General features: G+C 48.5%; 2 protein-coding genes across 6 annotated transcripts; both read right to left on the reverse strand.

The window, feature by feature from the left end:
• Positions 1 to 7,684: 7,684 nt before the first annotated feature.
• On the reverse strand, positions 7,685 to 56,331 carry KAT14 (lysine acetyltransferase 14). 5 transcript variants are annotated; one of them, XM_062203819.1, is made up of 11 exons: positions 56,073 to 56,331; positions 52,677 to 52,795; positions 49,733 to 49,854; positions 42,127 to 42,308; positions 39,972 to 40,388; positions 39,291 to 39,853; positions 30,033 to 30,169; positions 29,029 to 29,204; positions 27,829 to 28,019; positions 19,954 to 20,044; positions 7,685 to 8,514 (listed from the first exon to the last, which is right to left on the reverse strand). In XM_062203819.1, exons 1-10 carry the CDS (start codon positions 56,329 to 56,331, stop codon positions 19,979 to 19,981), a joined length of 2,232 nt encoding a protein of 743 aa, XP_062059803.1. In that variant the 3' UTR covers positions 7,685 to 8,514; positions 19,954 to 19,978. The 5 variants fall into 5 exon arrangements, with proteins under 5 accessions (XP_062059803.1, XP_062059801.1, XP_062059800.1 ...); XM_062203817.1 differs by having other exon boundaries at positions 19,954 to 20,066; XM_062203816.1 differs by lacking the exon at positions 7,685 to 8,514 and adding an exon at positions 18,040 to 18,290 and having other exon boundaries at positions 19,954 to 20,066.
• A 281-nt stretch (positions 56,332 to 56,612) lies between these two features.
• LOC133768881 (protein PET117 homolog, mitochondrial) lies at positions 56,613 to 59,909 on the reverse strand. The gene is made up of 2 exons (XM_062203820.1): positions 59,772 to 59,909; positions 56,613 to 56,769 (listed from the first exon to the last, which is right to left on the reverse strand). The coding sequence occupies exons 1-2, from the start codon at positions 59,865 to 59,867 to the stop codon at positions 56,620 to 56,622; spliced, it is 246 nt and encodes an 81-aa protein (XP_062059804.1). The 5' UTR covers positions 59,868 to 59,909; the 3' UTR covers positions 56,613 to 56,619.
• Between the last annotated feature and the right edge of the window lie 10,738 nt (positions 59,910 to 70,647).

Raw genomic sequence — 70,647 nt, forward strand, 5'->3', positions numbered from 1 at the left:
CGGTGCTGCAGGTGGCAGCTTTACCCTCTATGCCACAGCACTGGCCCCACATTCTTTTGATTTAATAAGCTAGTTGATTCAACTTAGAATTTAGAACCTCAGATTTCCTAGGCATTTGCTCCAGTCAGTGCGCTCCAAACTCAGAATCATGAAATCTCTTTATTTTTATGTGTTTTCTCTGCTATCCATGATGATGTTTATGAAATCAACATTAGGCTGCACTTACCCAAAGGCCAAGCAAAGTAAGTGAAATCCTCAGAAGCTATTTTTTAATATTATTTATTTCAAAGGCCAGGTGAGAGAGAGAGAGATCTTCTATCTGTTTGGTTCACTTTCCAGATAGCCACAACAGCCAGGCCATGGGAAAAAATCAGGAGACTGGAACTCCCCTCAGGTCTCCTGCATGGGTGGCAGAGGTACAAATACTGGACCATCTTCCATTGCCCTCCCAGGCACGTTAGCAGAGAGCTAGAGGGACGTGGAGGAGCCAGGATTCAAAATGGTGCCCAGATGGGATGCCAGTCTTGCAGGCAGCTTAACCCACTATGCCACAATGCTGGACTTGAAATTCTCAGAAGTTATGCATTTGGAAGTTGACTGGAAGAATAATTATGAGCTATTATTAGAGATGCTTCCATATAACATATCTAAGGACAAATTATTTAGCTTAAGATTTTATTTTATTTAGGCCGGTGCCGCAGCTCAATAGGCTAATCCTCCGCCTGCGGTGCCAGCATCCCCAGGTTCTAGTCTCAGTCGGGGCACTAGATTCTGTCCAGATTGCTCCTCTTCCAGTCCAGCTCTCTGTTGTGGCCCGGGAGTGCAGTGGAGGATGGCCCAAGTGCTTGGGCCCCTGCACCCGCATGGGAGACCAGGAGAAGCACCTGGCTCCTGGCTTCGGATCAGCGCAGTGCGCTGGTCACAGTGCACCGGCCGCAGTGGCCATTGGGGAGTGAACCAACGGAAAAGGCAGACCTTTCTCTCTCTCTCTCTCTCTCTCTCTCTCACTGTCCACTCTGCCTGTCAAAAATTTTTTTTAAAAAATGATTTTATTTTAATTTATTATTTTTTTGACAGGCAGAGTTAGACAGTGAGAGAGAAAGGTCTTCCTCCTGGTCTCCCACACAGGTGCAGGGCCCAAGCACTTGGGCCATCCTCCACTGCCCTCCCGGGCCACAGCAGAGAGCTGGACTAGAAGAGGAGCAACGGGGACAGAATCCAGTACCCCAACCGGGACTAGAACCTGGAGTGCTGGTGCCGCATGCGGAGGATTAGCCTAGTGAGCCATGGCGCCGGCTAGCTTAAGATTTTAAAAAGTTGGGGCTGAACTTTAGTGATGCCAACTGGCCGGCAAGAAAAACATTCAATAAGAACATATTTTTCAAGTTTCCTGGTGCTCCCTACAGTCAGGTATCTCTTCTGTGATACATCTTATTTTTTGAAAGACTAACAGAAATGTTTCCTGATATTCCTTTGACTTACTTGTCTTTATATAATATAAGCTGGGGCCAGCGCTGTGGTGCAGCAGGTTAACACCCTGGCCTGAAGTGCCAGCATCCCATATGGGCGCCGGTTCGAGTCCCGGCTGCTCCTCTTCCAATCCAGCTCTCTGCTATGGCTTGGGAAAGCAGTACAGGATGGCCCAAGTCCTTGGGCCCCTGCACCCACATGGGAGACCCGGAAGAAGCTCCTGGCTTCTGGCTTCAGATTGGTGCAGCTCCAGCTGTTGCGGCCAACTGGGGAGTAAACCAGCATATGGAAGACCTCTCTCTCTCTACCTCTCTCTGTAACTCTGTCTTTCAAATAAATAAAATAAATCTTAAAAAAAAAAAAAAAAACCAGCTGTGAGATTAAATGTTCTACAGATTGGTCTGATTATTTCTCTCAAAAAAATAAAATAAAATAAGCCAAACTTGTGGCCAGGTTTGGTGGCTGGGGCAGTGACACAAACCTGTGTCTAACAAATATGGATTGATTAATATTTGCAGCCTTTGTTTTATTGGACAAAAAAAAAAAAAATGCAGCTAGGTGACTGAGTAAACACGAGAAAGAAGACAATAAAAGGAACCACGACTGCTGTTGGATTCCTGGCTGTTCCCAGCAAGGTGCTCCATCTGTACGAGGATAGACTCGGGGACCCGCACCGGAGGCTGAGGACATCCAATGAGAAGATGAATGTGAAGGCTCTTCGGAAACCACGAATGCAGTCAGTGCTCCCACTTCAGTGAGGTTGCGCAGAGCAGAGCCTGAGATAATGAACCAGGTGCACGTGTTAGACATAGGGGTGGACAAAGAGAAGAGGGCAAGCTCACTGCCTTCCTTTCCCATTTGCCTTTGGGAGCAGGGAGCAGAAATGACTGGGGCCGGCATTGTGGTGCAGTGGGTTAAACCGCCACCTGCAATGCCAGCATCCCATATGAGTGCTAGTTTGAGCCCCAGCTACTCCACTGCCAATCCAGCTCCCTGCTAACGCACCTAGGAAGGCAGCGGAAGATGGCCCAAGCACTTGAGCCCCTGCCACCCACGTGGGAGACCCGGATGGAGTTCCTGTCTCTGTCTCTCTCTACAACTCTGCCCTTCCAGTAAATAAATACATCTTTAAAAAGAAGAGACTCACTCAGCTGTTATTTCTCAGGACATTACATGGCAGGCAGAGCTCTGGGATATGGTGACAAACACACAGAAAAAGAAGCCAAGGGCCCTGACTTCATGGAACTCACGTTCTTGTGGATTTCATTACTGCTGGGTCTCCTTCAGTGCCTCCTGGGGTGGGCCTGGGGCTGGGGCTTACAGATTAAAGTATCTGGTGAGTGTGGGTCACGGTGTGGGTCCAGCACTGTCTTCTGAGAGGCTCAGACCTGTGTCTTCATTCTCATGATTTGCAGGGAGCCGACAAGGAGCAGGTATTTTTCTGCCTTATGCACAGGGAAATGGCGGCCTCATGCACACCTCAGAGCCACCGTGGTGACCCCGTGGCAGAAACTGCACTAAAATTAATGTTGCCTGTTCTCTGGACTGCATCCTTCAACCTTCCAGCAACCCATGTGTGAAATAAAGGGGAATTTGGAGTTAAGCTGATGGTTAGGTCATCAAGCTCCCATGACACTCCAGGCTCCTGGCGATGAGTGCTTGAGGTCACTGCTCGGTCCACTCACTTCCCTGCCTGCAGGGGAGCCCAGGGCTGGGGTCAGGCTGGCCTCAGACACTTGAAGAAGTGATGCACAGACAGGATGACAGAGAGAGATGTTATGTGTGCCCTGTAACCTTTTTTTTTTTTTTTTTAAGACTGATTAAGAGGCAGAATCACAGAGAGAGGGAGAGCGAGAGAATCTTCCATCTGCTGTTTCACTCCCCAGATGGCTGCAACAGCCAAAACTGCGCCGATCCAACGCCAGGAGCCAGGAGCTTCTTCTGGGTCTCTCATGTGAGTGAGGGGCCCAAGCACTTGGGCCGTTTTCCACTGCTTTCCCAGGAGCATGAGCAGGGAGCTGGATCAGAAGTGGAGCAGCTGGGACACAAGCTGGTGCCCATATGGAATGCTGGCAACGCAGGCAGAGGCTTAGCCTACCATGCCACAGTGCCAGCCCTGCACCTGGGATTTTATAGTGAAATTATTTGGGGGACCAGTGTTGTGGCACAGTGGGTTAAGCTGTCACACCTGCAACACTGACATCCCATATGAGTGCCAGCTTGTGTCCCAGCTACTCCACTTCGAATCCAGCTTCCTGCTAATGCACCTTGGAACGTAGCAGATGATGACCAAAGGACATGGACTCCCGGCACCCTTGAGGGAGACTCAGATGCAGTTCCCGGCTTCAGCTTGGCCCTCAGCCCTGGTTGTTATAGCCATTTGGGGAGTGAGCCAGCAGATCGAAAATCTCTCTCTCTCTCTCTCTCTCTCTCTCTCTCTCTCTCTCTCTCTTGTTCTCCCTTTCATTTTGTCCCTCTGCCTTTCAAATACATAAAATATGTCTTTAAAAAAAGAATCATTCTGGGCCATTTCAATCTTGGTAAGAGTTTTAATAAAAGGCTTCTCATTTCCAAATCCAGGTAAAACAAAATAATTAACTGTTGCTTTGCCAAGTTGAGAGCCTTTGTAAATTACAATATAGTTTGCTAACTCGAGGTTTATTGGGTTCTTAAGACCCTCAACTCTATAGCCTCTGGGGTGTTAAGAAACTTTTTCATGCTGATGCGAACTGTTGAGATCAACACTAAGAGAGGAAAGCCTCAGGTGGAATACACCCATGAAGTTCTCACAGAAAGAAAGTATCGCAGGGGAGCAATCTGGCTCGTCACATGCTCTCTGCTGCCTTGGGTTCCCATCTGGAAAACAGGATAGAGATGGACCAGGTCACACTGCATGGTTTTGCTACTCACTGTCCCAGTCTCAGTGCAGTTCTCTCCTAGCCTTATGATTCTACGCTTCTCTGGCAACTTTGAAAATCTGCGGTGGAGGGCAGGTGCTACAGCTCAGCAGATTAAAGCCATGGCCTGCAGTGCCAGCATCCCATAAGGACGCCAATTCCAGTCCCAGCTGCTCTACTTCCAACTCAGCTCCCTGCTAATGCTCTGGGAAAGCAGTGGAGGATGGCCCACATGCTTGGGCCCCTGTACACACATAGGAGACCTGGAAGAAGCTCCTGGCTCCTGGCTTTGGCCCGGCCCAGCCCCCAGCCATTGCAGTCATTTGAGGAGTAAGCCAGTGGATGGAAGATCTCTCTGTGTCTCTCCTTTTTCTGTAAACTCTGCCTCTCAAGTAAATAAATAAAAATCTTAAAAAAAAGCCGGCGCTGCGGCTCACTAGGCTAATCCTCCGCCTTGCGGCGCCGGCACACCGGGTTCTAGTCCCGGTTGGGGCACCGATCCTGTCCCGGTTGCCCCTCTTCCAGGCCAGCTCTCTGCTGTGGCCAGGGAGTGCAGTGGAGGATAGCCCAAGTGCTTGGGCCCTGCACCCGCATGGGAGACCAGGAAAAAGCACCTGGCTCCTGGCTTCGGATCAGCAAGATGAGCCGGCCGCGGTGGCCATTGGAGGGTGAACCAACGGCAAAAGGAAGACCTTTCTCTCTGTCTCTCTCTCACTATCCACTCTGCCTGTCAAAAAAAAAAAAAAAGAAAAGAAAAGAAAAGAAACTGTGTGGTAGAAAGTCTTTCAGTATGAGTTGGTTAGGTTTCAGTTGAATAACTGCTTATAGGGGTAGGCATTTGGCACAGTGGTTGAGACAGTGCTTGGGTGCCCATTTCAGGGTGCCCAGGTTCAGGTTCAGGTTCCTGCTAACACACACTCTGCGAGGCAGTAGGTGCCCCAGTCACCCACACAGGAGGCCCAGGTGGCGTTCTGGGCCTACTCCTGGCTGTTATGGGCATCTGGGGAGTAAAGCTGTGGATGGAAGATCTCTATCATCTATCTCTATATAGCTCTATCATCTCTAGCTCTTTTCTCTATCTCTGTCTCTATATCTCTAGCATCTCTTTCTACCTGTCTGCCACTCTGTCTTTCAAATAAGTAAAAATTAAAAAAATAACTGCTTATATCCTGCTAAGTTGTTGAACCAAAAATAGCACCCAACACTTCTGCCTCCTGAATTCTTCCTAAGACAACACACTGGGGGTGCCCCTAGGAAAAGGACCGATGTCTGGACAATAAATGCCCTTCTTCACCCTCAGTCTCTCACTCAGCCCCGTAGCCAGGTGAGGAAGATGCACCCCCAGACGGCTTCCCAGAAACTCAGCTGTGGAGATTGGTTCCTTCCAGATTCCAGATGTCCTAACCCACGAGACGCTGAGTCCTGCAGGGACAATCTGGGCTGTGTCTGCATTCCCTGGGAATCTTGTGTTTAAAATAAATTAACTTGAAAGGCAGAATGATAGAGGCAGAAGGAGAGAGAGAGAGAGAGAGAGGGAGAGAGAGAGAGAGATCTTAGCCATTGGTTCACTCTTCCAAATGGCCACAAAAGGCTGGGTCAGGCTAAAGCCAACAGCCAGGAACTCCATCCGGGTCTCCCATGTTGGTGGTAGGGGCCCAAGTACTCAGGCCATCCTCTGCGACCTTCCCAGGAGCATTAGCAGGGAGCTGGATCAGAAGTGGAGAGGCCAGGATTCCAACTGGCGCTCTGATACGGGATGTGGGTGTTGCCGACGGTGGCTTCACCTGCTGTGCCACAATGCTGGTCCCTCCCCTGGAATCTTTTTTTCCTTTTTTAATTAATTAACTTATTTGAAAAGCAGAGTAGGACACAGAGAGTGAATCTTCCATCAGCTGGTTCATTCCCCAAACGGCCTTCTTCATCCTCTTTGCCACGGGAAGGAGTCGTTTCCACCTCCCACAGTTCTTTCTCTAGAGCCTCGCCTGCCCTGTACCTTCCCAGGCAGCCTGGGGAACGTGGTTGACTCGGAGTTTGACAGAGGGAAGACAAAGAAATACCATATTAATAAGAAAAAAATGCAAAGATTTCAATATTTTCTCTATTTTTGCATCAAATTAAGCCTAGTTCCATTTTCCCACAAATTTTTTGAAGTTTCCTCATAGTATTCACAGTTTTACTACAACCTTCCTCTCTGAACCTTGTTCTTTGGCTTCATCTCTTTGCTAGGTGAGCTTTTGGCCTTAACATTGAACTCATCAATATCCCCGATGATTGTGGTCCACTCGGCAGGGTAGCAGCCCCAAGGCCCGGGCACTGGCCCCATCCGTTCACCCTGGCCTGCTGAGAACAGCCCCCGGGTTACAGGAGAAGTCAGATCCCATTACTGTGTCTCGGCGCCTTTCTGGGTGATCTCCCACAGTAAGCTGGGTGGAAAGAGCTGGAGGAGGTGGCAGACTCGCCGCAGCTCTGCCTGAGGCCAGCACTCATGAACCACTTCAAACGAGCTGGTTTGTGAGTGTTCCCATGCGGAGTGTGGGAGGCAGGGGGCAGCTTCGCTCTGTGTGGGCCTTGAATTCCCAGAGGGCCTGTCTCTTCCCTTCCCACCTGTCCTCTGCTCTCCGAGACCACAAGTGCAAACCCACCCCACCTCCCCCAGCCAAGGGCCACCAAAGGCTGGGGCCACAATGAAGGGCAAGGAAACTTGTGGGAGTTCCAGGGGGTCCTCACTCAGAAAGGAGGCTTCTGTGGGGTGGGCGCTGTGGTGCAGTGGGCTGAGCTGCTGCTTGGGATGCCTGTGTCCCATAATCAGAGTGTGCATTCAAGCCCCACCTACTCTGCTTCCAATCCAGCTCCCTGCTCACACATCTAGGAAGGCAGCAGAAGATGGCCCAAGTGCTTGAGCCCCTGCCACCCACATGAGAGACCTGGAAGGAGTTCCAGGCTCCTGGCTTCAACCTGGACCAGCCCTGACTGTTGGTGCTATTTGGGGAGTGAACCAGCAGATGCAAATCTGTCTGTCTGTCTCCCCCTCTGTTGCTCTGCCTTTCCATGAAAAATAAATAAGCATTTTAAAAATCAAAAGAGGATCGGTGAGGGCATTTAAACCCATCCATCCACAGGTCAGAGCAATGGGCACTAAAGCCATAGCATAATTCCGAGAACTCAGGGCAGCGGGCACCAAACTTATTCTGGAAGAGGTCAAATCGTAAACTCCTGAGGCTTTGTGGAGTGCATGGTCTCTGTTGCAACCTCTCAGCTCTGTCACAGTAGCACAACAGGATCCATAGACACCAGGGAGCAAGTCTGTGTTCCAATAAAACTTTATTTATAAAGCAGGCTGTCATTTGCTGACCCCTGATTCAAGAGATGGTGGTTTATAAAGAGGGCTCACCGCTGCCGTCCCCTGCTGTGGAGAAAAACTATTTTCCCATGCGTTCATTTTGCAGGTACTGACACCGCACCAGTATGTTCCAGATGTTTGCAAGAGCGTTGTAATACTGATGCACTGAGTCATCCCAATGACCCCAGAAGTCAAGTACAGAGGCCCCTGACTGAGGATAGTTTGGCTTCCCAATTTTGAACTTCACGATGATGCAAAAGCCATGCACACGCAGTAGGAAACGTGCTTCGAATTCTGAATTTTGATCTTTCCCCAGGCTCGTGCCACTCGGTCCAATCTCTCCTGTGGTGCTGGACTGCGGCAGGGGTCTCAGCTCCCAGGTAGCCCCGGGAGGTCCCAGCGTGGGTGGAAAACACCTGACGCTCTACAGTAGGGGGCGCTGCTGAGCTGGGACATTCTGCAGCTTCGTGCAGGCAATGCATTTGCAAATTAAGATATTTTCAACTCAGGATGGACTTATTGGGAAGCAACCTCATTGTAAGTTCAGGAGCGTCTGCACTGCTGTCCTCCTTGGTTTGGGTACAGAGCGGCTGAGAAACTTGCCGAAGGTCACCCAGCAGTAACTAACTAGGATTTGAACACAAGCAGCTTGCGCTCTTGCACCCTGAGCTTCGTAGAGACCAGTTGCCCTTCTTTGAATGAACATCCACTGTGCACCCTGCAACTTAGTTAGCATGGTGGGCCATGTGTCATCCTCAAGGAGCTCCATCCCTGCAGGGCAGGGTTAGTGCCAATTAGTGAGTGTACCTGCGGGAAAGCATGAGACAAGGTGATGCATTTTCATAAAGGCCACCTAACCATCCACTCCCCCTCTGTCAAACATAGCACCTATCTAGCCATCTGTAGCACTCATCCGTCCATCCATCTGTTCATTCATCCACCCATCCATCCACCAAAGTCCGCAGTGCACTATCTCCAGACCCTGTCACACAAGTCTCCTTTGAGTAGCTAATGGCCTTTGGAGAGATGGTTTTTTTGTCTTGCAGGTCGCTGTGTGTGCTGGAGATTTTCAGAGAAGGTGACATCACTGGGGAGTGAAAATAATCCAGAAGCCTTCGCAGGCACAGAAGGACAGGAGAAGAGGCTGAGGGCTTGGAGACTGGGGTTGGACCGTTCAGGTTCAAAGCCATCATTCGCTGGCTTTGAGGGGTCAATCTCCCGCTCTGCTGATCTGCAAGACCAGGTGAGGTAAGTTACACAAAGATGATCACAAGTTTTCTACAAAAAGGACCACAAACTCTCACTCTTCCTGTACTCCTGCAGTCACCCTTTGCAATGTGATTTTTCAGCTCTCTCCATCCACAGGTGGGGCCTGTTTTCCTACTCCTGCACCTGGGCTGCCCTTGTGACTTTGTTTGGCCAACAGAATGTGGCAAAGTGATATGACAGTTTTCAGGTAGACCTCCATAGCCTTGACCCTCATTATCCCGCTCTCTGCTCTTCACCTGTCTTGAGTTCACAATCCCTACCCCTCTCCCCCATTGCCATGTAAATAAGCCCAGGCTGGCCTGCTGGAGCGTGAGAGTCCTCATTGCCAGGGCAGGCATTTGGCCGAGGGGTTAAGACACAGATTAGGACACCTACACCCCCCACGAGAGGACCTGGGCTCAGTGCCTGGCTCCGGCTCCTGACTCCCGCTCCCTGCTAATGCAGACCCTGGGAGGCAGTGCTGACAGCTCGGGTAGTTGGGTCCCTCCCATTCATGCGAGAGATCTGGATGGAGTTCCTGGCTCCTGGCTTTGACTGTCTGGGCACTGAGGGCATTTGAGGAGTGAACCAACAGGTGAACATTCTGTCTCTCTCCTCAAAAGAGAAAAATTCTTACGGCCCCCACGAACAGCCAGCCAACTCCCAGAAGCTGAGGTGTCCCCTCATCACAGACACATGAAGGAACCCAGCCGAAATCAAAAGAACCATCCAGTTGAGCCCACCCCGCCCCCAAATCAAGGACAGAATCATAAATAAATAATAGGTGGTTGTTTTAAAAGCCACCAAGGTTTTATGCGGCTTGATGCAAAGTTATTGTGGTGGTGGGTAAGTGATACAGCAGGGTGGTACAACTCTCATACTCACGGAGCTGTAGAGGGAATTAACTAAGATGGTCTATGTGAAGGTGTTTAATTCAGTTCCTGACATGAGGCAACACCCATGAATCTTAACTCTTGTTCTTTGACGTTCCCCTGTGGAGATCAAAACTAAAATCTCAGCCAAATGAATTGTTCCAGAAACGGACTCCACCTGAACAGCCAACTAGCTGCTTGTGAACCATATGTGGCCCCACCTACGGAAGGCTGGGCCCTGCCTAAAATTTGTAGCAAAAACCTTTCTGAAGTTATGTAATGAACGGGCACCCAAGAAGGAGTTGAGAAGGGATGCGTGAGGTTCGGTGGCCATATGGTCATGTTGGACTCACTTCCCCAGTGTGGGGGCCCTGACAGAGACAGCACGGCCTCTTCATGTCCAAAGAGAGACTTGATGCGCCCAGCTTCCTGGAGCACGAGGCAGCCCTCCTCCAGAAAACACTGGGCTGGCACGCAACTGGACGCGAGGTGCGAGCAGATGGCCTCTGGAGACCAGTCCTAACGCCCACTGCGGAGCAGCTTGCGCCTACTGTGTCTTGCAGGATCTGTGGTGCTGCTTGTCTCTGAAATTCCAATTCAGCCGTGATTAACAGATTTGGCCCCAAAACAACAGGTTATACGTGCAAGGATTTTTTTTTTTTTTTTTTTTTTTTGCTGCCTTGTTTGTAGTGGCAAAAACCTGGAAAATGCCAGATACCCACCAGTAAGGGGCTGCTCAAAGACACTGTGGTACTTTTATGTCTATGAACTATTACGCAGCTCTGTTGAAAGGTAAATTAAGGGCCCGTGCTGTGGCTTAACAGGCTAATCCTCCGCCTTGCGGCGCCGGCACACCAGGTTCTAGTCCCGGTCGGGGCGCCGGATTCTATCCCGGTTGCCCCTCTTCCAGGCCAGCTCTCTGCTATGGCCCGGGGAAGGCAGTGGAGGATGGCCCAAGTCCTTGAGCCCTGCATCCGCACGGGAGACCAGGAGAAGCACCTGGCTCCTGGCTTCGGATCAGTGAGATGCGCTGGCCGCAGCGGCCATTGGAGGGTGAAGCAACGGCAAAAAGGAAGACCTCTCTCTCTCACTATCCACTCTGCCTGTCAAAAAAAATTAAGTTAGAATTATAAAAAAAAAAAAGAAAAGAAAAGAAAAGAAAGGTAAATTAAGGAGGTGGCTGTTTGGTGGTTAAGATGACCCTTGGGATGCCCATATATCAGAGAGCCTGGGTTCAAGTCCTGGCTCTGTTTCTGATCCAGCTTCCTGCTATCTTCTCCCTGAGAAGCAGCCGGTAATGTTCTGGGTAGTTGAGTCCCAGCCCCATACATAGGAGACCTGGATTGAATTCTTGGCTCCTGGCTTCAGGCCGGCCCAGTGCCTGCTATTGCAGGCGCCTGGGGAGTGAACCAGCAGATGGAGGATCCCTTTCTGTTTGCCTCTCTTTCCAATAAATAAATAAAATTTTGAAAAAGCAAAGTGAATTTATGTCTTCTGAATTAGAGGGATGTCAACGAGTATTGCTAAAAGAGAAAATTGGGGCAAGTGGGTGCTGTAGTGGTTAAGCTGTCCCTTGGTACACCACATCCCACATTGGAGAACCTGGTTCAAGTCCAGGCTACTCTGCTTCTTAGCCAACCGCCTGCTAATGTGCACTGTGAGAGGCAGCAGACGACGGCTCAAGTCTTGGGGCTCCTGACCCCGACACGGGGAGACTGGAATTGAGTTCTGAGACCCTCACTTCAATCTGACCCAGGCCCGGCTGTTGTAGGCATTTAGGGAGCAAAAGCAGATGAAAGATCTCTCTTTGTCTGTCTCTCAAATAGAATAAAAATAAATTAATAACTTCTAACAATAGTCCCTCACTTTTAAATAAAACATTGATACAAAGTACGTTCTCTGATCATAAGAAAATTAAACTAGAAATTAGCAACAGGAATTCCCCCAAAGACACAGAAATTAAATAATTCATGTCTAAGTAACCCATGGGTCAAAAAGGAAGTCACAAGAGAAATTAGAAAATATTTTAAATTCAATATTAAATAGTAAAAGACTTTCAGCTAATCTGTTTGCTTTCCCTTTGTAGTTGTCTGTAACTTGCCCTCTGCCGCGTGCCTCCGCACCCCTCCCACTGATGCTGGGCTGAGACATGTGACGCTTTGGTAAAGCAAAGGGGGCAGAGTGACAAGGGGCCAAGGCCTTGCGTGTCTCTGCTCTGTGGTTCCCTCTCCATTGCCATGGAACGAGCACTCCCCTGGGGCCTGCTGCAGTCTTGCTCTGGGACCCAGAGGGAACGGGTGCCGGCAGACACAGATTGAATTGAAGGGGCCCACCCAGGCCCTGCCAATCTGCAGACACACAAGAAACACTTAGCACTGTAGACCCAAGCTGTCTGTTGGTGGAAGAACAGAAAACACGTTCCAGTGGGTGGCAATGTGTTGTGCCAGAAAGCACTGTCCAGTTTATTATTAGCTACTGGTGTTAATATCTACTGCGCCTAGTTTATAAATCAGCTGCATCATAGGTACGTGTGTATAGGAAAAGATACACAAGGACACATTAAAAAGAACTATGTGGAAGGGCCCAGTGTTGTGGCACTGCAGGTTAAGCTGCTGTCTGCAATGCAGCGCATCCCATATGAGCACCAGTTCGAGTCCCAGCTGCTCTACTTCCAATCCGGCTCCCTGCAAATGCACCTGGGAAGGAAACAGATGGCCCAAGAGCTTGGGCCCCTACCACCCATGTGGGAGACTCAGATGAAGTTCCCGGTTCCTGGCTTCTGCCTGGACCAACCCCAGCCATTGCAGCCATTTAGCAAGTGAAATAGCGGCTGGAAGATCTGTGTCTCTCCCTCTTTCTGTAGCTCTGCCTTTCACATAACTAAATAAATCTTTTTAAAAAGGTAAATTCATTTTGATGCAAGACAATTTTAAATCCATGCATACTTTTTCATCATATGCATTTTCCACAAACCTTTTGAACACCCCCTTGTATGCACAGATTTCATTCTTAATAAGCTTAATAAGCTTAGCTGTTAATTCTATTTTCCAAGAACTTTTTGAAGTATACTTGTATAAAGGGTTCTGTACTAGCCACAGTTTCAGACACCTGAGGGCATCCTGCTACATTTCCCCTTCGGATAAGGGGTTCTGTTGTACTTGCAGCCTAAAACATCCTGCCCGGTTCACCTTGCATAGCCTGCCAGCACCTCACCCCCACCTTTTTTTTTTTTTTTTTTTTTTTTGACAGGCAGAGTGGACAGTGAGAGAGAGACAGAGAGAAAGGTCTTCCTTTTGCCGTTGGTTCACCCTCCAATGGCTGCCGCGGTAGCGTGCTGCGGCCGGCGCACCGCGCTGATCCGGTGGCAGGAGCCAGGTGCTTCTCCTGGTCTCCCATGGGGTGCAGGGCCCAAACACTTGGGCCATCCTCCACTGCACTCCCTGGCCACAGCAGAGAGCTGGCCTGGAAGAGGGGCAACCGGGACAGGATCGGTGCCCCGACCGGGACTAGAACCCGGCTGTGCTGGCGCCGCAAGGCGGAGGATTAGCCTATTGAGCCGCGGCGCCGGCCAACCCCCACCTTTTTTTTAAGATTTATTTATTTATTTGAAAGTCAGAGTTACATACAGAAAGAGAGGCGGAAAAAGAGAGAGAGAGAGAGTCTTCCATCGCTGGTTCACTCCGCAGTTGGCTTTACCGGCTGGAGCTGTGCTGATCTGAACCCAGGAGCCAGGAGCTTCTTCCAGGTCTCCCACCCGGGTGCAGGGGCCCAAGGACTTGGGCCATCTCCCACTGCTTTCCCAGGTTATAGCAGAGAGCTGGATGGGAAGTGGAGCAGCTGGGACTCGAACTGGCGCCCATATGGGATGCCGGCACTGCAGGCAGTGGCTTTACCCGCTGCACCACAGCACTGGCCCCAGTACCTCATCCTTTTCATGTGCACCTTCTCAAGCCCTAGGGAGTCTCTGGCTGGCTTAGGGGAAAACTGACTTTTCTCAAACATTCAGTTACACTTGGGCTCCTCCACGGGGTTAGCTTTGGAGCATAAAAATCTGTTTTTCTGTCCAAAGAAAGGCAAGAAAAAGAACAAGCACCAGTATCACACACACACACACACACACAGAGCATTCGTGAGAACAGAATGGAGGTCAACACGGAGTCAGCTTCTACCTGGAGAGGAGTCCTCCTGCTTTTTGGAGAACAGGTCCGTTCCCAAAGGCTGGAATGCATTCCAGCAAAAGAGGTGGGTGTGACCCAACCTTGAGGGGACAGCTGCCCTGGGGTGCTTTGAGGCTGGATGCTGGAATCTGGGGGCTGGGAACTGGGAGATAAAGTGCATTCCCTGCTCTAGCCTGGGGCCCTCAACCTTAACCTAGGCTGGGAAGCTTTCAGGAATCCCTATATCCAGGCTACAGCCCAGACCAGCTCCATGAGACTCTGGGGGTTGAGCCCAGCACTGTAGCTTTGGTGCCGCTAAGGCTGGGAATCCCACAGTCCCAGCCCCACCCCACTCAGCCAGAGTTCTGTCCACTCCCAGGGTAACCACTTTGTGGGTGCCCAGCTGCTGCTAGGCCCTGTGCTTGGTACTTTGCATATTGTCTGACTTCCTCTTCTGCCAGAATTGACTTATTGGGGCCAATGCTGAGGCACAAAGGGCTAACCTGCATCCCGCATGCCACGCGGCACCCAGTATTAGAGCACATGTTCAAGTCCTGGCTGCTCCACTTCCCATCCAGCTCCCTGCTAATGTGCCTGGGAGTTCATTTGTCAAATTCCTGAACGAAAAAGCATTCTCACTACCAAAAGAGGAGGAAACTAGAAAAATGGCTTACTTAGTATTTTAATGAGGCGAGCCACACTTAGGTAAATGGACATTCAGATTCCCCTAGTGGGCCATTCCTTCACAGGAGGTTGAGGCCAGCGTGCTGCATTGACTACAAGGTCGTGATTCACGGGATCCTGAGTCACGGTTTCTCAGTTTCCTGGCTCAAGGAGGCCTAATGAGATGGCCAGCAGTGTTGTCAGTTCAGGACTTGTTGTCATAAACGGAGGAATCAAGTTCTGAAATCTAAATGATTATCTGAATGCTTTTCTTTTCCCCAACTCACTCCTCACATGAAGACTCAGTCATTTTGGTATCTGGGTTACTGGCTCACCAGAAGCCAAGATAAACAAGAATGTTTTAGTAATTAGAATGTTATCCAATTGGATATTGTTTATTGTAAACATTGGGGAATGAGGTTAATAAGTAGATTTTTTTTCAAAGATTTATTTATTTGAAAGATAGATAGAGGCAGGGAGAGAAAGAGAGAGGGGGGGGGGGATATTTTCCATCCACTGGTTCACTCTGCAAATGCCCTCAACAGCCAGGGCTAGGCCAGGCCAAAACTAGGGGCCAGGAACTCCATCTGGTCTTCCACGTGGGTGGCAGGAACCCAAGAACCTAGGCCATGATCCGCTGCTTCCGCTATGCATTGGCAGGAAGCTGCATCAGGATTACAGGGTACCAGGGCTCAAACCAGGCACTGATGTGGGTGTCCCAAGTGGCAGCTTAACCTGCTGTGCCACTGCACCTGCCCCTGTATCCCTTTCACATTGATCAGTGGATTATGAACATAAAGGTTTATTTCTAAGCTCTCAATTCTACTCTATTCTATTGTTCCACGCTGTCTGTCCTTATGTCCTCCCCACACTACCTTGAAAACCAGATGTGCTCTGGAGTTTCATGTGGAACCTCACAAGTTGTTTATCCAACATTAAAAGAAGTAGATGTTTTAAGTATGATAAACTGGGTCTAATGGTTGAAAAAGATGCTTCAGTCCTAAATCAGAGTGCCTGGGTTGCATGCCTGGCTCTGGCTCCTGACCCCAGCTTCCTGCTCATGCAGACCCTGGGAAGAAGTGATGGTTCAAACACTTGTGCTCCTGCCACCAAGGGGCGAGACCCAGTGTGAGTTCTTGGATCCCAGCTTTGGCACAGGCCAGCCCCTCAAGTGCAGAGGAACTCTCTCTCTTTCCCTTTCCTCTCCAATGCACAGAAGAATTCGAGGACAAGACACAGATAAAGGTTAGCAGAGGAATAATATTAGCAAAGTGAAAGTATACACTCAAGAGGGAGTATGGGCATGCTCTAGAGTGAGCTGCAACCCACAAGGTTCGGGGTCATCCCTTCATGTAGTCTGCAGGCACGGCGGGTAAGGCTTTGGGCAAGATTTTCCAAGAAAGGATAGAGATTCCCAGTAACTTGGTGACTGACCATCTTCTGTTCTTCCGGGGAAGTCTTAAAAGTGTCATGGCATCAGGTGCATGATGGGAGTGGGGAGTGTCAGCCATGGCGGTTGTAGTATAATGATGTTACGACGTTATGAAAGTTAAAGGTGATCATGGGGATGCAGGCATCAGCCATAATGGATATTTTCCGGAGGGTCTGGTTCTGGACTGTGGTTTTACTACAGTAGCAATTTGGGGTTGCTGGCCTGGGAGGAGTGTTAGAGGGTGTGGTGACATATTTCCCCCAGCTATTGCCTTCACTGTAATTCCCAGCATGGATTGCTCTAGGACCCCACACCTGGGGCCTCTTGCCTAGTGCACAACCAGCCAATCACTGACACCAGGATCGTGAGGAAAGTAGCTGTTTATGACTGCAAAGTGCAGAGCGAGAACTGGCAGTTTAAGGGATTAAGGGTGAGAAACCTTACAGACTAAAGTTGGGGTTGAGGGGTCCACGATCCACTCTGTGCAGGTCTCTGGCTGGCCCACCGCACCCATGGTCTTCCTTCGATGGGTCAGCAATAGAGCAGGTCATCCTGCTCTTTGAGGAATTTTGATGATGGTGAAGTGGCCTCTGGGGGCTAGAGGCAGATGGTTGTAACTTTGTTTGCTCAGGGCCTGGGCTTCTAGTTAAAACAAGAACAAAACAAAACCATGAAGAGGGGCCTAACATCCAGATGTTATCTATCCAGGAGATCAGTGAACTCAGGAGTCCTGTGAGCTGGGCCCCACTCCCTCCATGCAGTCAGTGACTCCTCACTCAGAGGTTAATTTGTGATCATCAGAGCAGGGCAAAGAAACATCAAGCTGAGGCAGGGAGACAGACTAGGGCCTGAGGATACCCTACAGCAAAGGCATTGTATAGGGGCGTGGTTTCAGAATGAGGTGTCCTCCAACTTCCGGACAACCATCTTGGGCGATAGAGCCAATGATGAGTTTTCTATAGTGGCCCTGGCTGGTGACTTCTACTTGGTGGCCCACCTGAAGACCCAGTATTCAGCACCTGTGCAGCCTGCATGCGGACTGAGCTCAGCCATGGTCAGCAGGACACTGGTGAGCATGTGGGAAGCAGAGACTTGATAAGCATGTGCTGCCAGGGCTTTGTGCTTCTAGAACGTTCCTTCCTAGAACCAGCCACCATACAATGAGGCAGTGCAAGCTGCCACGTGGAGAAGACTGCCTGAGAACTGAGAGCTCTGGCCGGCAGCCAAAGCTGAGCCCCCAGGTATCAGCGGTGTCCTGGCTCTCCCAAGTTGTCATCATATAGAGAGAATCACACAGAAAACTCACAGAATTCCAAGAGGAAATAAACAAGTAGTTTTTGCCACTAGATTTTGTGATGGTTTTGAAATGAGGGAAATAGACTAGAAAATTAGATAGGAGTAGATGAGCTGGAATATTTTTCTCATAATTTCTGCCAGCCTGGAACTCTTAACTCTGCCCCTTACCTGTCAATCCAGTGCACCTACTTTCCCATGATGCACCTCATCCAGGACCATAAAGGAGGAGATGCCACTATGGCCATGTGGAAGCTAAAACTCCATGAACTCCCAAAAGCCTCCTGAATGCTAAGCCACGCCCTGACTCCACCCTGTCTGCAAACCCAATTAGGGCACTGTCCTGTGAGTGTCACACGTGGGAATGGCGTGGCCGCTGGCCTCCTCCCACACTCTCTCCTCATAGGCAACTCTCTGGCCCACTCACAGAGGCTGTCTCTCCGTGTGGGGTCGCCCACACTCACGTGTGACTGTATATTCACTCCCTGCTCACACCTGGGCACTGCATTTGTGCCTCCACTTTGAATTTTTAAAAATTTTATTTATGTATTTGAAAGGCAAAATTTGAATTTATTTATTTATTTGAAAGGCAAAATTAGAGAGGGAGAGGCAGAGAGAGAGAGAGAGAGAGAGAGAGATCTCCTTTATCCAATAGCTTACTCCCCAAATGGCTGCAACGGCCAGGCCTGGCTGAAGCCAGGACCAGGGAAATCCATACAGGTCTCCCACGTGGGTACATAAGTCCAAGCACTTGGGCCATCTTCCGCGGCTTTCCTGGGCACATTAGCAGGGAGCTGGATCAGAAGTGGAGCAGCTGGGACCTGTGCCCATATGGGATGGCAGCATAGCAGGCGGCAGCTTGTGTGTGTTAGAAACGATTCCATGCAACTCCTGATCTCATCAAGTTCTTGACAGCCGCTAATGAGAAAGTCACGAAAGCAGGTGACATTTTACCTTTCCTCCTTCAAAATTGGAAATATTTCCTACAATATTCTCATGGACAGATGTAATAATCGTGAGAATGTAACTGGAATTTGGAGCTAAAAGAATTCAAGTCACGTGGAGGGAAGCTCTAAGCCACAACGTGGGCTACCGGGGAGTGGTCAGAGGCCAACAGCCCCAGACAGACGTGCCCATGTTCCTGGCCCAACCCCACCGGCTACTCCTGGCAGCATGGGAGTCCTTGGCAGGCAGCTCCATCCCTGCCTGGGATCAGACACCGTGGGCAGTGTGTGGTGAGCACCAGAACCTGCTCATGTGTCCACCACTTAACAGGACCACTGGGCACGCACAGACCCCATGGTGCACAGGCTCAAGCGGACTCTATGAGGGGGCTGAGAGTTAAATTTCCTGGGATTTTGCAAGCTATCATTAAAAGCATGTTTATATAAATTTATAATTAATCATATTAAAATAAAGATGGGGTGTTTGTGGTCAAGATGCCACTTGGGATGCTGGAGATCCTGGGTTCTGATCTCAGCTCTGTTTCCAGTCCAGCTTCTGCTGATGGGCACCCTGGGAAGCAGCAAGTGGTGGTGCCAGTGCTTAGGTCCCTGCCACCCATGTGGGAGACCTGGACTGAGCTCCCAGCTCCTGGCATTGGCATTCAGGGAGTGAACCAGCAGGTGGAAGATCCACTCTGCCTTTTAAAAAAATTTTTTTTTTTTAAGATTTACTTATTTACTTGAAAGTCAGAGTTACACAGAGAGAGGAGAGGCAGAGAGAGAGAGGTCTTCCATCCACTGGTTCACTCCCCAGATGGCTGCAACGGCCAGAGCTGGGCCAATCTGAAGCCAGGAGCCAGGAGCTTCTTCCTGGTCTCCCACGTGGGTGCAGGGGCCCAAGGACTTGGGCCATTTTCCACTGCTTTCCCGGGCCACAGCAGAGAGCTGGACAGGAAGTGGAGTGGCCGGGTCTCGAACGGGCACCCATATGGGATGCCAGCGCTTCAGGCCAGGGCATTAACCCGCTGTGCCACAGCGCCAGCCCCCACTCTGCCTTTCAAATAAATAAACTCACAAACACAAAATTACTCAAAATACTCCAAACTCACCATGTGATTATTTCACTACTTGTTACTATTACCTGTGCTACCAAGGTAATATTCATGTATTTTTCCCTTCTGTTGTATCTGGGTGAGGGACATACTGTATAAGGGTGGCTGCTGTGCTTAGCTTTCCAATTCTTGGTTCAGTGACATCACCTTGCTAACTTGAAACAGCCAGAGTAAGAATATCTACACCATGGAAAGCAGCAAATGGCTACAAATCAGAGCTTGATTTAATGCTCTCTCCCCGCAGTGGTCAAACCTACTAGCACGCCATTGGCTGTGTTGGCTGCAGGCAAGTATCCGTGAGCTCCAGCTGTCCCAGGGGCTGGGGGGACTCACACCCGGCTGGTGCCAGGCCCACTGGGAAGCTGTGCTGCACAGATTACTTGTTGGGTCTTCTGAGTTTCTAGGTGACTTCTGTCCCCATGCTCTGGCTAGGGGCCCTCTTGACCACACCTCCTATCAGCAGCAAAGCTGCAGGGAAAGCCAGACCAGCCTTTGCCCTCATCGAGCCCCCTTCCAGCTTCTTACCTGAGCAGTCACCAGTCTCCTTCTCTCACAGAATCCAAGCTTCATCCCAGTCTTTGGTTACTTTGGCAGGGTTCTGCTGGTTCAGGGGAACCTGCACACAATGTTGTAAGAGTCTGAGACAAGCAGAGAGAAGGGGTTGGTGCCGTGAGAAACATCTAATTTGTGAAAAACAGAAACAGTCTACACACAGGTCTGGAAAACGAGAAACAAGAGGCGTGACGGAGGCCTCTCAGCCCACTGAGCTCCTGGTGCTCAGCTCACTTCCGGCTCCCGCATCCAGGCCCATGGAGCCCTGCCTCTGTGCAGCCCTGGGGGCTGGCGGCGAGCCGAGCACGGACTCCCTCAGCCTCTCCCCGGGTTCAGCCAGAGCGGGAAAGCCTGCAGGCGCTGCCACCAGACCATCATGCTCTGAACGGGGGGCCCTCCATCTGTCATTTTCTTGGCCTTGTTGGGGCTATCACTACAAATCTGTGAGGGAGGCGTTACCCAGCCACCTCCAGCTGGGGCAGCTGCAGTAGGAGAATCTTTTAGGAAGTTTGGCTTTTTTTCCTCCTCATGAACACCTGTTTCTCAGAGCCAAGTATGAGAGCCCAGATGGAGGGTTTCATGAACTCATGGCTGTTCCCAGTACTGAGGTTCACGATTTGTTACCCCAACTTCCTGCTCATCACCCAGCACTGGAGCTGATCTGGGTGCCGATCTTTGGCTTTTTGAATTTAATGCCCACTTTTGTGGAAGGAAAAAAAAAGACAAACAAACAAGCTCCCCTACTTGAAACAACCACAAATTCACAGAGACATGGAAATCTGCAAATATTTTTCCTCACCCCGGCCACCTTCCTTGCATGTGGAGAAATCACTTTTTTTTTTTTTGACAGGCAGAGTGGACAGTGAGAGAGAGAGACAGAGAGAAAGGTCTTCCTTTTGCCGTTGGTTCACCCTCCAATGGCCGGCGCGGCCAGCGCGCTGTAGCCGGCACACCACGCTGATCCGAAGGCAGGAGCCAGGTGCTTCTCCTGGTCTCCCATGGGGTGAAGGGCCCAAGCACTTGGGCCATCTTCCACTGCACTCCTGGGCCACAGCAGAGAACTGGCCTGGAAGAGGGGCAACCGGGACAGAATCCGGAACCCCGACCGGGACTAGAACCTGGTGTGCCGCAGGCGGAGGATTAGCCTATTGAGCCGCAGCGCCGGCCGTTTTTTTTTTTTAAAGATTTATTCGAAAGACAGAGTTACAGAGAGAGGTAGAGACAGAGAGAGAGGTCTTCTACCTGCTGGTTCACTCCCCAGATGGCCGCAACTGCCAGAGCTGTGCCAATCCGCAGCAAGGAGCCAGGCGCTGCTTCTGCACCACATGGGTGCAGGGGCCCAAGGACTTGGGCCATCTTTTCCTGCTTTCCCAGGCCATAGCAGAGAGATGAACTGGAAGAGGAGCAGCCGGGACTAGAACCAGTACCCATACTGGATGCCCGCGCTTCAGGCCAGGGCGTTAACCCGCTGTGCCACAGTGCTAGCCTGAGGGTGGGGGTGGGGAGGAAGGCCAGATCAAAACCAACGGATACCCGCCCTAACGCCCAAACAGGGACCGTCAGCTTCCTCTTGCTGAAGAGACCAGAACAGGCCTGTTGGTCACCTGCCCAGTTAGCCCTGCCTTGCAAAGGACCACAGGATGCAACAACCTGTACTGTGGGACACTCTGCAGGAAAACCGGCCTGGTGCCCGTCATGCCCAGGGGCAGGAGACTCACCAACTGCCCAGGTGAGCCCTGCCTGACCACTGACCCAAATGAACCAGCTTGGAGGTGTTTCTGAGACAATTCAGGGAGCCCGACTACGATCCCCAAAATGTGCCCGTGTTGTTGAGGAGCAGTAATGGGCACTGTGGTTATGTAAAACCCACGTTTGTTAGAAACACCTCCTTAGCAAGCAGTGATGAGATGGCCTGATATCTGGGATTTACTTGCAAAGAAACAGGAGGATAAATGAAGCAAATGTGGCAAAATCTGGGTTACTGGTGAGTATGGGGGGTGGGGCTTTGTTACAAAGTCTCTGTGTGCGACTGAAACTCTCATAATTAAGGAATGGGAAACAATGGCTTGAAGCCACCCCTTAGCAGCCACAGAAGTCTGTGCTCACATGTTGGTTTCGTTTTGTCAACATCAACCTTTAAAAGGTAGAAACTCTTGGGGAGGAAGGAAGAAAAAGTCCTCACATGAATGGAACTGAGTCCAAGCTGTTTCCCCAGGAGACTGAACAACTCCCAGCTGTCCCAACAGCAGGGCTCCAGGCAGTCCCCCAGACAAAGGAGCCAGGCTGGCTGCGCGCACAGCCCCAGAACAGAGGCTCTTCACTTGCGGGCCGAGGGTTCCGTTTTCCTTGGATTCTCAAAGTGATCCCAGAAAGCTCAGAACCACTGCTCCTAATCAAACAGGGTCTGAAAGCAGACTGAGCAGACCGAGGCCACTGGCTGTCACACAGAAAGATTTTTATTGGCGAACATCTGATTATTTTAGAAAATGTTCTTGCTTGATCAAAAACAAACAAACAAACGGCTTGATAGTCCATCTCCAACACCCAGCACACACCCTGAAGACAAGACAGGCTCCGTCCATGGCAACTCTGGCAGCCTCTGTCCTGGGTATGAGAAGGGCCAGGGAAGGCAAGCTAAGTGGCAGGCAGCTCAACCGCTCCCATCCCAAACCAACTACGGAGGCCAAAGCCCCTGCAGGGAGATGCTAATAAGTAGAACAGGTAAAGTCACGTGTAGATAGCAACGTTTAGTCTGTATTTCCCAACTGTGCCCAACATGAGCAAGCGACAACAGCCTGCAGTGCCCGGGACCCCCTCCTGGATTTGAGGTCAGGGTAGGGTCCCTTCCTGTGAGCACCGCATCGCCTGCCATCACCCCGGGATGGTGCAGCGCTTCCTGGGCACTGTGTCAGTTTTCAACCGTGCCCCCATTTCCTCGTCCTTTAAGTCAGGCAGCCAGGGTCTCTGCCGGGAGCTTCAGTCCGGGGCTCTCATGCCTACAAGCTGTCCGGGGGCAGGAGGACGGCGGCAGGAGGCAGCACTCAGCTTTAGTTGACCAAGGGTCCGACGCGTTGGCTCAGGGCTGCTCTTGGAAGGGCTGGAGAGTGACCCTGGCTCAGGGCTGCTCACTCCTGGCCTCTCGGGCCCCAGTGGAGAGGTGAGAGGGCTCCCACCCGATCACATCGGGGCGACCCCGGTCTGCGTAGACGCGGCCTCTCGCTGCACACACACCTCTGCGTGAGCCGGCTTCCCGTCAGCGCCGCAGCCTCAGGAAGAATGCGTGTTTACACTCTGTGCTCTCCAGAGGGTAGTATTTATCATAAAAATCTAAAACATATTCTTCAGTCTTAAAGCCAAACTTCTGGTAGAGCAGCATAGCAGGGTTGCTTGCTGAGACGTGAAGGGTTACATCCTTGCCCATGCAGGTCTGCCAAGAGAGTGGGAAAGCACGAAAATGAGAAGGCCTCAGGGAAGACGAGGAGGCGAAGAAGCCTGTCTGAGTGTGGGCAGTCAGTTATGGAAACCAGAGAAATCAGGGACCGAGGCGACCACAACGCTGCGCACGGCTGGAAAGCAAGCAGCACTGTGCCACGGATCCAAACGTCCTCAAGACCAGAGAAGCTCGGCGTGGGTGATGAGCCTGGGGTCACACTTCACTGTCAACTTCACTACTGGTTTATAATCACGTTTAACTGTCAAACATATCGATACCAGCACTATGACAACCTTGAAGAAACCGAGAACAAGATAAGCTCTGCTTTTTTCAACCAGATGTTATCATGTACCCTCCTCAAATGTGTAAAAATCCCCTCCCAAGGCCTGCTAGAAAAGATGCTAAACTCTCTACACAGATATGAAACATAATTTAATGATAAAATCTGAGGACCAGGGTGGGCACTTGGCCAAGGGGTTAGGATGCTCGTTAAGACACCCGCATCCCACATCACAGGGCCTGGGTTCAAATGCTGGCTCTGCTCCCAGCGCCAGTGCTCTGCTCATGCAGCCCCTGAGAGGCAGCAGTGACGGCTCCATTAGTCGGGTCCCTGCCATGTGGGAGACCCGAGCCGTTTCCAGCCCCTGGCTTTGCCCTGGCTCAGTCACAGCCACTGCAGCCATTAAGGGAGTGAATCAGCAGATGAGAACTGTTTCTCTCTCCCTCTCAAACAAACAAATTTATTTATTTATTGTTTTATCTGACAGAGTTAGATAGTGAGAGAGAGAGAGAGACAAGAGAGAAAGGTCTTCCTTCCGTTGGTTCACCCCCCAAATAGCTGCTATGGCCTGAGCTATGCTGATCTGAAGCCAGGAGCCAGGTGCTTCCTCCAGGTCTCCCATGTGGGTGCAGGGGCCCAAGCACTCCTGGTCTCCCATGCAGGTACAGGGCCAAAACACTTGGGCCATCCTCCACTGTCTTCCCGGGCCATAGCAAAGAGCTGGACTAGAAGAGCAGCAACCAGGACTAGAACCTGGCATCCATATGGGATGCTGGCGCCGCAGGCGGAGGATTAACCAAGTGAGACACAGTGCCAGCCCCCAAGCTCTTTTTTTTTTTTTTTGGACAGGCAGAGTGGACAGTGAGAGAGAGAGACAGAGAGAAAGGTCTTCCTTTACCGTTGGTTCACCCTCCAATGGCCGCTGCGGCCGGCGCACCGCGCTGATCCGAAGCCAGGATCCAGGTGCCTCTCCTGGTCTCCCATGCGGGTGCAGAGCCCAAGCACTTGGGCCACCCTCCTCTGCACTCCCAGGCCACAGCAGTGAGCTGGCCTGGAAGAGGGGCAACCGGGACAGAATCCGGCGCCCCAACTGGAACTAGAACCCGGTGTGCTGGCGCTGCAGGCGGAGGATTAGCCTATTGAGCCACGGCACCGGCCTCCCCTAAGCTCTTAAATTCTTTTATCAGTTACACAGAACAAGGTACATAAATTAAAAACTCTATGGGGTCAAGGCGTAGCGGCTAAAGCCACCAGCTGCAGTGCCAGCATCCCATATGGGTGCCGGTTCGACACCTGGCTGCTCCACTTCTGATCCAGCTCTCTGCTGTGGTCTGGGAAAACACTAGAAGATGGCCCAAGTCCTTGGGTCTCTGGACCTGCAAGGGAAGTCCTAGAGGAAGTTCCTGGCTCCTGGCTTCAGATCGGCGCACCTCCGGCCGCTGCGGCAAATTGGGGAGCAGACCAGAGGATGGAAGATTCCTCTCTCTCTATGTGACTCAGACTTTCAAATAAACAAATAAATATTAAAAAAAAAAAAAAAAAAAAAAAAAAAAGAACTTGTTTACTATGATGATTTTTGGGAGGCAGAGAGAGAGAGAACACACGCTCTCCTGCTCATGGATCAATCCCCAAATGCCCCCTACGGCTGGCATCTGAAGCCAGGAGCCAAGAATTCAATGTAGGCCTCCCACATGAGTGGCAGGAACCCAATGACCTGAGCCATCGCTGTTGTTTCCCAGGGTTTGCATCAGCAGTAAACTAGAATAGGGAGCCAGAGCCAGGAACTGAACTCAGGCACTCCATAGGAGGATGTGAGCGTCCTAACTGATGCACTGACCACCAGGCCAAACACTTCCACGGAGAACTTGCTTTGAAATGAGACACAGTGAAGCTGAGTCCTTGAGATTTAGAAATCACGGTCCCCGAAAGCTTCTATTTAAGTACTCTGCCAAAGGCCGCCTGACTGCTACCTTCTCTTCTCTGCTTAACTCACACACTGTGCATCCAAAGGCATCTTTAAGAGGAGACAGCATGGGCCGGTGCCGTGGCTCACTTGGTTAATCCTCTGCCTGTGGCACTGGCATCCCATATGGGCGCCGGGTTCTAGTCCAGGTTGCTCCTCTTCCAGTCCAGCTCTCTGCTGTGGCCCGGGAGGGCAGTGCAGGATGGCCCAAATGCTTGGGCCCCTGTACCCCCATGGGAGACCAGGAAGAAGCACCTGGTTCCTGGCTTTCGACTGGCGCAGCGCCGGTCATAGCAGCCATTTGGGGAGTGAATCAACGGAAGGAAGATCTTCCTGTCTCTCTCTTTCTCTGTCTTTAACTCTACCTGTCAAATAAATAAATAAATAAAAGAGGAGACAGCATACTGTTATACCAGTGACAAGAGCATGTGCATGTACAGAGCAAATTCTGCGTGGTGATGTTAGTGTTCTTCAGACTGCAAATACACCTGGCCAACCACAGCCAACTCCAGGTACTAACTCTAAAGAATTAAGAACTTCTCTATTATTGCTTTTTAATTTGAGAGAAAGAAGAAAGAGAGAGGGAGGGAGGGAGGGAGGGAGGGAGGGAAAGAGGGAGAGAGGAAGGAAGGAAGGAAGGAAGGAAGGAAGGAAGGAAGGAAAGAAGGAAGGAAGGAAGGAAGGAAAGAAGGAAAGAAGGAAGGAAACAGAGCGAGCTCTTACCCATTGGTTCACTCCCTAAATGTCCACAATGGCCAGGATATGAAGCTGGGAGCTGAGCAGTCAATCCAGCCCTCTAACGCAAGCACCTTGTGTTTGGGAGCTGGGGTGTATGGCCTGGCTGGGGCACACAGCAGCCACACACAACGAATGAGTGACTCCACACACCCTGCAAACCCAGCACCGACGGACTGCACCAGGCCGTGAGTTAGGCACCAAGGATGCACACACGTTCAATGTGCTGCACCTGCCCTCAGGCCCTCAGCAGAATAGGAAAGGCAGAAGAAGGTCAGCAGGGTGGAGAGCAATTCGGTGGGGGCAGAGAAAGGAGCATGTACTGGAAATAACGGAGCCAGTCTCCAGTGACAACAGCAGCAAGGGCAGCCCACGCTAAGGGCCCAGGGAGTGACCACAAAGTCAGTGCCTAAGCAGGGAGGGAAGCAACTTCTAGCAAGGTGGTTCTCAAGGTTCCTGCTAACATTCGGGAACAAGCGAGCGACTTCCATTATGAACTGGAAAAACAACATCTCATAAGGGATTTCATTTGTGTAACCCACAGCCCGCCATACTACATGGCTTTTAAATAAAAGTCATCAGAAAAATTCTGGAGAAAACAATCTTTGCATGTGTTCTGATGTTAGTACATAAACACATGGTCTTTTCTTCAATATTCAATATCAGAATCAATCTTAGGGTTCATAACAGCTTGTATAGTGGTATTAAGATGGAAAGCGATCAGCAGTATAGAATATGTACTGCTTATTGATGTCCTTGAGCTAAAATGTTCGGAGATACTTAAAAACAGAAACCCTAGTTCGGGGGTGGGCATTTGGCCTGGCAGTTAAGATACCAGCTGGATGCCCGCTGGGACGCCCCCATGTCACAGTGCCTGGGTTCTGGTCCTCTCCCAATTCCAGCTTCCTATTCATGCTCACCCTGGGAGGAGGCAGGTGACACCTCAAGTAGCTGGGTCAGGCAGTCATCAGACCCGGACGGAATTCCTGGCTCCCTGCTCTGGCCTAGCCCTGTCTGGTGCAGGTATCTGGGGAGTGAACCAGCTCATGGGAGCTTGCTGCGTCTGCTATCTTTCTACCTCTCAAATAAATAAGTAAATAAAAAATGTTAAAACATCATAGTTCCCCTTCCATTTCTCAGAGCTGCGTCAGCGCTGACTCCAGGAGCAGCAGCGATCACACCCCGGACAGCACACGTGCTCGGGCCTCACTTCTGTACTCTGTCATTCTGTTCACAACACATGTTCTTTTAAACCTGAGTCGGAGTAGTAATCTCACTACGGAGTCAGAGGTTTTTGTCTGTGTCCTTTAACAACCTCCCGAGGGGTGATGATCAGTTTCCAGGCAGCCCATTCCACTGGGCCAGCCTCATTCCTCCTCCATGTCTCTCGGGGGAGCCCGGAGGCAAGGTGGCAGATGACGAACAGAGACACCTTACCTGAATCAGATGATAGATCATGAACGTGGCGATCCCTGCTCGTCTCCACTCGGGATGGACAAACAGAAATGAAATGTACGCCTCGTTGTATTTCACATCAGGAACCATGAAGCCAAAGGCAATGATGACTTTCTTATAAAGGACAACTACGCTGAAGTCTGGATACTGCAGGCACTCAGACAGGTCAATGCCTAAAGAAGAGAAAGCAGCAGCGACTCAAGGGCCGGGCCGTCCAGAGCTGACGAACGGTACACAGTTCAGTCTGTACTGACAGCTACACCTGCATGCTAAAGCAAGCCCAGAATGGGAAGCAAAGAAATTACCATAGAGACCACACAGTCAGATCATAAAAATAAAGATGCGTTTTAGAAAACACCAGAATGAACACAGTCCTTTCCAAGTACATTTGTTAAGAAGAGAGGGGGCCGGGGTGGGGGCGGGAGTGGAGAGCACAGCCTCGGGGCTCAGTGTCTGCAGCACATAAGGCGACCTGGCAGACTGGGGTAAAGGTCCCGCCTCGCCCACCACATGCACCTCTTCCCGACTATCAGACAATGGGACAGGCGGTGTGATGAGACCTTATCTCCCATCTGGAAAACCTGCAGGTACTGCCTTCAGGTTTCAAAGCAGACCCAGAAAGCATGTCTGTACGTTCAGCGGCTAGCATGTGTCACTGTAACTGGCTTTGGCCTTCAGAGGCCATTTTGTTAGGACTGATAAAATGACAAAACCTACTGAGTTTACTTTTGACTCTCAAAGGCTATGATTGGGGTATGTGGCTTTTAAAAAATACCCTTTGGCTGTATTAACATTCTCGAAGGAACAGTTACACAAAGCATAAGGAATCTTTAAGCCAAAAGCAAAAGTGTCCAGACTCGCCCAAGCTACCAGTCTGTGTATCTTTGATAGACATTACCTGGTATCTAAACATATGTAGAAGCAAAACAGGACGAATCTTTTATTCTGGAAGCAGAGACAAACAGGGAAGAGAAACAAACAAAAACACTGTTTATTACTTTAATTGCTGTCTTCTTTTTGATCTTAGGAAAGCAAGAAGTATTTATGGTTTAGTATTTCTGTGTTAGTAGAAACAAACTATATGCATCAAGGCCTTAGGGTCACGTGGCACACACTAATTTAAAAATGACTGAGATGTACTGTACAGAAACGGATCTGCCTGGTTTAGGAGGGGGAACATACCGGGCCAGAAAAACTCCTGACACATAGAGTTGATGGTTGGGATGTGATTTGGCCGGACGTAGCAGTAATCAAGAGGTGCGTCGGGCTCAGGTGTCCAGTGAGGGTCACTCCTGTGCAGGTGGGAACGGATCTGTGACAGGAGCTGTAGTTTGGGTGGTCTTGTTTCGTAATCACGCCTGCAGTACCACAGAAGATAAACAAACTCAAGTAAATAAAAATACTCGGTCTTATTCCTGGTTACTTACCTTACATAAACTCTTTGATCTGCTTCAAACCTTACGCTAATTTGCACTGTTTTATTTGGTGGCTCGTTGATTACAGCTGTACCTGTCCTGTATGAAATCTAACGTTCACTCTATTAACAATCACCAGGCACACTGCCAGGTGCTGGTCTTAATGCATTCCGCGAGGAAACGAATAGTACCCAGGTTCACTTGGAGTACAGCTTGCACATGGATGCGCCTCCAGGGCTATGGGAGGCCTCGGGCGGCAACACCGACCTTGCTGGGCAGTGGGGAGCACCAGAGGCAAAGGAGGGTCAGGGGGATTACAAAGCTATAGGGGAAGTGTGGCACAAGAAAGACAGCGCGTTCTCTCAGTCATGGTGCCCGGCACCACGAGGGGCCTCTCCAGCAGCTCAGCTGCCACTTCCCGGCCCGGACAACACGCCGCCCAGATATGGGCTCAGCTGAGCATCTCTCTCACATTGTCAGTGCAGTTTCTAAAAGGCATATAACTAACATTTAAGATGAAATGATCATTATCATGTGCACAAAGAAACTGAACAGTTAACTCAGCTTTGCTGTTTACATTTCTTTCAAAGGACCATGGTTTATGCAAAAGAGTACAATTGAAACGAGCAAAGGATGCGACCTGACACGGAGCACAGAGCTTGCCAATCCTGCTCGGTTTTTGGACTTTTTCACTCTGACTGGAGAACAGGGGGCACAAACCACAAACATCATCCCCTGAGACACTGGACATCACACTTCTTTTCTGTTTACCTGATATAAGGCTTCAAGATCCGGGAAGTATAAGGGCTGACAATACTTTGGTCCACAGCCATATCTTCTGATCCCACCAAACGATACAAAAACTTGGTGGTCTGGTGCCGGAATCCTTTCCTGGATGGTAAGGAGGTCTACGAGAAAGAAACACTGGATGTATTAAAAACATCATTCAGAGGACTGGTTAATTTCTGTATAGCATTAGTAACTGATATTTTTATGTGTCTGCAAGGTCTTTAGGTCTTTAAAAATTTTTTTTCATCTATTTGAAAGTCAGAATTAGAGAGAGACACAGAGAGAGCTCTTCCATCCACTGGTTCACTCCCCAGATAATCACAGCAGCCAAGACTGGGCTAGGCCAAAGCTGGGAGCCAAGAGCTTCTTCCTGGTCTCCCACGTGGGTGCAGAGGCCCAAGCACTTGGGCCGTCCTCTGCTGCTTTCCCAGGCCATTAGCAGGGAGCTGGATCAGAAGAGGAGCAGCTGGGACTCGAATCAGTGCCCACACGGGATGCTGGCGTCACAGGTGGTGGTTTTACCCGTTTAGCCACAACGCTGGCTTAAGTAAATCTTTTTTTGCATGACTTATTTGGAAAGCTCAAGTATCAATACAAACCTTTGTAGGCACCTTTGTGTAAAACCAGATATGAAAAACTAACCCAAGCTGTAATAGTCTGAAACCAGATTTTTAAACATTTTCTATTTACACATTTTAAGTCACTCAAGTCAGTGAAACACAGGACTCAACACTGGATCTGCAGCTTCTGTAGGCTTCATTTCTTGTGTACTAAGCCTTCAATCCACTTACTCAATACTGAAGCAGGCAACACACACTCAGACATGGGCCACACATTACATGGTCACTCTATTACCCAAGCAGCCACAGGGAGCAACTGTGCCATGTCTCTTTTCCACAGGGAAACAAGGAATGAAGTACAGCATCAGCCCTACAACAGCTCCCAGCAGTAGAGCATCTACAAGCCCCTGTCCCCGGGGAGGGAGGACTAACGCACCAGTGGGCTTCACGCACTTTGTCCTGCACCCCCGGAGCAAGCCTGGAGGTGAGCTGTTCTTAACACGTGCCGCTCCAGGGCCTTCGGTCATGTAGAAACAGATCACGGGCAATTAGGGTTGTACAGCAAAGACTCAGGTGGAAGATTAAAAGGCACACTTATAAAGTGGTTTGCCAAAGGTTGGATGAAGTTTAGAAACTAAAGTTGTTTTTGTAGATTCAGTTTGCTCTTAGTCTAGAAAATAAGTATGTTGAAAGAAAGCTGCCTTCCTTTATAATTTGCCTGCTCTGTAGACTGCTTCCTTCAACCTTCCAGCAACCCTTATTTGAAATGAAGGTGAGGGGCCGGCACTGTGCTGTAGTGGGTAAAACCGCTGCCTGCAGTGCCGGTATCCCATATGGGGGCCGGTTCTAGTCTCGGCTGCTCCTCTTTCGATCCAGCTCTCTGCTACGGCCTGGGAAAGCAGTAGAAGTTAGCCCAAGTCCTTGGGCCCCTGCACCCACTTGGAAGAAGCTCCTGGCTTCAGATCAGCACAGCCCTGGCCATTGCAGGCATCTGGGGAATGAACCAAGGGATGGAAGATCTCTCCCTCTCTCTCTGCAACTCTGCCTTTCAAGTAAATAAAAATAAATAAATCTAGAATACTCAAGAACTATTGGACAACTACAAAAGGTGTAACATGCATTATAGGAATACAGGAAGATGCATGAAGCCTGTGCTTATAGAATGGACTGAAATTATGTTTTTGCAAAAATTAAAGAAAAAAAGAAGGAAGGTAGGGGATTGAGGGAGGGAAAGAAATAAGGAGGGAAGTATGGTTATCTTCTTAGAATGACATCTATGAAATACATGACATCTGTCCTCTTTATATTAATAAAAAGTTTTAAAAAGAATGTGGGAAGAAATAACAAATATTTGAAGCAACAGTGACAGAGAACTGTGCCCAGGCAGCGTCAAGCACCAAACTCCAGCACCAGGGAGCTCTCAGAACACCGGGAAGGATAAAGGCCAACAAGCACTCAGGATGTCTCTGAACGAGCAGAGCTCTCAAGCAAGACAGACAAGAGCCAAAAATAGTTCAAGTTCAAAAGCTTCCAGGAGGTGAGACTATAAAACAAAAAACAAAAAACTGCAAAGAAACAAGAGTTTGGGACTCTCAGGAGCAATGCTTAATGTAAAGTGATATAGGAATTGTAATTTCCAAACAGTAGAGGAAACAACAGGCTTAGTTTTATATACAACTACACTATGCCATCACTGAAATGTGAGTGAAATGAAGAGATTCTCAGGCAAACACGTACTCAAAATTAACAAGAAAACATCATCCCCCTAAATCCGTATCCATTTACTTTTACTTTAATTGACAGGCAGAGAATGAGAGAGACAGAGACAGAGACAGAGACAGAGACAGAGAGAGAAACAGAGAGAGCCTCCATTGATTTGTTCAGTCCCTAAAAACCTGCCACAGCCAAGGCTGGGCCAGGTCAAAGCTGGAACCCAGGAATGCAATCTAGGTCTCCCATAGCGGTGGATAGAGACCTAACTGCTTGAGCTGTCATCTGGTGCCTCCTGGGGTGCACACCAGCAGGAAGCCGGATTGGAAGCAGAGGAGCAAGCAAGGTCTTAACCACTGTGCCAAATGTTTGCCCCAAGAAGGTCTGAATTTTAGCAACTGTTAAAGGAAGTAGTTCTGCAATGGGAAGTAAGAATGAATAAACAATGTAGTGGGGTCTTCTGTCACTTAAATACGCAACACAGCTTAGTCTAGCAGTTAAGAGAAAAGACAGATGGGAGCAGATAGGTACTCTTTTCTTTGGGGAAAAGATTACGTGGCAATAGTAAAAAATTAATAAATATAAGTTACTTAAGACATAAAAAGAGGCCGGCGCCGTGGCTTAACAGGCTAATCCTCCGCCTTGCGGCGCCGGCACACCGGGTTCTAGTCCCGGTTGGGGCGCCGGATTCTATCCCAGTTGCCCCTCTTCCAGGCCAGCTCTCTGCTATGGCCCCGGAAGGCAGTGAAGGATGGCCCAAGTGCTTGGGCCCTGCACCCCATGGGAGACCAGGAGAAGCACCTGGCTCCTGCCTTCGGATCAGCGAGATGCGCCGGCCGCAGCAGCCATTGGAGGGTGAACCAACGGCAAAAAGGAAGACCTTCCTCTCTGTCTCTCTCTCTCACTATCCACTCTGTCTTTTTTTTTTTTTGGACAGGCAGAGTGGACAGTGAGAGAGAGAGAGAGAAAGGTCTTCTTTTTTGCCGTTGGTTCACCCTCCAATGGCTGCTGCGGCCGGCGCATCTCGCTGATCCGAAGGCAGGAGCCAGGTGCTTCTCCTGGTCTCCCATGGGGTGCAGGGCCCAAGCACTTGGGCCATCCTTCACTGCCTTCCGGGGCCATAGCAGAGAGCTGGCCTGGAAGAGGGGCAACTGGGATAGAATCCGGCGCCTCAACCGGGACTAGAACCCGGTGTGCCGGCGCCGCAAGGCGGAGGATTAGCCTGTTAAGCCACGGCGCTGGCAAAATTTTACTTATTTATTGAAAGACAGGCAGACAGACTGAAAGAGAGGCAGCAGCAGAGAAAGAGAGTGAGCATGAGAGAGAGAGAGAGAGAGGTCACTCTCCTATCCATTGGTTTACTCCCCAAATACCCATAAACAGCCAGGGATGGGCCGGGCTGAAGCTGGGAGTCAGGAACTCAATCCAGGTCTCCCAGTAGGTGTAGGAACCCAACTACTAGAGCCATCACTTGCTCCTACTAGGCTGTGCATTAGGGGGAAGCTGGAATTGACAGCAGAGGTGGGGCCTGAATCCAAGCACTCCAACATAGAATGTAGGTATCTTAAACATCATCTTCTTTGCTATGCCAACAGCCAGCCACTAATTTTCTTTAAAGAATCAACAGATACAGGGGCTGGCGCCGTGGCTCACTTGGTTAATCCTCTGCCTGCGGCGTTGGCATCCCATATGGGCGCCGGGTTCTAGTCCTGGTTGCTCCTCTTCCAGTCCAGCTCTCTGCTGTGGCCCGGGAAGGCAGTGGAGGATGGCCCAAGTGCTTGGGCCCTGCACCTGTGTGGGAGACCAGGAAGAAGCACCTGGCTCCTGGCTTCGGATTGGCGTTAGCTCCGGCCGTAGCAACCATTTCGGGGGGTGAACCAACGGAACGAAGACCTTTCTCTCTCTCTCACTGTCTAACTCTTCAAATAAATTTTTAAAAAATTAAAAAAAAAGAAAAAGAATCAACAGATACAGACTATTTTCTCTGACCTTAATACAATCTGACTAGAAACAAAATCAATTGTCAAAAGGTAGCTTAAATTTTTCATAATCTGAAAAGCAAAAAATAGCACTAAATAACTCTTGGATTAAAGGTGAAGTCATGAGAAAAATTACCAAATGCTAAATTCTGGCAAGTAATAGACTCACACCATTTCAAAAGTCACAAGTCATAGCTAAAACAGTAAGCACAGGGAAATTTGTAACTACGAATACATTTATCAGAAAGCAAAAAGAATATGGATTTATTTATTTATTTAAGATTATTCATTTAATTGAAAGACAGAGCTACAGAAAGGCAGAGGCAGAGAGAGGTCTTCCATCTGCTGGTTCACTCATCAGATGGCTGCAATAGCCTGAGCTGAGCCGATCTGAAGCCAGGAGCCAGGAACTTTTTCCAGGTCTCCCACATGGGCATAGGGTCCCCAGGACTTGGGCCATCTTCCACTGATTTCCCAGGCCACACCAGAGAGCTGGATCAGAAGTGGAGCAATTGGGACTCAAACTGGCACCCACATGCGATGCCAGCACTGCAAGCGGCAGCTTTACCTGCTACTCCACAGTGCCAGCCCCAAAAACATGCATTTAAAATTGCATTTACAGGGGTCAGTGCTGTGGCAAGGTAGTTAATCATCCGCCTATAGCGCCAGCATCCCATATGGACTCTGGTTCTAGTCCCGGTTGCTCCTCTTCCAATCTGGCTCTCTGCTGTGGCCTGGGAAAGCAGTGGAGGATGGCCCAAGTGCTTGGGCCCCTGTACCTGCATGGGAGGCCTGGAAGATCCTGGCTCCTTCGGATCGGTTCAGCTCTGGCTGCTGTGGCCATCTGGAGAGTGAACCAGCCGATGGAAGACCTTTCTGTCTCTGTCTCTATCTGTATCTCTACCTCTCAAATAAATAAATAAAATTTAAAAAAAAAATGCATTTACAGCTGCTCCTCTATGGAACTGCATTAAAATCATTCAAGAAGTCTTGGTTAAAATGGGGATTAGGCATAAGCACACAATTTTACTGCCTTCTAAACCCCACTAAAATTATAGGAACAAACTAACAGGAAGAGAGAGAGAGAATCAGAACAGAAAGTTCAGGAGAAGAAGCAACAGTGACTGTGGCACCCAAGTCCCCAGCCGCCCTGAGTTAAGGCGAGAGCCAGCCTCAACCTACACTGTAGCATGGGAAGCAGACGAGCTGCGGGTCCCCTCAGCTGGCGGGCGCTGGCTGCCCTCCCCAGGAGTCTCAGGGCCAGCCTCTGCAGAAGGCTCAGGAACTAAGGGGCTCTGGAGCGGGTGCAGTGCCTGAGGTGTGAGTGCACACAGGCAGATGGCTAAGGTTCCTTTTCCCCCACAGGGCAACCAGGTCCTGAGGCTGGAAGAGTTCCCTCGGGGAGTCAGACCCACCCGCAAGGGGATGCCCAGAGGCAGGGACTGGGTGCCCTCTGCTGAGGACTCAGATAATGTGGCTGTGCACCGGATCCCAGGTTCCACCCATCCCCCTCAGAACTTGAAAGCGCTGCACCTTGGTCCACGGGCTTCCAGGGTGGGGTTAAGTTGGTTTTCCACTTAACCCAGTGCTGGCCTGGGATTTTCAAGTCAAGGCCTTTTCAGACATGTAGTCTCAAATTTTACCTGCCAGGTAGCCTTTCTCAGGAAGCTGTTAAGGATGGGCTTCCGGACCACGGGAGAACAGGAGATTGTACACACAAGAGGGGAGATCCTGGGGCCACCGCTAAGTTTCATACACAGGGGCAGTACAGCCTGGACAGGGACAACTCAAGTGACAATGAGGCTGTCATCACTCAGTTCTGTGGCCGTCAACCACTTTTCAAACCTAAGGAGTCAAGGCCCACAGTCATCTCTGGCTGTGCTCAGCTTGTACCAGCCATGTGCTGTGAGCCTCCTGTATACGGCCCCTTCACACCCGCTCCCTGGATCAGCGGAAGACGATCACTCTGTAGATGACTGCTCCGACCTCCGGCAAACTGGACAGAAGCCAAGCTCAGGCAGGAAACACAGAGGCCCTCCCAGCTCTGCTCAGATTCCTGCAGCATTCCAAGGCGCACACGACAGCCCTGTCTGATGCTCATGCTGGGGAGGGGCCCAGGTCTTCTTCATGACCTTGAACGCTCACTTCCACACGTGGGGCTCACAGGAGCTGAAGCCAGGGGGTCTGGAAGTGCAGTCACTCCCTTGTTATACACAGGGAATTGGCTACAGGGCCCTCCTTCCCTCTGAAGACCAAAATTCACGGATGCTCCGGTCCCTTATATGACACGGCACAGTAACTGTATAGTACTACGCGGCTCCTTCCATATACTTTAGGTGATGTCTAGATTCCTTACAGTGCCTCATACACTGTAAATGCTATGTGAATAGTAGCACTGGATTGTTTAGGGAAGAAGGACAAGCAAGAAAGTCTGCACGTGTTCAGTACAGACACAACTTTCTATTTCTCAAATATTTCCAGCCTGTGACTGGCTCAATCTGTGGCTATAGAGCCCACAGAGACGGGACCACAAGCTGCGTGTCAGAGAACAGCGGAGACCTATCGTCAGGGCCTGCACGGCAGGGCGGAATTTGCTGCACGTCCTTCTCTCAGCTTTCGCTGTTGTGTGATCCTTGGTGTTCCTTGGTTTTTAGACACCAAGTCTAGCCTCTGCCTCCATCTCCACACGCGGGTCTGTCTCTGCGTCTCTTCTCTTCAGAAAGGTATCAGTCAGACGGGAATACGGGATCATACCACATAACAGGACTATCTATCTTAGCTCATACTGTAAGGCATGTATGTCACATTCATTGGCCCCAGGGGCTGGGAAGTCAACAAATCCTTAGGGGTGGGGAAAGCACATTTCAATTCACAAAGTGACCCAGAAGACTGTCCACCTCACCTCCTCCCAGAAGCCTTCAGCTAACAGTGGCGATTTCCTTACACAGCTAGACTTGGGCTTGCCACTCAGCTTTTTTGTTTTATCTTTGTTTTCTTTAATGAAAAGCATACTGTTTAGGGATACACATGTTTGAAAAGCAGAGTAATTCATACTACAAGCCAGAGCATGGCTCCCTCTGGGAAGAGCTGAACACGTACATGAGCACTTCTAAGGAGTCAGTCGCACTATACCTTAACCCAGAAGATGAACACACCGGCATTCACATATAACCCTATGTCTGAGCCTGCTTCTACTGGTGTGACACACTTCACAGGTAAAAACATAGAACACAAAGATTAAAAAACAAATCCACAAGAATACACCAGAGATAAACAGGGCTGTAACAAAAGCACACGAATAAGCAGCAAACGACGCAGAAGAAATCCAAAGTCTAAGGCTGGGGCCAGCGCTATGGCATAGTGGGTAAAGACACCGCCTGCAGTGCCGGTATCCCATGTGGGTGCCAGTTTGAGCGCTGGCTGACGCACTTCTGACCCAGCTTCCTGCTAATGTGTCTGGGAAAACAGCAGAGGATGGCCCAAATCCTTAGACCCCTGCACCCACATGGGAGACCTGGCAGAGGCTCCTGGCTCCTGCTTTCAGATCGGTCCAGCTCCACTGAGGCCATCTGAGGAGCAAACAAGCAGATGGACGATCTCTGTGTCTCTGTCTCTGTCTCCGTCTCTCTCTGTGGCTCTGCCTTTCAGATAAAATAAATAAATCTTTAAAACAAAACTAATGTCTAAGGCTGTGCGGGAAGACAGCCCGGGGTCAGGGCGATTTGTGAAACACGGCCACAAGCAGGTCTCAGTAAGAGACGTCGAGTGCTGGCATCCAGAGTAGGCAGGAGGGTGATGGCCCGAGAGGCTCAGTACTTCCCTCCCCAGGCAGAAGACTGGACTGTCTGGAGAGGGAGAGATTTACCCACTGAGGCGCGAGCTCCAGGCCCCTTCCCAGTTGGCTCCTAGAATGCAGGCAAACAGGTTAACGCTTTCCAGGAAAGGAGTTGAAAAAAGAAATGAAGAGGATCTACCTAGAGTAGAGGTCTTGGCAAATCAGCCCACAGGCCAAATCGCGCTCAGTATCCCTTGCTAGGAATCAAGTTTCACAGAACAGGGCCATACCCATCATAACCACAGAGCTGAGGGGGCTGCTCTGTGGTGTTCACCATCTCGTCCTGCCCATCTCTGGCCTACAGAGCCCAGTATCCATACAGGGCAGGTCTAAAGAGAGGACAGAGGGAACAGAAGACAGGAAGCCGAGAACACCTTCCAGAACTCAGGAGTTTCGGATTCAAAGGGCCCATGCTCTAACTGCCCAGCCCCACAACGGAAGAGAAGTCCCACACAGGGTACACGGTTGAGTAATCTCAGAACGCTGTGATGAGAGGAGCCCCCGGCAGCTGCCAGAGAAGACGGCAAAATGTGCAGACTCTAGTCAGCAGTTCACAGACGGACAAACAACCAGAAAACATGGAAAATGTTCAGCCTCGCCCGTAATCGAAGAAATGCAAATAAAAACCACCCAATTAGCAAAACTCAAAAAGGCTGGTTAGTAGCGAGTGCTCACGAAGACCTCTCTCACTCCTACTGGGGGAGGGCTTATGCTGACGATTCTGGAGTGAAATTACTTGTTCCTGGGAGCAGTCTCAGAACCTGGGGTGCATGGAACAGCCTTTGAGCACTGCTGACCCCACACTGATGGCTTGGCTGCTATTTCCCCATTTTGTGCCCTAACTACACAAGTGTTCACACACCTGCAGATAACAACCCAACAATGTCTGGTCGCTGTATGGCCTCAATAAATCTGTCAATCAAAATCACGACACCAATCAGGTACAGGTGCCTTCAGAGACGGGGACGTACAAAGAAAAGGTCTAGGTTAGGTCATAAATGCCCATGGAAAAGAAACACCCAGACATCTCAAGGGATATTTGTATTTTCCTCCCTCCCCAGATTACTCACGAGGTGAGATGTCACAGCACAGCTGTTCACTGCTGCCTGCCTCCTCCCCTCCAGCCACAGCAGTTTCACAGCACGTGCGCACTCACCTGGTATCGGTCGAGGATTCTGAAGTCCTGACAGGTGGTCCGGTACGTGGCTTGTCCAGTTGGGAGCCGGGACACGCCTCCTTCTTTGGCTCCATAAATCCCATCCACCAACAGGAGAGCAGCATTAACAACTTGATCCAAGTCAAAGAGTGGTAAGCCCCTATCCCTTTTGGCTTGTCTGACAATCAGTTTCCGCTTGAGCCTCCGAGCTTCGGGAGTCATAGCGACTGCGCTGGGACAGGCTTCCAGTCTCCGGAGCAGCAGCTTCTCCTCGTAGATGCTCACGGGCGTGTACTTGGGGCCTCTGGGCTTCGAGTCCTTCTCCAGCTGCGGCTTCCGCTTCTCCCGAGCCCGCGTCTGCAAGGATGTGTTTGACTCCGTGTCTTCGCTGTCCAGGTCCATCCTATCCGGCTTCTCCTCCTCACTCTCCACCTCCTGTTTTATCTGCTCCAGGCCTCTGACCTTCCTCCTGCCCATGGGCCCCGCAGAGGCAGACCCCGCAGGGGGTGGGACGTACTCCATCCCAGGGTCTATGACGCCATCCCCTTCCATCTCATCATCATCTGTGCAAAGTACAGAACAGTGCCGTCAAGACACTCAGCCCACGAGGCGAAACCTCTCATGCTTTGTCACGAACCCCGACACACACACAACAGAAGACGTAGGCCTGGGAAGTCTTACCGTGAAACAAGGCTTGCGGTGGCATCACATCGGGAATCAGATCTGCTTCTGACAACAAGCTGGGCGTTGCAGAGTGAGAGGCGGGCGTGCCGGGGGCCGAGAAATCCAGAGAGGGGGAAGGAGACGGGCTGGTCAGAGGGGTGCGGTCAGAGGAGCTCAAGGAGGAAAAGTCTATCACTTCTCCCTTCTCGAGAATCACGTCCGGCCTGCGGCCCCGGCTAATGAATTTGACAGGCGTGGAAGACGTGCTCCTGTCCAGGAAGCCGGCCGCCTCCTTCTGGGCTCTTCTGATATCTTTGGCTTCCTGAGTCCGCGACCTCTTCTCCTTTAATTCCATGGCAGATTCCACAGGATTCCGACTGGCTCGTTTTCTAAGTCCCTCCACAGTAATGATGGGATCTAAGGTGGGTTTTGAGGCTGGCAGAAAACAATAAACATCAAAAGGACGACTCAACTTCTCTTTGCTAATCTCTTATTGTGTTCAGGAGAGAGAAATGTTCAATGAATGTCCTAAAGCACAGACTTAGCTGTCTCCTAAAGACAAAGAAGTTGTGCGTATTTAGACAACTCAACACGGCCTCTTCCCGACTTCTACAGTGGTGGCCACTGCAGGCTGATGTTCAGCCAGAGTATGGGGTCGTGGGCACTCTGGCGACCTTTTAATAAGGTACACCTCTTACTGCAGCTCTCCAGAGGGGAGCTTGGCAATACTGCTCAAAACTGCCAGCAAAGACACCCTCTGACCCAGCAACTGTAGCACATCTCGCACAGGGACGCAAATCTGTACAGCTGACACACTGTTTAGAACAACAAAAACAGCAACAGCCAGCACCATGTCCATCAGTACAGGATTGGTCTGATAAGGTCACGGCCAGGCAGGTCTGCACGTATTGCTGGACTACCATATGCTGGCAGGTGGGGGGAAATGGAGAACAAGGATGAGTCTACGAGTCCGCTTATGCTCTTCTGAAAATGAGAAAATGCTTAACAATGCAGAGATATTTCTAAAAACATTCTGAAGAGACAAAAGTGGTTATTCTGGGCAGAGAAACCTCGTGCGGGGGCAGGAAGGGACACTCTCAGACCTTGTACTCCTCAGCATTAGCTCATTTACCCCAATCACATTTAAAAAATTTTAAAGCTCATTAAAAACTTGTAAGTGAAAACATCGATGTGTGATAATAAGGAATTACTGTTAATATTTTTAAAGTGAAAAATGGTATTATGATTAGACTGCACAAAGGAAAGAATCCTTTTCTCTTAGATATAATACTGAAATATTTAAAAATAAAATGCTGATGCCTGGGATTTGTTTCTAGATTACCCAAGAGTGGGGAAGGAGAAAGGCTGAAGGAAAGCACTGGAGTCTGGATATAAGGAGAATGTCGGGAGTTAACAGCTGCGTGAAGGGAGAGACGCTCGGAAACTCAGTACTCTCCCACCTTTGTATGTTTTAACACGTCCACAATAAAGAGTTGAAAAATAGAATCAAGATTGAAAATGAAGACACAGAACCTTTCAGGTATCAAAGGAGATTTATAAAATCAGGTATCAAAGGAGATTTATAAAATCAGGTATCAAAGGAGATTTATAAAATGGTGACTTGATTAGGGAATGGTGGCATTTTCTTTTCTTTTCTTTTCTTTTTTTTTTTTTTTTTTGACAGGCAGAGTTAGACAGTGAGAGAGAGAGAGACAGAGAGAAAGGTCTTCCTTTGCCGTTGGTTCACCCCCCAAATGGCAGCCACGGCTGGTGCACTGCGCTGATCCGAAGCCAGGAGCCAGGTGCTTCTTCCTGGTCTTCCATGGGGTGCAGGGCCCAAGCACTTGGGCCATCCTCCACTGCCTTCTCGGGCCACAGCAGAGAGCTGGACTGGAAGAGGAGCAACTGGGACAGAATCCAGCGCCCCAACTGGGACTAGAACCCGGGGTGCCGGCGCCGCAGGCGGAGGATCAGCCTAGTGAGCCACGGCGCCAGCCTAATGGTGGCATTTTCTACACAGTATGTGTGTAGAAGCTGCAAAGCAGACACAAGTGTCTCCAGAGCTCCAGAGGCACCTGAGCAGAGCCTGGGAGTGCCCGGCTGTCTCCCGAGCTGGCACCTGCTAGGCTCTGCCCACCAGCACCTTTTGCACTATTCTTACAGCAAGCAGTACCTTTTACTTTCAGAGTAGAGGCAGACAGCTTCTCTCCTTCGGGTTTCATTGTCGGGGGCTTGTTGTGAACAAGTTTCCACCATCCTGGCTCTCCAAACTCCTGAGCCCCTGAACGGAAGTACATGGGACTTCCCACACTGAGGCAACCCGCTACTGTGCTCCACCACGTTGAAGTCTTTTTCCTAAAAAGTGAGAGAATTAACAATGGTTGGCAATTCATCTGGACCGCTGTCTAGAAGGTACACCCTACACAGACTCTGTCTTCTAGCCTGCTGGAGGCAGAGCACGGGGGTCTGGAGAGAGATTTGGGGTCTGCCTGGCTTCAGATCTTGGCTCCACAACCTCCCATCTGCCTCAGTTTCTTCTTCTGCACAACTGGACTTTCCTCACAGGGTTGCTATGAGGATTTAAATGAAGTGACTCAAAGCACATAAAACACTTATCACAACCACGATTAAGTATTAATTATTACTATTTAATTAGCTTGTAGTGCTTTTATATGTGAATGAAGCACAGTTCTCAAGAACTCAACCAAACAAGAGTGAGCATTTTGTGATAAAAGCTCGTGGTTGGCCCTGGTAAACAGTTCAGCTGATGTAACAGCTCAAAGCTGGGTGATCTCTCGGTGTGCTCCTACTTACCCTGAAGTACTACAGTGAGAATAAGACTACCCGGTGTGTTTCATAAACACAGAGCACACACAGCAAAACAAAACATGCAAAATGCCAGCCATTCAGGTTCCTCCCGCTGCAAAGTGTTTCAAAGGCAACTGTTCTATTTCCACCTGAAAACATAAATCAATTACTAGAAACCCTCAAAGAGTTTTTCACAAAAAGGTCAAACTCACAGTTGGAAAAAACTGCTGGCACGCTTTCTGTAGCTATGAGTTTCAGTTCTGAAAGTCCCTCTGTAGGTGGAATCATACAATATTCCTGTGACTGGCTTATTTCTCTCAAGAAAACGTCCTCAAGGTTTATCCACACTGCGGCCTGTGCCAGATCTTCCTTACTTTTTAAGTCTGAACAGTGCTCCATGTGTGGACAGACCACTTTATAGGTTAGTGGACTCTTTTGTTGCTTCCACATTTTAGCTATTGTGAATAATGCTGCTTTTAGGACATACAAATATCTCTGCAATACCCTGCTCTCAATTATTTGGAGTATATATCCGGAAGTGGAATTAATAGATCATATAATAATATTTCTAACATTTTGAGGAACTACCACAATGGTTGTAATGATTTTACATTCCCATCAACAGTGCCCAAAGTTTCTAATTTCTCCACATTCTTATCAACAGTTTTTTTTTTTTTTTAAGATTTATTTATTAAGGGGCCAGCATTTTGGCAAAACACATTAAGCCACTGTCTATGACATCGACAACTTGTATGAGCACTTCGAGTCCCAGCTGCTCTACTTCAGATCCAGCTCCCTGATAACAGGCCTGTGGAAGCAGCAGAAGATGGCCCGAGTCAGTGGGGCCCTTCCATCCATGTGGGAGACCCAGATGGAATTCTGGGCTCCTGGGGTTTGGCCCAACACTGCCATTACAGCCATTTGGGGAGTGAACCACTGGATGTCAGATCTCTCTATCTGTCCCCCTCTTCATAAATCAATATTTTTTTTTTAAGATTTATTTATTTATTTGAGAGTTACAGAGAGGGAGAGACAGAAAGAGAGGTCTTCCATCTGCTGGTTCACTCCCCAAATGGCCTCAAAGGCTGGAGCTGGCCTGATCTGAAACCTTCTGGGTCTTCTTCCGGGTCTCCCACATGTGTGCAGGGGTCCAAGCATGTGGACCATCTTCCATTAGTTTCCCAGGCCATCGCAGAGAGCTGGATCAGAAGAGGAGCAGGCAGGACATGAACTGGCGCCATAAGGGATGCCAGCACTGCGGGTGGAAGCTTAGCCTACTACACCACAGCGCTGGCCTATATTTATTTATTTGAAAGGCAGTTAGAGAGAGCTTCCTTCTGCTGGTCCACCCCTCAGATAAACTGCAATAGCTGGGACTGGGTCAGGCCAAAGCCAGGAGCCTGGAACCCCATTGGGGTTTGTGACGTGGATGGCAGGGGCCCATGGACTCCAGTCATCTTCTGCTGCTATACCAGGTACATTGGTAGGGAGCAGCTGAAAACATGAATCTATGCCCGTATGGGATGCGAGTGTTGCAGGCAGTGACTTAACTGGCTATGCCACAACGCTGAGCCCTTGGTTTTCATTTTTTGGTTTTTTTTTTTTTTTTTTTTTTTTAAATAGCAGCCATCCTAATGGGTTTGAGTAGTGTCACAGTTTTGAATTGTATTTCCCTAACAATTAGCAGTTTTGAGCATCTCTTCATGTGCTCAATGACCATTTTATTTATTAAAGATTTATTTATTTATTTGAAAGGCAGAGTTAGGGAGACAGAGAGATCTCCTATCGGTGCTAATTAACTTCCCAAATGGCGGCAATGGCCAGGGCTGGGTCAGGCCAAAGCCAGGAACCAGGAGCTTCTTCCTGTTCTCTCATGTGGGTGGCAGGGGCCGAAGCACTTGGGCCATCTTCCACTGCTTTCCCAGGCACAGTAGCAGGGAGTTGGATGGGAAATAGAGCAGCTGGGACACAAACTGGCAACCATATGGGGTGCCAGAATCGCAGGAGGTGGCTTTACCTGCATGCCACAACACCAGCCCCAAAGGCCATTTTTATATCTTCCTTGGAAAAACATCTATTCAATTCCTTTACCCAGTTTTATAATAATGGGGGGAGATGCAAAGGTAATGGCTGTTGCCTGTTTGCATTTCTGTGATAAGAAGCAGCAGCCAGTAGCCAGAGCACAAATCCCCAGTATGTGGAGGACAGGGTTTTGGCCCACACTGGAACCTGCAAGAGGTTGTGCAAGCTGCTGCAAGAACACATACATAGCTCCCTGTGCTGGGGTTGCTGGGGCGGGGTGAAACTGGCCAAAATTAACCCAATTTACTGTCCAAGCATTTCCCTGGACGTTGCAAGCCTTCTTTAGACTCCAGAGCTCTGAAACAGCCACAGACAGATTTCTGCCAGTGTGACTGCTGCCTGGGTGGGGAGACATTCCTGGTGCTTCTTACTCTGCCATCTTCCTGGGCACAGTTTTGTGAATGTAAATACTATGAATGTGACCTACCACAGTCCACCAAATCTGAAATCCGTTAACTTCACAATATACCCTTTTATGTATAAATAAAAAATGAGCTACAACTAAATTGTGACATGAATTATATGATGTATCCAGCTCTCAGGGATGTCAAAACCTAAAAAATTATGTATCTTAAAATCAGTAAAGTATGCTAATAGAAGAAAGCATTCAAACTATTCTTCACCAATCAAAACTATAAAACTAGGACTGTAAAAGCAGATTAAATGATCACACACTCAATGGCAATTAGTCTGTAGTAATTAACCTTTCATGTACTTTTTGTTTCTATGACACATAAATTAGGTTAGCACTAAATACGCTAGCCCTAAATAAGCCTTTATAAACTTTAAGCTGTTTACAAATAGCTGAGGTATTCAAATTTAGAACTTCATCACACAGTACACTGTTCTTTTGGATCCTGCAGCAGTGAAGACGGCTAAAATCTTTCAGAATTTAAAACCTGAGGCTGGCGCTGTGGCATGATGGGTAAAGCTGCCGCCTGCAGTGCTGGCATTCCATATGGGTGTCGGTTTGAGTCTCGGCTGCTCCTCTTCTGATCCAGCTCTCTGCTATGGCCTGGGAAAGCAGTAAAAGATGGCCTAAGTCCTTGGGCCCCTGTACCCGTGTGGGAGACCCAGAGGAAGCTCCTGGCTCCTGGCTTTGGATTGGCTCAGCTCTGGCCATTGCAGCCATTTGGGGAGTGAACCAGCAGATAGAAGACCTCTCTCTCTGCCTCTGCCTCTCTGAAATTCTGCCTTTCAAATAAATAAATACATCTTTAAAATAAATAAATAAGCCAGCACCACGGCTCACTTGGCTAATCCTCCGCCTGCGGCGCCGGCACACCAGGTTCTAGTCCCGGTCGGAGCGCCGGATTCTGTCCCAGTTGCTCCTCTTCCAGTCCAGCTCTCTGCTGTGGCCGGGGAAGGCAGTGGAGGATGGCCCAAGTGCTTGGGCCCTGCACCCGCATGGGAGACCAGGAGGAAGCACCTGGCTCCTGGCTTTGGATCAGCGCAGCGCGCCGGCTGCAGCGTGCCGACTGTAGCGGCCATTTGGGGGGTGAACCAACGGAAAAAAGGAAGACCTTTCTCTCTCTCTCACTGTCTAACTCTGCCTTTCAAAAAAATAATTTAAAAAATTAGAATAAATAAATAAAATAAAACATTCCTTTCCCTAAAAAAAAATAAAGAATCAAAAACCTGTCCTATGTATAGCAATTAAATTTCTCAATAGGGGCTGGCATTGTGATCTAGTCATTAAAATCGCCGCCTGCGATGCTGACATCCCATAAGGGTACCAGCTCAAATCCTGGCTGCTCCACTTCCAATCCTGCTCTCTGCTAATGTGCCTGGGAGGGCAGCAGAAGATGGCTCAAGTCCTTGGGCATCTGCCCTGACATGGGAGACCCAGAGGAAGCTTCTGGCTCCTGGCTTTGGCCTAGCCCAGAGTGTTGTAGCCATTTAGGGGAATGAACCAGGGGATGGAATATTTCTCTTTCTTCTCTCTCTGTATCTCTGCCTTTCAAATAAGTAAATATTAAAAAAAATTCTCAGTAGCTCTAAAAATGTTGACCTAAGTGCCCATCACAGACTGCTCGTCCAGGTGCAGGGAGCCTATTAATGTTCACCCATGGAGATGCCCAGCACGTGATGACCCCTTGGTGAGCGGTTCCAGGGACTTTTCCAGTCACTGAGGTTTGAAGCAGAGTTCCCTAAGTGAAGGATCACACTGGGGCAAGGAATCACAAGGTGATTTCTAATCCCATTTTTCTCCTCCACTCAGATCAGGGAGCAAGTTCTTTGCTTTAAATCCTAACACTGCCAGCTCCTTCTGACCGGGGAAGCCAGTCTTGACGGCCTTTGCCTGCCATGACACAGTTAAAACCGAACAACACTGCTTTCTTTGCAGTATGATTATAAGGACATAATAATCCCATCTCCTCAAACATTCTATTTACAGTAAATAATATGTTCCCACTTGCCCGAGGTGATGTGGAGGTTTTTTTCCTAATGCATTATTTTTTTAAAAGTAACTTGATTTAAATAGAAGATTAAGTAAATAGTAATTCAGGTGATTCACCAGTAAGGCCAGAAACGCTAGTTTAATGGTTAAACCATACAGAAGCTGGAGAGGTATTAATGCTTTTCACTAGAATGTTAAAAAGAACAAAAAGCCTTAGCTGATTCCCCTCAGATCACATTCTAGAAATAAAGAAACAAGTTAACTTGTTAAAATCCAGCAACAGCCTTAAAAACAGGCAGTGTAAGCCCAATTTATTCCAGAATACAATTCACTTTACAGAACAGCAATCAGAGACCATGAAAATCCCAAGATCTAATTTTACCATTTTCCCCATATAAACAGGGTATATTAAGTTCTATAAATAGCACTAAATCATTAAACTAAGACTACATTTCCTTTTTGTATGAGATAGAACCAGTAACAGCGTCAATTCCCTTCCTAGCACTACTCAACAGCCTTTGGGAAATCCCTTCAGGAAAAACACGCTGGTGCTATTTTTTCCTCCAGCTTGCTCTCGGCTGCCCTCCCTACCCTCTCCGTAACATAAGCAGAGCTGTGACTGCTCAGCACTTGAGCAAACAGGCTGCGGAGCACTCCAAGTGAGGACAGGGACGATTCCCTACTGTGACCTGAAGTGGTCACAGCCTTCGTCACGTCTACAATGATCTCATCATGCGAGGTTTATGAATCTTACACTGGACTCGGACAACAACTAACAACACTCAGACTCTCAAGCAAAATTCACCAATGGAGTAGCAAACTCTCTAGGCCCTAACAGCAATGACAATCTTGTTAGAGCCATCCAGACTCTTACTGCGTGGTCTCAATGTCTGTGTGTTCCTAAGTCTGATGCTCATCCCCGCAGCAGCCACCAAGGAGTGGGGCTCACCAGCGAAATCAAAGAACAGTCATGGAAGCAAAGTAACAGCAAAGAGCGCCTGCCTTCCAGAGTGATACAAATAAGCACTGAGAACACACGACTGTTAGTTAAGAACCATGCTGCAGCCAATACCTGCTGTTAGTTTTCTTCTAAGAAAATGACATAATAATTCCATCTCCTCAAATTAAATAAGCATCCAACTCTTGAAAACCCCTATTTAATCAAACTCTTCCTCAACTTTTAACATCCTAAGACTATCTTCAAAAATATCACACTCAGCAGAAACCAGTCTTTTCCTCTACAAGCAGAATGGGAGACGTATGGAGAGCCACACCTCTACTTTGACTCTTCATAAACAAGTTGTGTTAATTTTAATAAGTAAAAACATTTTCTGGAATTCAAAAATTCTTTGTAGCTGCCACAAGTAAGTAAGGAACTACATTAAGCAGTCTCCTATCTTATATACTTTGTTATTTATATCTTCCTTCTTCAAGTTTTTTTTTTTTTGAAAGATTTATTTTTTTGATGGTCAAGCGCTATGGCATAGTAGGTTAAGCATCCATCTGCAGCACTAGCATCCCATATGGGTGCCGTTTTTAGTCCCAGCTGTTCTTCTGAGCCAGCTCTCTCTATTATAGGCTTAGAAAGCAGTGGATGATGGCCCAAGTGCTTGGGCCCCTGCACCCACGTGGAAGACCTGGAAGAAGCTCCTGGCTCCCGGCTCAGTTCCAGCCGTTGTAGCCATTTGAGGATTGAAATCAGTAGATGGAAGATTCATTCTCTCTCTCTCTCTCTCTCTCTGTAACAATGCCTCTCAAGCAAATAAATAAATCTTTTTAAAAATTTGAAAAGAAAAAGATTTACTTATTTTAAGCACAAAGTGACAGGCAGGGAGAGACAGAGATATTCCATCCACTGGTTTACTCTCAAAATGGCAGCAACAGCCAGGTCTGGGTCAGGTAGAAGCCAGGAGCTAGGAATTCCATCTGGGTTTCCCACATGGGTGGCAGGAGCCCAAGAACTTGCCTTCCCAGGAGCATTAGCAGGAAGCTGGATTGGAAACAGAGCAGCTAGGACTCAAACCAACACTCTGATACAGGATGCTGGTATTCCAAGCAGCAGCTTAACCTACTGTGTCACAGTACCAGCCCAAGTATATGAGTGTATTTTGTCTTTAATAATTTATTTGAAAGGAAGAGAGACAGAGACAGAAAGAGAGAAATGTATAAGTTGTACATTGCCAACATGACAACTTGAAACAAAGAACACATCTGCTGGTCCACTTCCCAAATGCCCACAACAGCCAGGCCATAGGCAAGAGGATGGAACTCAATCCAGGTCGCCTATTGTGGGTGGCAGGGACCCAAGTACTTGAGCCCTCATCTGCTGCCTCCCAGGGCACATATCAGCAGGAAGCTGGATCAGAAGCAGAGCTGCACTAGAACCCAACAGGCACTCTGATATGGAATGGGGGTGTCCCAGGCACAGTCTTCACCACCGCACTAATCGCCCACCTCCAAGTACAGGATATTTTAAAAATTACATTACCTATTCCCTAGTAAAAACGTCCAATGTTTCTCAATGAAAGCGCAGATATCTTCTTTCCACCGGAAGTAACCTTGACGTCCACTTCCTTCCAGAGACAAATTGTACATCGCCAACATGACAACCTAAAACACAAAGCACCAGGGCTGGGACAGCAGTGTCACTGGGCAGTGTCAGTTCTACATTCCGTGGGGGAATGACGGGGAAGCGGGGTGTGGACAAGGGCAGGATAACATCTGGGACTACTCTCAGTGCAGAATCCCACTTTCTTCGTGGCTTCCATTAGACACCACTAATCCACTCACTCACGTGCACTGTTCCTGCGGTGTCAAATACGCAGGGCTCATGTGTGGCTGAACTGATGGTTACCATGGGGCTGCCTCTGTGTCAGCTGACCACAGGCACAGTCCCCAAGCATGCCCACGCCAGGTGTGACGCAGCCCAAGGTAAAGGGCCGACTACTGGCCAGCGGGAGGTTCCAGGTGCTATTCCAGCCAGCATTTCACTAAATAGTCTGAAAATCACCCCAGGCACATATACTTTTCTATGCTTTTTAGAGCACAAAAACAACTCTCAGAATTTCAGTGCCAACAATAATGCTAGATGTCATTTCCTCAAGGACTGAGCCATTTTTAGCTAGGGAAACTGTTCTTTAAGTGAACTTTGTATTAGGTAAGGGACAGAGAACTGGAAGGCTGGCTGCTCAGTCCAGTCTCAGGGGGCACCAACACACTCTCTCCCACAGCTCAAGGGGAAAACTAACCAAATAGATGAGGAATCCATGGCCCCGGATGAGGAAGTATATTCCAGAAATCTAAGTTTATATATGCTCATTGTAGAAGGCTTCAATAATACAGAAAAGGGCAAAGAGAAAGCCAAAAACCATTGGAAATCTACAACCAAGAAATAATCACTTTCAGTATTTCAGATACCGTCCTTCCGGACATTTCTCTCGGCATCTGTATTTATATGGATGTCTTACATGTGATTTTAGGTGAGCAAAATCTACACAAGCTATTCAAAACTACGTTTTCAATCAAATAAGAATCATGGTTTGTATTAGGCCAATGAAACGGAAAAGAGGACTCAGAATCTTGAAAAGAATCCATTGAGATTCCTTATGCAGGAACATGCCGAAGCTCTTGTTAGCCAGCGAACTGCAGTAACGCCCCGGGATCTCTTTTCACAGCCTATAATCTCAACGGCTGGACAAGGAGACATGTGACTTTACCACTCAGAGGACGTACTACTACTCAGAGTTCCAATTCCCTCCTCCTTCACCTTGTAATGCTTGCAGGCAGTCTACCACACAACTTGCCCCGTGGACAGATTTTCCAAATGTTTTCCACTTATCTTGCCATCCAGTCTCTATCAGCCCACAAACATCAGCCTTAAGGCGGTTAATATTCACAGGGAGCTATTGCTTAAGAGGTACGGCAATTCAGTTTGGAAACAAAACTCTGGAGACGGATGGTGGTGATGGTTACATAACAACGTGAATGCACTTTACTGGACTGTACGTTGAAATGGTAAATTTTATGTTACGTGTATTTCACAATCTTTAAACATTTATTGCTTAATAAATGCTTTCAGAAAATTACAGAATGACCTCTGTCCACTTTCAGATGTCCAGAGTGTCCCAGAAAGACGTATTCACTGTTCACCTCAGGGGCAAGGGTGTGCTATTTCTAGCCCTCCTCTGTGTATAGGAGGTATCTCATGACTCAAAGTTAAATTCACATACGAAGGTACTTCAAAAAGATCATGGGAAAGCAATTAGATGATAAGTTTATTCTGGTGGAAAAAAATGTTTAAAATTCAGTGTTTTGTAAAATTCATTTTCTATGCATTTTTTTAATTTCCTTTGTACAAGAACAACGTTGCCTAGATCTTAGGCACACTTTGAGAAAAATATCCCATTATACATATATATAAAAATATATGTATGTATTTCCAAGGAAGTTGGAAAAAAGTTTCCTATACTCACCACTGGCAGATTTCCCAAGCTGTCCTAATAAAGCATGGATCATTAAGATAATAGACTAAAGCTACTATAGCAACTACAATTTATAAGGAACACTGTCAGTAACTAAAATAGTATAATCTATCTAATATCTTTCCCATTACCCATTTCCTTCAAAGCAAAAAGTGCTGCGGGTAATTACCTTGTTTATCTGCTCATTACCTAAAATAAACAGTTGTTGACTGTCAGCCAACTGGGGACAGGAGACTCATCTATTTCATTATCAGAGTAGTTTTTCTAGGCTTGGTTCATTACAGGCACTCAGTTTTGGTGGACTGAGTGAACATGAAAACCAATTAATGTGTAATTCATGCCTTTTTTTTTTTTTTTACTTAAAGACTATTTATATGTTGGTGCCTTACCATATACAATTAATATAGAAAAATTTAATACAACCCAGAGATCAGTAAAAAGCAATTGTTTAAGCTACAGTTGGACTGGGGTGTTGGCTATGGTGATGGGTGAAAGTATACATAGGTATTCATTGAACAACAATGACTCAAACATCTTGAGTTCAAATGCAGAAAAGCTAGGTTATATTGATTTCTGTTGTCAACACTGTTCTTGCAAATGCAGTAATTTCCAATGTAGTCATCATCACATCTACCTAAAAAAATTAGTTTCATTGTTCTAAAAATGGATACCAGAAAAATGTGAACCTCATTACTTGGTTTACATATAAACCACACATGAAATTTTTCAAGAATTTCAAACCCAATTCACCAGGTGAATAGCAAGCATTTTTCATCAAGGGCTTCTCTCTCTACAGAGTCAGTACCAAATTTCCATTGTGAAATTACTAAAAGTGTCCTTCAAAATCACTCAAAAGCTCATCCGGAAGCTCCTGGCTCCAGACATTCACACCAACCAACTCCTCGGGGGTCAGGTCAGCCTTGGGACGGCATAGGACAGCTCTGTACTCACCTGCTGCCACGTCAGCTTCAGCCTCTCGTACTGCTCCTTGCCATCTGCTGAGCAATCTGAACAAGTAAACCTAAAAAAATTATCCCCCTTGAGGTAACTGAGCTGCTCCCTCAGCTGACCTAGGAGGAAAACAGAAAGTCACATCACAGGTGTACCCACGGCAGCGGCACCCGAGGGGTTCATCAGTGGAGCAGCCAGGTTCCAGGGTTTCCAGGCTGTGGGTTTGCTTTCTTCCTTTCAGACAACCCCCAATAGCAGGGTGGGAGTGGGGAAGGGAGAAGAGAAAGATAGCGTATGCCCTCCAGGATCTGTGGTCCCTTAAGTTTTAGGAGAGAGGTACAGGAAAAGCAGGTATTATTGCTCTAACTGGCAGGTCCCTTCATATATTTTTTCAAAAAAAAAAAAAAAAAAATCGGAGCTCCCACTGCATGCCAGGGACTGGGGGAGGAATGAGGAATACAATGTGCAAGACAGGCATGGGAGCTGTCCTCACGGGTTTACAAACCTGTGGTGGGGCCTGCGTAGGAGACAGGCAGTCACACAAGCAGGGCGGCTCTCCACTCTCCGTTCCTCAAAGTCACCGGGAAGCTGCCTTCTGCTTCTCCTAACGTGCCTGGATCTACCCCAGACAAAAAGAACCCATCTCTGGAGCAGCGCCTGGCCCTCAGCCTGTCTAACAGTCCCCAGGTGACATGAAGACACAGGAGTGGAGTGTGATGCACACCACAGGGCAGTGTGAGGGCACAATACAGGGTGTCCAACCCAATAAGAAGACAGGAGAGCTAGAAAGACAGGGGTGGGTCCCAGGAGCACCTGAGGGAGAACTCGAAGCTGGCCCGGTGAAGGGGCGAGCCTGTGTATGCAGGGGAGGGCACACAGACCGCAGAGCAGACACAGGACAGGCCACGTCCTTGGGACAAGAAAGTCCTGCTGGTGGAGGACGAAAAGCTCGCCCAAAGCTCTCTCTCTGACTGTGTGTGGGGACGGAGAAACCGAGGGAGACAGCAGGGGCCTGGCCACGAGAGCAGCGAGACACTGATCCTGCAAGGACAGGGAGAGCCGCTCAGCAGAACCCTGAATCCCTAGGGACAGCTCAGAAGCAACAGCCAGTAGTAAGCAGCACATTCCAGGCATGTTTTCTGTGAAAATGCCTCCATTACCTCACAAATGGCAACTATTAATTGGAATAGCTGAACCCATTTTAACAAAAAACATTTCCAAATCCCAGAAAATGGCCCACTTCACAATCATGCACAAGGGTACTTCAGAAAGCTCGAGGAAAATGGAATTAAAAGGTAAGTTTATTTGGGTGCAAAACAGTTTTGAGATCCAGGTACCGCTTTTCCATAATATGAGTTTTCCATAACTGTTCAAAGACCCTTCGTACATATAAATTTGTCTGTTATGAATTCTATTGCAAAAGCATTCCTCCAGTACCTACGGCTCTTCCAAGCCCTTGCCTAATGGCCCAGTCCTGTTGGGTACGAATCACATGATGGCTGGCAAAGCTCAGAATGAAGCAACCTGGGAGCACATGTGCCTGCCTCTTGCTGGCAGATGGGGGCAGGCCAGAAGGTAAGAAACAAGACAATCCCAGGAAAGGGGCACAAGCGTCTTTAACCTGCTCATGCTGAGCTGTAGCACACAACAGCAGTCATTTTCCACATAAATTTTTTTTTTTTTTGGACAAGCAGAGTGGACAGTGAGAGAGACAGAGAGAAAGGTCTTCCTTTGCAGTTGGTTCACCCTCTAATGGTCGCGGCGGCCAGCGCGCTGCGGCTGGCGCACCGCACTGATCCGAAGGCAGGAGCCAGGTACTTATCCTGGTCTCCCATGGGGTGCAGGGCCCAAGCATTTAGGCCATCCTCCACTGCACTCCCGGGCCACAGCAGAGAGCTGGCCTAGAAGAGGGGCAACCGGGACAGAATCTGGCGCCCCGACCAGGGCTAGAACCCGGTGTGCTGGCGCCGCAAGGCGGAGGATTAGCCTGTTGAGCCGCGGCGCCAGCCCATAGTTAAATATTAACAGGGTACTTTTTAAGAACTTGAACTTTAATCTATAATGTGTTGTGGTGCAGCTGGTAAAGCTGCCACCTTCAAGGCTGGCATCCCAAATGGGCACCAGTTCTTCTAACAATTGCTCTACTTCTGACCCAGTTCCCTGCTAATGGCCTGAGAAAAGCAGCAAAGATGGCTTAAGTGTCTGGGTCCCTGCAACCGACGTGGGAAACCAGAGGAAGCTCCTGGCTCCCAGCTTCAGCCTGGCCCAGCCCTCATGGTTGTGGCCATCTGCGGAGTGAATCAGCAGATGGAAGAGCTCTCTCTTTCCCTCTCTGTAGCTCTTTCTTTCTTTCTTTTTTTTTTTTTTAATTTGACAGCTAGAGTTATAGACAGTGCACCCAGGAGCAGGCAGAGCACCTGGAGGAGACGCTGAGACCTTGTTCTTGGACATCTTCTAGTGTGTCTGCTGCCCGAGTAAATCCCGGGCCAGTGTGTGGCGCGTCTCAGGCAGACAGGGGGCTCTGATGGACTGGCTGCGAGTTCCTTCTGAGCTCAGCACCACAGTGCTGGTGTTTTGGTGCCTCCTACGTGAGGGGTTCTCGACACCAAGCCCCCCTCCCTTCACTTCCTTTTGTTTCTGAAAAATCTCCCCTCCACACCTACCCCTTCCTCATAGTCTTTGACTCTTCCTGCAGATCATTTTGATTTACTTTTTTTTTTTATTTGACAGGTAGAGTTATAGACAGTGAGAGAGAGAGACAGAGAGAAAGGTCTTCCTTCTGTTGATTTACCCCCAAATGGTCGCTACAGCCAGAACTGCGCTGATCCGAAGCCAGGAGCCAGGTGCTTCTTCCTGGTCTCCCATGCGGGTGCAGGGCCCAAGCACTTGGCCCATCCTCCACTGCCTTCCTGGGCCACAGCAGAGAGTTGGACTGGAAGAGGAGCAACTGGGACTAGAACTCGGTGCCCACATGGGATGCTGGTGCCACAGGCAGAGGATTAACCAAGTGAGCCACGGCGCCAGCCCACCCTCTCTGTAGCTCTTTCAAAATAAAATAAATCTTTAAACAAAAAACAAAGAAATCTACAATGGGATTAGATTTGGTCACAAAAGTTAGAAAAATGTGGCTAATTCATTAACACAGGATTTACAATTTTCCAATTTTTACTAGTTTACTATTAAGAGTACTAATTTAACCATGTGAAAGAGGTTGACAATAACTTTTATTAATTCAAGGGCACCTTCATTTTATGTAAGTTTGTGGTTGATCAACTAAATAATATGATAATTATCCTTTCATTTAGGTCTATTTTACATTCATGTTTCTTTCCTAGCCTGGAAAAAGAAACCCTCGCATGGGAATTGACAAATCAAAGCAATGGAGAAGCTCCTTACTGGCTGGTATCCATTTCTGGCACTTGTCGCAGAAGTAGGACAGTTGCTCCTCCATCCAGGACACATCTCCTTCGTCGCTGTTGAGGGAATCCCCACTCTGGTCATGAGACAGGTCCACGGATGCCTGATCCTCTGATTCGACAATCAGGAGCGTCTCCCCCTCGACCTCCCCCTCCTCCAGCCCCTCCGAGGTGGACGTCCTCGTGGCTTCATCGTCGTGTCGACTTATCAAACTACTCAGGTGGATGTTGCTATCCATCCCTTCCTTCTCACAGGTTCAGGAGTGCTTCTCAGCTGCAATCCTAAGCTCTGAACGCTGAGCTGACATGCGCTCCCACAGAGACAGAAGCTCCTCAAGGAGGGCACCCGCCCACGGCTTCTTCATTCAGACAGAAGGAATTTTTACAGCAGCACTGTAGATTATATGATCCATTATCCTCTATTGGATAAGTTTACAAGGACAATGACCAAAAAAAGGTCCTTAAGCTATTCTCCATAAACACACACACTGCACGCTGTCCTTCCAACATTTCACCATCATTTCAAATCACGTTTTCTGAGAGCCTTTTTCCAGTAAAATCTTCTCTCTTTCTGCTTCAAGTTGCTCAGTCAAAATAATCTGTTCTCCCAAAAGACGAATGTTTTCTTTTTTCCGATTTTGCCTCTCGATGTCTCGGATCACTCCGTCACGAAGCCTCTAAAAACATAGGAAACAGATTTCAGTAACACCCCGAACAGGTGTTCCCACCCTGATGCCTTTCAAATCCAAATAACAGTGTTAGCAAAATACACTTAAAACAGATACCCAATTACTATTTTAACTTTCTGTACAAATGTAAAATGTAATAAACCACCAAATAAATTTGGTGGTGTGCTATTTTATTACTGAAATGAATTTGTACCACTTTTAAAGAAATTCCTGAACACCTAGTACAGAAAATTTAGTGGGAATAACAAAAAAGAAAAAACTGGCACTATGTTGCATTTAAAAAGTTTAACCAATATATGATATATTTAAAACTTGATGAGTTGCTACAGTAATACTGTGAACTACTTTCCCCTTAGCAATCATCCTAGCTTGAATAATAAACACCAGAAGAAAAAATATTAGTCTGAACAATTAATACAAGAATCAGCTTTTCTAGTCAGAAAAGTGAAATGGTAAAAATTATACAAAATTAATAATTATATAACAGAGAAAAGTAGGGAGGGAAAAGGAATGCTACTAGCAGAGAAAAAAAAAAATAAAAAGGCCGAAGTCAGTGTTGTGGCTTGGCAAGTTAAGCATTGCTTGCAACACCAACATCCCACATCAGAGTGCTGATTCAAGCCCCAACTGCTCCATTTTTTTTTGAAAGGCAGAATTACAGTGAGAGAAGGTGAGGGAGTGGGGGAGGGAGAGAGAGGGAGAGAGAGGGTGAGAGAGGGAGAGAGAGAGAGAGATCCTCCATCCACTGGTTCACTCTATAAATGGACGAAACAGCCAGGGCTTGGCCAGATGGAAGCCAGGAGCTTCTTCCAGGTCTCCCACGTGGCTGCAGGGGACCAAGACTTGGGCCATCTTCCATTGCTTTCCCAGGCCATAGCAGAGAGCCTGATCAGAAGTGGAGCAGCTAGGACTCGAACTGGCATCCATATGGGATGCAGCACTGCAGGCAGTGGCTGGCTTACTTAACCCACTGTACCACAGTGCTGGCCCGGCTTCACTTATGATCCAGCTCTCTGCTAATGCTCCTGGTAAAGCAGTGGACGATGGCCCTTGGGGAGTGAAGCAGAGGGTGGAAGATCTCTCTCCCTCTCTCTGTGCTGCTCTGACTTCCAAATAAATAAGTAAGTCTTCAAAAACATTTTTTTAAACAAAGGCCATCAAGGGCCGGTGCTGTGGCACAGAGGGTTAAAGCCCCGGCCTGAAGCGCCGGCATCCCATATGAGCGCCAGTTCTAATCCCAGCTGCTCTTCTGATCCAGCTCTCTGCTATGACCTGGGAAAGCAGTGGAAGACAGCCCAAGTCCTTGGGCCCCTGAACCCACGTGGGAGACCCAGGAGAAGCTCCTGGCTCCTGGATTCAGATCAGCACAGCTCTGGCCATTGGGGCCCTTTGGGGAGTGAACCAGCAGATGGAAGACCTTTCTGTCTCTCCCTCTTTCTCTCTGTAACTCTCTCAAATAAATAAAAAATATCTTTAAAAATAAAAATCAAGTTGTATTACAGAACCACCCTAACCCATTCCCACCCTTGACCTTGCTGACTTCAGAACTACATCTGGCCGGCGCCGTGGCTCAACAGGCTAATCCTCCACCTAGCGGCGCCTGCACACCGGGTTCTAGTCCCGGTTGGGGCACCGGATTCTATCCCGGTTGCCCCTCTTCCAGGCCAGCTCTCTGCTATGGCCCGGGAAGGCAGTGGAGGATGGCCCAAGTCCTTGGGCCCTGCACCCCATGGGAGACCAGGATAAGTACCTGGCTCCTGCCTTCGGATCAGCGCGGTGTGCCGGCCACCGCGGCCATTGGAGGGTGAACCAACGGCAAAGGAAGACCTTTCTCTGTCTCTCTCTCTCACTATCCACTCTGCCTGTAAAAGCAAAACAAAAACAAAACAAAAAAAAGAACTACATCTGACAAACCACCACACTCCAGCTCGAGGTTTCCTGGGATCACCATCTTTTCCTCTTCCTTGGGGGGTGGGGGGAGGACCACGGGTCTGCTGCCTCTGCTCCAAATGCTACCCCTGCAGAACCACACATATTTTAAGCTCTGATATCTAAGATCTCCCGGGCCCTCTTGCCTGCTTCTCTGATTCCCACAGCTGGTGAACAGCGAGATCAAACACTTTGCTCATCTCTGTGTACAAAGCACTGGACAGCAAATCAAGAAGGCCATTTACCCTTGATCAGTGCAGGCCACCGCTTTCCACCCTTGACAAACCAGGCTCCATCCCGTCACCTGTCAAGGTGTCGCTTAAAAAGTGACCAGCGACCCACTGGCACCACTCAGCACTACTGGGAGTTATTTATAGACCCTGGAGCTGCTGCTTCCGATCTGGGTGTTCCCTGGGTGCCCGGCAGGATGCCCTGGCACATCAGCGTTCAAAGTTTGCCAACATAAATAACAAAATACAAACGGCGAGGAGTCCGAGGAGGCGGTCAGTCACGGATATTTCCGGAAATAAACACGCCAAAAATAAGAAATCTAGGGGCTGGCGTCTCTATCGACCCCAGAAACCACAGTAAGTTGTTCATTTAAACAAACCAAAAAATGCAATTATCTCCCCCCATCTACCCTGGCCGAAGGCAGGGAGGGTGTGCTCGGGGAAGCCCGCAGCAGCGCGGGATGAAATCGTTAGCACTGAAAACAAACCAGGGTGGACTCCCACCCTTCGGCCTGCGGGTGGGGAGGGGCCGGCACCTCGCTGAGGGCGCCCCCCAGGAAGGGAAACCCTTTCCCGCCTTCTACCGTGCAGCGGCCAGGGGGAGAGGCCACAGGCCCGCGGCGCTGCAGGCTGCCCGCGAGCGCTCAGGACCCGGCTCCGCGGGACCTCCGGGCGGCGGGGAACCCGCAGCGCCCCGGGCAGAAGGCGTGGGGTGGGGGGGTCGCACAGACACAGGCAGGAGCCGGGGAACCGCGCGGGGAGACCCCCACAGGAGGCCCCGGGGCCGCCGCTGCGCGCGGGCCCCGGAAGACACGGTCACGTGACACCGACCTGCTGGTCCTGCCGCTGCTTCAGGTGCACGCCGACCACCGTGGCTGCCGTCAGCAGCACCGAGAGGCTCAGGACCACCTTCGAGCTCCTCGACATCCCCGCGCCGGCCGTCGGCCCGCCTAAGGCGCGGGGAACCGCTGTGGAGCACGCGCCGCTGGTCGCTGGGGCCAGGCTCGACCCTTCGAGCGCAGAGCCCCAACCGCCGCGCGCACCGCCCGCCGCCGTCAGGAGCGAGCAATCGAGAGCCGAGCACAGAACGGCGTCCCTGCTTGGGAGACCGAGAGAGCATCTTCAGCGGCCGTGGGACACCGGGGACCTCTGCGTCCAGGGCCGGGGCTGGCGGGCGGGGGTGGCAAGGTTAGAACATCCCTAATTTAAATTCTGAAGAGCCCCGGCTCAGAATTGGCCCGAGGACCTCGCCAGTGGAGGGGTCCGGGTGTCTGAGCTGGCTCAGTGCAGCTCCCGACTCCAGCGGTCTGGGGTGTCCTGAGGGGACGGGATCCCCACAGGCTTCCTTGCGGATCCCTCTCCACAGCTGTCCCTCCTGAGCGCCTGGTTGACCCGGGATACCGGCTTCACCCACACGCTGCCTTTTCTGGCCCCCATCGGGAGATGGCCCGGCTAGGGCGCCTCCAGAGGCGCACCGGTGGCGTCCTCGTGGATTTTGTGATTTTTGCTTGCTTGCTTAAGGGTCCGTAATTACACGTTGTGTCCACGGTCACCTGCTTTGACCTGGGCGCCACAGGCGGCTGATCAGGCGCTGCGGTCTCCACCGCAGAAGCCTCTGCCTGCGGCGCATGCTCACGGGCCAGCGACCCCTCTCTGTCTCCTGAGACCCTCTGCCCCAGGAAGCCCTGAAGCCGTGTAGGCTTGCTTAGCCTCACCTGCTAGCTTTTCCAGCGTTCACCTCTGCCCGCAGCGCTTAGCTCTGCCAGTCTCTGTCGTGTAAGCATAAATGGTATAAAGTGAGCATCGCCCCTTGAAATGGAATAAAATAGGACGGTCGTTGTGGCCCAGCTGGGTAAGCCCTGGACTGCCATAACCAGTTCATCTGGCTGCTCCACTTTTGTCCCAGCTCCCTGCGAGTGAGCCTGGGAAAGCAGTGGAAGATGGCCCAAGTGCTTGGGCCTCTGCACCCACGTGGGAGACCAGGAAGAAACTCCTGGCTTGGGCCTAGCTCAGGCTATTGTGGCCATCTAGGGAGTGAACAAGTAGATGGAAGATTCCCTCTCTCTTTCTCTCTCTCTCTCTCTTTTTTTTTTTTTTTTGACAGGCAGTTAGTGAGAGAGACAAAGGTCTTCCTTCCGTTGGTTCACCCCTGAAATGGCCGCCACGGTTGGCGCTGTGCCGATCCAAAGTCAGGAGCCAGATGCTTCTTCCTGGTCTCCCACACAGGTGCAGGGCCCAAGCACTTGGGCCATCCTCCACTGCCTTCCCGGGCCACAGCAGAGAGCTGGACTGGAAGAGGAGCAACCGGGACAGAATCCGGTGCACCAACCAGGACTAGAACCTGGGGTGCCAGCGCCGCAGGTGGAGGATTAGCCTAGTGAACCATGGCGCCGGCCTCTGGACTGCTCTTTTACTTATGACAGATCCTAAATTTTTTCCCCTTATAAGTCAGTGAGCCTTCAGGAAAGCTGTATGTCTTTAGAATGAACATCAAGAAGTTAAATGGTCTTTGTTTCTATTGTGACTAATTTTCCATTTGCCTTCTCGAAGTGCATTCGAGAAGTATTTATTTGAAAGACAGAAAGAAAACGACTTTGATCTGCTGCTTCATTTTTGAAATGTCTGTGATAACTGGGGCTGTGCCTGGCTGAATCCAGGAGCCAGGAACTCCATCCAGGTGGCAAGAACCCAAGTACTTGGGCCATCATCTGCTTCCGCCCAGGCACATTAGCAGGAAGCTGGGTCAGAGTCAGAGGCAGGACTTCATCTCAGGCACTCTGATGTGGGATAGCAGTGGCTTAACCCGCTGCACCACAACGCCCCAAATTCTGCTTTTCTAGTCCTTTATGTGTTAACTCGTCAAATAAAATAGCAGATTCTCTGTTTAAATATTTATAAACCCAAGCAGGATGTCTTATGTGGTTGTTGTCACTTAATTTACTGAGTTGTGAGGGAGTGACTGCATGCTATCACACATTGAAAAGCAACTATTTTTTTCCATGTTAAAATAATTTCCATCTAGTCTGAGTACATTTCCAAGCATATGCAGTGCATTTGAATAAAAGCAGTTTTCTGAAACAGCTTGAAGAATTTCTACTAAATACATTTTCAAAAATGGAAGTCTAGACTTGCTGATCAGCTTTTTCCTGATGTCAGTTACATTCCTTCTTTCAGCAAAGCTTGAATGTACCAGGAACAGTGGATTTAAGGGACCCACATCCCTCAAACAGCTCAGGGCCCCCATGGAAGACAGACTAGTGCGTGAAATAATCACAGTAAAAAGATGGGAGACAGTGGGTGAATAGCGAGAGTTACATTTGTGTTCATATGTTGCTAAGACCCGGCCGAGCAGGGATGATATAAGGAAGTAGAGGTTTGGAGAAGTCATTACGTTAAGAGGAGATCATGAGATTGAAGCCTTATGTTGGGATTAGGGCCCTTGCAGGAGTAGAAGCACTTAGCAGTCACTCTCTCCACTGTATGAGGACACAGAAAGAAGATGGCCATCTGCAAGCCAGAAAGAGGACCCTCACCAGAACCAATCCATGCCAGCTCCCTGATAATCAGACCTCCTGGTCTCCAAACCTGTGAGAAATAATTTGTAGCCCCAAAGTTAAGTGTGCGTGTAGATTCGTTGCTTGAGACGCAGTAACACTCACACAGGAGAAGATTCAAGACCTGCCAGAACCTTGCAGCTGTTCTCTTCCAGAAACCAGGTGCTGGATGGACTTGAATTCCTTGCTGGCTTCCTTTCTGTGCTGAGTCACCACTAATGCCCACTAAATACCAAAGTCCTGTTTAAACACTGGAGCCTCTGGGTGAGAGGTGCTTCTGAAATGATGACAAAGGTAAGTAAGCTGGAACTTGTATAGAGGGAGGAAGACTTAAAACAGCCCTCTCATCTACAGGGAGGGTTAAAAAAAAAAGTTCAGGGGCAATAGTTTGGTGCAGAGGTTGAGATACCTCTTGGGATTCTGCATCCCCTGTGGGAGTGTCTGGGCTCAGGTGTCTGGGCTTTGTTTCCAATTCTAGCTTCCTTCTGGGGTGCACCCTGGAAGCCAGCAGATGATGGCTCAAGGACTTGGGGCACTGCCGCCCATATGGGAGGCCTGGAGTGAATTCCAGGCTCCTGGCTTCAGCTTGGCGCAGCCTAGGCTATTGCAGGAATTTTGGGATTGAATCAATGGATGGAGGCTCGCTCTCTCTCTCTCTCTGCCTTTGAAGTAAAATGGAAATAAAAGGATAAAATATAAAGGAAATACACTTCATAGTGTTAGCAAGGAGCAAGCTCAGGCCCTGTGCATGTTTTTAAGTTATTTTTTAATCAAATGATTTCATATTCACAATGATCCCATAAAGTAAGGATTATTATCTCCCCTGTTTCACAAGGGAGAAAACTGAAGGATTTCTTCTTTTAAGATTTTATTTATTTGAGAGGTAGAGTTACAGACAGTAAGAGGGAGAGACAGAAAGAAAGGTCTTCCATCTGCTGGTTCACTCCCCAAATGGCCACAATGGCCAGAGCTGTGCTGATCTGTAGCCAGGAGCCAGGAGCTTCTTCTGGATCTCCCACGTGGGTGCGAGGGCCCAAGGACTTAGGCCATATTCCACTGCTTTCCCAGGCCATAGCAGAGAGCTGGGTTGGAAGTGGAGTAGCCAAGACTCGAATCGGCACCCTTATGGGATGCCGGCACTGCAAGTGGCAGCATTACCCGCTATGCCACAGTGCCAGCCCCCTGGAAATGGACTTCTGAAAGACACGCCCTTTAGAATTCTGTTTTCAGTCCCCCATTCCTCCCTTCCATTAGGAGAGCTGGGACAGCCCTCCAGCGAGATGTCAGAGGATGTCCTCTTCACCATGAGAACCAGGAAGGGGACAAAAACCAAGAAAGAGCAAAAAAAGAAAAAAGAAACAGAGAAGTCAGTTGTCCTCTGTGAGCAAGCAAGCTATGCAGCAAGAAAGTAGCGGGAAGTGCAGCTCCTGGCTTCCTTCCGATGCTCACTCACTTGTGCTTTGGACCCAATCTCCTACTTTTCTGGGCCTCAGGTTTTTGCTCTGGACCACAGCAATAGCAGTGTATCTTCTACGTCTTTGGTGTGCTAGTTCAGATGATTAATCAACCTCCAGTGGTCGCGTGGGAGTTGGACGACTTGGACTCCCTCTGCCCTTGGGGTACAGGGATGGGGGAAGGCTAGATTGGGGCGGGGGTCTTCTGCTACTACTTCTATAAGCAGAAGCCCTGAATCTTTTTCTTCATCTATTTAGAAAATGCTCACTCGCAGCTGAGTGGGCCTTTTGATGCCATCCCAGCTGGTGTTGGTATGATTCCCCCTAACGGTGTTTGCCCATGCTGTGAATTAGAGCTTTGTTATTTCAAAGCACTTATTTACTTAATATGGCTAAATTATTTTGGATTAAAAATTCACTCACACCATCAGAAAAAAAAGTCAATATTACCATAGTTAATGGAAGACAAAAAGCTGTTAGATCTTTTCAATATAATTTCAACTCCTGTGAATATTTTATTTTTATTTTTTAAAAAAGGCTTTAACTGACAATACCTTGTGTTGTCAAAGATATGAAAGAGCTGACATGCTCTGGGCTCCTGATAGGCATGTCAGTTAGTACCACCTGTACACTGTGACCCAGGAACTTCAAGCCCGCACATATTCCCAGAAGACTGGCAGGCAAATGTGCACAAAGAGATGCATAGACACTATGCATAGCTGCACAATCACAATAGGCAAAAACTGGAAACCACCCAAATATCCATCAACAGGAGAATGGACAGCTAAGTTGTGGGATTTTCATCCAATCAAATACAGTCCTGAGAATGAATGAACTATTGCTACATAAAATAAAGCATGGATGAAATAAAAAATACAGTGTTAGGAGAAACAGGTCAGCTGCAAAAAAGTGTATGAGAGACCTTCAAAAAGTTCACAGAACATGCATATTATAAAAAAATTATGTGTGGATTTCAAAACTTTCTTGCACCAAAATAAACTCATACTAACTTATAACATGTTTGAACAAGATTTAGTTCAAGCCACTAAAAAAGAAAAAATATCAGTTCGAAAAGAGCCCCTATTAGAGCAATATGAATTCTTGCTAAAATTGAAACAACTTTATGATGAAGCTGGGTAGAAGAACATTGAAATCACTGATGCTGTACAAAAAGTTTTTATGGGGATGATGCCCCCAAAGAAATCATCAGTTGACAAATGGATAACTCATTTTAAGAAAGAACAAGACAATGTTGAAGATAAAACAATCAGAAGCAAATCATTCATGTAATTTGTGAGGAAAAAAAAATAATGTAGTTCATGCTCTAATTGAAGAGGACCAATAATGAACAGCAGAAACAATAGTCAATAGCATAGTCATCCCAGCTGGTTTAACTTACACAATTCTGACTGAGAAATTAAAATGGAGCCAACTTTGTGCTCTTGGGTGCTGAAACTATTGCTCCTAGCACAGCTGCAGACAAGAGCAAAGATTTCGATAGGAAATGTTAAAGTAGGATCAAGATCCTAAAGCATTCCTTCCAAGGATTGTAACTGGAGATGAAATGCAACATCACCAATGTGATCCTGAAAACAAAGCACAATCAAAGCACTGGCTACCAAGACGTGGAAGTGGTCCAATCTAAGCAAAAGTGGACTGGTCGAGAGCAAAGGTCTTGGCGATAGTTTTTTTGGGATGCTCAGGAAATTTACTTGTTGTCTTTCCAGGAACCAAAGAGTAACACCTGCTTATTAAGAGAGTGTTTTGAGAAAGCCAATGCTCTAGCAGAAAAAAGCCAAGGAAAGCTACACAAGAGTCTTTCTCTACAACAACTATGCTCTTGCTCATTCCTCTCATCAAACAAGGACCATTTTGTGAGAGTTTTGATAATTGGGCATCTGCCTCACAGTTCTGATTTGGCTCCTTCTGACTTCTTGTTTCCTAATCTTAAAAAAATCTTTGAAAGTCATCAATTTTGTTTATGTCAATAAGGCTTTAAAAAAAAAAAAAAAGACTGAATTGACATGGTTTGATTTCCAGACTCCCAGTTCTTTTGGGATGAATAAAATGGCTTGCATCATGACTCACAAAAGCGTCTTGAATTTGATGGAGTTGTGTTTAGAGATAAGGTGTATTTTTTACTTTTATCTTTTAATTCCATTTTCCACCAACTTTTTGAAATCTCTTATCTATAAATCCCACTTAGAGATATCAGCATGGTAGTCACTCTATGGAAGGGGAAGGGGAGTATCTGTAGGAGAACACATGGATAGGGCTTCTGGGATGCAATTTCTTGATCTGGAGCCGGCTGTTTGTGAAAATTAGTGCAGCAGCACTCTTGGGTTGTATATTTGTATTTATATGCATAACACACTTCCACACGAAGTCTTACATAAAAATATGAACAGAAAAAAATGGCTTTACATTTTATCATCCCTTCTTGCAACATAACATTATTTGTACATGATGAGTATCAAGAATTGAAGAGATCATCATTTAAAACATCTTGATTAGGTATTGTGTACAGGAACTAAAACCAGAATTATTTTTAAACATAAAACTTTTTATGAAAAAGTTATACTCCAAGAAGTAAGCCCTAGTTTTTCATTAAAAAATTACAGATATTAGGACATTTTAAACAAATTCAATATTTTTAAAGATTTATTTATTTGAAAGTCAGAGTTACACAGAGACAGGAGAGGCAGAGAGAGAGAGGTCTTCTGTCCGATGGATCACTCCCCAGATGGCTGCAGCGAAGCCAGGAGCCAGGAGCTTCTTCTGGGTCTCCCACATGGGTGCAGGGGCCCAAGGACTTGGGCCATCTTCCACTGCTATCCCAGGCCATAGCAGAGAGCTGGGTTGGTAGAGGAGCAGCCAGGACTAGAACCAGCGCCCATATGGGATGTTGGCACTTCAGGCCAGGGCTTTTAACCTGCTACACCACAGCTCCAGCCCCAAACAAATTCAATATTTAAAACTACTCTATATTTTTGTTTTCATCCCATACTTAAATTGTGTCATACTTCTCTGCTTTTTAAACTTTTAAAAGAATATATACAAAGACATGTAATAATTATTACTCCTAAAACTCCATTTAGAAATATCCAAGCTGGGGTCAGCATTGTGGTATGGCTACTGCATGCAATACTAACATTCCATATGAGCACCAGTTTGAGACCCAGCTTCTCCACTTCCAATCCAACTCTTAATGTGCCTGGAAAAGCAGTGGAAGAATTTCCCCTTTCTCCTGGATGGAATTCTTGGCTTTGGCCTGTCCAAAACCTGGCTGTTACAACCATTTGGGAAGTGAACCAGTGAGTGGGAGATTCTCTCTCTCTCTCTCTCTCTCTCTCTGTCTCTCTCTCTCTGTAATTCTGTCTTTCAAATAAATAAATAAATCTTTTAAAAGAAGAAGAATCCAAGCTTCCTCAAGTTGAACCGATGTATGTGGTCCTTTTTTATGTTTACCAGACCGTGACAAAGATTAGGAAGCGTATTGATTTAGTTTAACTTGCTTTCTTTAGGTCAGAAGTTGTGAACCTTGCATGTCTGCCTTTATTCTAGCTTCTTGGTATTCTGAGATCACATCAGCTTCTGCCCCTCCCAGCTTAGGATGGACCCAAGCTGTGCCTGAGTGACCACTGTTCTCCTGGTGGGGACAGCGAGTACTTCATCCACATCCCCTGCTCCTGTGATGTCAGTTCTGGCAGGAGCTCCAGAGGGACCAGTGCTGACCCAGACACAGGAAGTCCTGGGATCCAAGCTGCTCACGCTCAGGGGTAGGGAAGACTGGGACCCTGGCTGGAGTGTTTGCAAGCCTTCAAGTCCCTTCCACATTCATTGCTTGCAGTAATTCTTCCTATATTAAATCACAGGGCAGCAGAACCACTGCACTGCCAACAGAGCGAACTGACTCCCAGAGACAAAATTCTGAAGCTGATTTCCTTGGAAACCTTTCAGCCACTCCCCACACCTGTAGGATAAAGGGCTCAAACTCTTCAGGATAGCATGCTACCCCTTGCTCTTCCCTCCAGCCGCCTCCAAATTGGAAATTCAGGGATTGGAGAAGAATCCAGAAATGCAGGGCTGGGACTTAAGAACCTGGCTTCCCCACTGTGGAGCTTGGCTTCTGCTATTTGGGCTTGAAGCAGAACCAGGTTGTTGCAGTGCTGAGGGGAGAGTTGGGTTTTTAATCATTTCTGTCTTAGGGAATAGTAATGATTAGTAGTATTCTGGTGTGAGGTCTTTATTAAGAAAGGGCAGAGATTTAAAATGGAACAGAAGTTGAGCATGAATGGAACAGGTGATGGTTACAAAGTTGTATGGGGCAGGGCTAGGAAAGACAGAGTAGGCCAGGAGAGGGAAGTTTGGGGAGAAGGTAGAGGGTGGCACCAGTGACCAACCTTTCTGTAAGTGTATCAATCTTGGCATCAAGTGATTGCAGAAATACTGCATCCCCAAAAGCACCATTTTCTGCTGCTTAGGAGCCTTGCCCAGTGGATGGCCCTATAATAGGCTCTACTGGAGGTCAGTACTTTTTCAGGCTGAGGTTCTAAAGTCAGTCATTAGGTAAAACATAAAATACAAAACAGTCAAAACTATCTCCTTGGTGGGGCCAGTATTGTGGCGTAGCAGGTAAAGCCACCGCCTGCAGTGCTGGCATCCCATATGGGTGCTGGTTCATGTCCCAGCTGCCCCGCTTCCAATCCAGTTTCCCACTAAAGGACCTGGAAAAAACAGTGGAAGATGGCCTAAGGACTTGGGTCTCTGCCACCCAGGTAAGAGACCTGGAGGAAGCTCCTGGCTCCTGGCTTCCACCTGGCCCTGTGCTAACTGTTAGAGCCATTTAGGGAGTAAACCAGCTGATGGAAGATCACTTTCTGTCTCTCCCTCTCTCTGTAACTGACTTTAAAATAAATAAGTAAATCTTAAAGAAAAAAAATCTCCTTGGAAATCCCTATGAGGGTGGGTATTCGGCTTAGCAGTTAAGACACAGTTAGTATGTCCTTGTACTATAGCAGAGTTAACTAGATTCAATACCTTGTTCCAACCCCTAACTCTAGCTTCCTGCTAATGTGCACCCTGAGAGGCATCAGATAATAATTCCTGCTCTTACATTTGAAACCTGGACTGCATTTCTGACTTCAGCCCCAGCCCAGCCTCAGCTATTCTGGGCGTTGGGGGAATGAACCAATGGATGAGATATATTCTCTCTCTCTGCCTTTCATATACATAAATAAAAATTCAGAATATTGCTTTGTTTTGTTGCTCAGATAGTTCTAGATTTGGCCTTTGGTAGCTCCTGTATTCCTTTGATGCAATCTCACCACGGTGAGTTTTTCTTTTTAACACTTCCTTACATTCTGGTACTACAAGGTGCACCAGTCCGATCTTGTGTATTTCCTGCCCCAGTCCTAGAAGCAGGCGTTTCTCCAAAGATCTCTGGTTCTTTTCACATGGTATTAACAACCATGTGCTTGTTCCTCCACACACACCCTATTGCTGCTATCCTCTGGTCTCACCAGACAGCCAAACCACTGGGGCTGCCTGATCTTAGATTGTGGAACTGCAAACCCTGAGCAAATATAAACCTCCTTCCTTCATAAGCGGCATGAATTAGGTATTTCATTACAGTAATGGCAGCTAATACAATTTCCTTCTTGATTTCTCATTGTTGATATATATAAATGCTGCTGATTTTTGTGTGTTGATTTTATATCCTGCATCTTTGCTGGATTGATTGCTTAGCTCTAAATGTCTGTGTATTTATGAGATCATGTAATCTACAAGCAGAAACAATTTTGCTTTCTCCATTCCAGCCTGATGAATTCTGTTTCCTTTCTCACCTAACCACTCTGCCTAGGACTTTCAATACTCTGTTTAATAGAAGTAGGGGAATGGGCATCCTTGTCTTGTTCCTGATTCTTCTCTCTTTTTTTTTTTTTTTAAGATTTATTTTTGTTTATTTGAAAGGCAGAGTGATACAGAGAGAGGGAGAGACAGAGAGAAAAAGATCTTCCATTCACTGGCTCACATCCCAAATGACTGCAATGGTTGGAACTGGGCCAGGTCTCCCATGTGGGTGGCAGAGGCCCAAGTACTTCAGCCATCTTCTGTCGCTTTCTTTTTTTTTTTGTTTGTTTGTTTGTTTGTTTTTTTAAAGAGTTATTTTATTTATTTGAAAGACAGAGTTACAGAGAGAGGTAGAGACAGAGCAGAGAGAGCGCTGCTGCACCGATCCGAAGCCAGGAGCCAGGAGCTTCTTCTGGGTCTCCCACGCGAGTGCAGGGGCCCAAGGACTTGGGCATCTCCTACTTCTTTCCCAGGCCATAGCAGAGAGCTGGATTGGAAGAGGTGCCCATATGGGATGCCGACGCTTCAGGCCAGGGCATTAACCCGCTGCACCACAGTGCTGGCCCCCTTCTATCGCTTTTTAAGGCGCATTAGCAGGGAGCTGGACTGGAAGTGAACCAGCTGAGACCTACACTGGCATTCTAATATGGGATGCTGGTGTCTTGGATGGTGACTTAACCCACTGTGTCACAACAATGGCCCCAATTATCTATCATCCTACGGGAGAATTTTTCCATCATTCCTTGATGAGCATAAAGTTAGCTGTGGAGTTTTCATCTATGGCTGTTAGGTCCATTTTACTGCTATAATAAAATACCTGCATGTAGATAACTTGTAAAGAATAAA

This window comes from Lepus europaeus, chromosome 10, assembly GCF_033115175.1.
Source record: "Lepus europaeus isolate LE1 chromosome 10, mLepTim1.pri, whole genome shotgun sequence".
In the NCBI taxonomy this organism is placed as follows: Eukaryota; Metazoa; Chordata; class Mammalia; order Lagomorpha; family Leporidae; genus Lepus; species Lepus europaeus.

Coding starts and splice junctions, on each gene's coding strand:
- KAT14 (XM_062203814.1), bottom strand. CDS start 56,331: ATGGATAGCAACATCCACCTGAGTAGTTTGATAAGTCGACACGACGAT. Junction 49,855..52,676: donor TGAAGCTGACGTGGCAGCAG/GTGAGTACAGAG, acceptor TTTGTGTTTTAG/GTTGTCATGTTGGCGATGTA. Junction 29,205..30,032: donor ATCTTGAAGCCTTATATCAG/GTAAACAGAAAA, acceptor GTGGTACTGCAG/GCGTGATTACGAAACAAGAC.
- LOC133768881 (XM_062203820.1), bottom strand. CDS start 59,867: ATGTCGAGGAGCTCGAAGGTGGTCCTGAGCCTCTCGGTGCTGCTGACG. Junction 56,770..59,771: donor AGCAGCGGCAGGACCAGCAG/GTCGGTGTCACG, acceptor CTATGTTTTTAG/AGGCTTCGTGACGGAGTGAT.